The 52,500-nt window shown below is 46.8% G+C and overlaps 1 protein-coding gene across 1 annotated transcript; it reads right to left on the reverse strand.

The window, feature by feature from the left end:
* Positions 1–18,628: 18,628 nt before the first annotated feature.
* On the reverse strand, positions 18,629–24,418 carry LOC121857742 (vegetative cell wall protein gp1-like; the record flags this gene model as incomplete). The annotated part of the gene is made up of 4 exons (XM_042353869.1): positions 24,346–24,418; positions 19,700–20,148; positions 19,277–19,575; positions 18,629–19,181 (listed from the first exon to the last, which is right to left on the reverse strand). Coding segments are annotated over exons 1-4 (1,374 nt in total), but the record flags the coding sequence as incomplete, so codon positions are not given.
* Between the last annotated feature and the right edge of the window lie 28,082 nt (positions 24,419–52,500).

Consider the following 52,500-nt stretch of genomic DNA (forward strand, 5'->3'; position numbering starts at 1 on the left):
ATAACAGAATTGGACAGATGGCTTCAAGTTGTGTAGTCAGTAAGAACAACAGTTACCGCCCTATTAAACACAGGTCACCCTACACAGATGTTTGGGTGTGTTGTCAGAATGGGATAAACTACACACACACACACACACACACACACATACACACACGCACACAAGAGAGAGAGAGAGAGAGAGAGAGAGTGTACGGGGAAGAATTAAGGTAAACAGATAGGGTAAAAACACGGATATTAATTCCTACCACATCATCTCCTCTTTCTTTCTCCCTCCCTCTCTCTTTCTTCCCCTCGTTTCCCCTTCATTCCCCTCCACTCCTCTCTTCCCCTACCAGCGTGCAATAATAAGCCCCAGATCAAAGTTACAGACACAAAGAACAAAAATTAAGGAGAAAAATTGGTTGAAATTGTGGAGGCGAGGAAGTTTCCCTGAGCCCGGGGCCGCGAGCGTCTAAGCCAAGGAAATTTGGCACTTGGATACCTTAGACTCTTAGCATCCGAGGGATATTTTTGTGTAGTATCGCGATAATATTAATAACGATGATGTTAATAATAATAATAATAATAATAATAATTATTATTATAATTATTACTGTTGTATTAGTACTACTACTACTACTATTACTGCTACTACCATTACAACAACAACAACAACAACAACAACAACAACAACTACTAGTACTCTTTTTTTTTTGAACGTGGCCTCCATCCTCCCCCAATAGCCACACCTTCGCCACCATTTTATTACCTTAATATTAAATATCCTAATACATAAGTAGCTATCCTAGCTGTGTTGAGTTAGTTGAGCCGCAGATCTATGCGGCATTCAGTGACTGTAGCCTCATAGTCAATATCTGCAACTGTTGTCGGCTTTGGGGCCGATGCTCTCGTTCCCCTGAGGCAGAACAAAGCCGACCGAAGGAGAGAGAAGGACAGTCGACATCTCATCCAGGCTGTAACATAACTTCCAGGCTGCTGCTTCTGTTCGGATATCACCTCCGTGAGTCTGGCGTAGAAGCATCTTGCACTTGGTCCCATCCCGCCAGAGGTTGTTAACACCAGAGGAGTGAAGCTGCCTTGATCCACGTTCTGAATTCTCTCCCCGTATGCCCTGTTCTTGTCGTTCTCGTTCCTCCTGTGCGCAGCATCAAGAGCTAAGTTACGGTGACATGCGGCCATGAGATCAAAAATCCTGATGTCGAAGAAGGCTCGCTGTCCCCGCGTCCAGAATCCTCGAGCACTGACGTCAACACGGGCTTCGTTGGATGTGTTTGAAGTCCTATGTTGGAAAATCTCACCATCCAATGGTAGAAGGGTCGGTTCTATCTTGAAATCACGACAGATTTCCTTCAACATATTTGCTGTAAGGTCCCTTACTTCGTCATGCCTCATGCATACGAAGCCCCTTTCTTGTACACCATGGCGTCATACAGCTACTGCTACTACTACCCATAGAAATTTTGTTTACATTGGAGAAAATATTTTTTAGTCCAACTGTGGGCGGTGGAGGTGGTTGTGGTGGTAGTAGTAGTGGTAGTCGTGTGGTGGTGGTAGTAGTAGTAGCAGTAGTAGTAGTCTGAAAAATTAACTATAGCGCAGGAGGTGGGCGCCTTAAATTGGCTAACAATGTTCCCGATAAGGGCAAAAGGTTCGTCTTAATAAACAAGAATTTACAGATGCCATTGCTCTAAGGTACGATAGGCAAGGAGAAGGTTTGCCCTCCCAATGCGTGTGTGGCTCTTCCTACGACATTGACCACGCCATGGTGTGCGAGAAAGGGGACTTCGTATGCATGAGGCATGACGAAGTAAGGGATCTAACAGCAAACATATTGAAGGAAATCTGCCATGACGTCACAGTGGAACCGACCCTCCTCCCATTGGACGGTGAGAACCTCCGTCAAAGGATCTCATCCAACAAAGCCCATGTGGACGTCAGTGGTCGAGGATTCTGGACGCGGGGACAGCGAGCCTTCTGTCCAATCAGGATATTTGATCCCATGGCCGCATGTCACCGTAACTTAGCTCTCGATGCTGCACACAGGAGGAACGAAAACGACAAGAACAGGGCATAAGGGGAGAGAATTCAGAGTGTGGATCAAGGCAGCTTCACTACTCTGGTGTTAACACCCTCTGGCGGCGTGGGACCAAGTGCAATACTTCTACGCAAGACTCGCGGAGGTGTTATCCGAACAGTAGCAGCAGCCCAGAAGTTACGTTGCAGCCTGGTTGAGATGTCGACTGTCTTTCTCTCTACTCAGGTCTGCATTACTCTGCCTCAGGGGAACGAGAGCATCGGCCCCTAAGCCAACAACAGTCGCTGACATAGACTATAAGGCAACAGTCACTGAATGACTCATAGATCTGAGGCTTAACTAGCACAGCTAGGGTAGTTAAATTAATTATATTTTTTTAAGTGGTAGTAGTATAGTAGTAGTAGTAGTAGTAGTAGTAGTAGTAGTAGTAGTAGCTACTTTTGTAGTAGGATATTTAATTTTAAGGTAATAAAATGGCGATGAAGGTGTGGCTATTGGAGGAGGCTGGAGGCCACGTTAAAAAAAACGAAGTCGTAGTTGTAGTATGGTGTCTTAGATGGCTGTATCAAAGGTTCTTATTAGAGTTTCAACACTCACATGAATCTTCTTTGTCAAACTTACAAGTGTGTGTGTGTGTGTGTGTGTGTGTGTGTGTGTGTGTGTGTGTGTGTGTGTGTGTGTGTGTGTGTGTGTGTGTGTGCGATTGTGTGTACAGTACATGTATGTCAGTGTGTGTTTTGGAAATGAGTGTGTGTGTGTGTTTTGTGTGTATATGTTCCTGTGAGTATATATGTGTGTACGTGTGTGTATTGTGTGTGTGTACGTGTGTGTGTAGCATACTCCGTGGTTTAAAGCTCACACCTGAGGGAGTATAACAGGTAATAGGAACTAGCAAAGTGACTCATTAGCATATTAAGAAAATACCTTTCATCTTAATATCAAAATCAGTACATATATTCAGGTCTCTCTCTCTCTCTCTCTCTCTCTCTCTCTCTCTCTCTCTCTCTCTCTCTCTTTGTTTGCCGAATCTATATATCTATCCTTTTGTTGAATCTCTTTTTATCTTCAATGTACCTGACCCCAATGCCCCTTTCTTTCTTTCTTACTTTCTTTCTTCCAATCTATTATCACTCCTCTCTCTCTCTTTTTTTTCTCTCTCTCTCACTCTCTCTCTCTCTCTCTCTTATCTTATATAAACCAGCGCCTTAACGAGTGAATTGATGGCCTCTTGTTCACTCTGACGAGGGAGGTAGTTAAGGCGTTTTATCTCACCCGGGGGGAGATAAGAGATGATGCCGGAATGTGAGAGAGAGAGAGAGAGAGAGAGAGAGAGAGAGAGAGAGAGAGAGACTGAACATCTGACCTAGATTATGAACTGTCTCTCTTTCTCTATCTTTCTCTATGTCTTTAATCTTGCTTCCTTCTATACCTCCCTCTTTCCTTCTGTTTTCCCTCCTTCCTCTTTCCCCTCCCATTTCCAATCCTTCTCCCTCCTCTCATCTCCATTTCTTCCATCTCAATCTTCTCTGCTTTCCTCTCTTCCCATTTCCCCTCACTCCCTCTCTCTTCCTCACCACCCACCACTCTCCCCTCTCTTTTCCCCTCACCACCCACCCACCTTCCCCTCCTCCCTTTTACCCCCCTAATCCCCCTTTCCCCTTTCACCCCCCAGCACCATATACCCACGATCAGGGGGGTGGCAGTGGGGGAGTGGGGGAGTAGAAGTGGGAAATGAAGAATGAGGGGAAAAATTAATAATTCCTTCCAGGTTAAAATTTTTTAGTCAATTAGGTGGGACGTGGAATCCCCTGTGTCTTGAGCCGTCCTAAGCCTCCAGAGTCCCCACTCCAGACCCCAGGAACTCTCACGTTGCTAAATCCCCTCCCCTTCCCCCCCGCCTCCCTTTCTTATATTCTGAACCCCTTGGACTTTTTGGAATTTATTCCCCTATTCCATATTTCTGGATTTTTATTTATTTGTCTTTTTATTTTCCCGATTTTTTTCCCGAGGTTCCGGACTTTTTCTTCTTTTTTTCTTTTTTTTTCAGATTTTTTAGACTTTTTTTTTATAGATTTTTAGGACAATTGTTGGTCCTTTTTCGGACTTTAAATTATATGTTTCTGAACTTATTATTATTTTTCGAAGACTTTAAGTATCGGGACTTTTTGGACTTCAAGTTTCAGGATCTTTTTAGGGAGACTTTTAGTGGCTGGAATTTTATTTTGAATATGTCTGATACATTAATTTTCTGGGTATGTTTTTTTATGTTATTATTTTCGGATTTAACCATAAACTAAACTCTTCCTAACAGGACTTCTGTTATGACTATAAAACCCCAAAAACTTACAATAAAACCAAAATTCCCACAAAACCCCTCAAAACCGGAATTCAGATCATAAACCCAAAACATCGGACTTATATATATATATAAACCCAGACCACCAGACTTAAAAACACAAAAAACCTAAAACTGGACTTAAAAAACGGAATTAAAATGGAAAAAAATGCACAAAACCAGACTCAAAACCACAAAACCGGACTAAGAAATGCACAAAACCCCATAAGCTGGACTAAACATCATGAAATATCCCTAAACCGGACGTAAAACCACGAAATCCCCCTAAACCAGACTAAACACCACAAAAACCCCTAAACCAGACTAAAAACCGCACAAAACCCCTAAACCGGACTAAAAACGCACAAAAACCCCTAAACCAGACTAAAAAACCGCACAAAACCCTAAACCGGACTAAAAGCGCACAAAACCCTAAAGCCGGATTTCAAAACGCACAAACCCTAAACCGGACTAAAACGCACAAAACCCCTAAACCGGACTAAAAACCATAATCTCCACAAAGCCGGTCCTAAAAATCACAAAAAAATCAGAAATACGATTGAAACCCCCCCTCCCTCCCTCTCCCCACCAAAAAAAAAAAACCAGAAATACCGGAATAATGGAACAGAATCTCCCACAAACCGGATCTCTTAAGCCTCCACCAAACTCTACAGTCACTCAGTCGGACTCAGCAACAATGGAGTGCAGGAATGAATCATAGACAAATACACTCACTGCCGCTACTGCCGGGGACATTAAGGTGATGGACGTCGGGGGGGAGAAGTGGGGGGGTGGGGGTAGGGAGGGGAGGAGGATGGGGGAGGGGAGTCAGGAGGGGAGGAGGTGGGGGGAGGGGTGGGGGTCGGGAGGAGGAGGAGGAGATGGTCTGAATTAGTGAGGTGAGTTATCGATAATTATATCCTGTGGTCGCTAAGGTCAAAGTTCACACGGGTTGGGAAGGAGAGGAGAGGAGAGGAGAGGTCACAAATTAAACCCTTTCATACCTCGATTTTTGCATTTTCACCCTTTTTTTTCTTCGCGTTGTCTTGGGTCGTAAATCAGGATGGGAAGGAGAGAGAGAGGGAGAGAGAGAGAAAAAGAGAGAGAGAGAGAGAGAGAGAGAGGAAGAAGGGACGGAGGAGAAGTGGATCTGAGCAAGGAGTTGAGGCCTCTCTCTCTCTCTCTCTCTCTCTCTCTCTCTCTCTCTCTCTCTCTCTCTCGTAATAAAAACAGTTCACAATTTTCTCCCATAAACATATAACAACAAACAGTCTCAAAGCTTCTCTAAATTTCCGCTATTTTTTAACATAAACATATGGTCGATGTTTCTATTTACACCCATTCAAAAATGACCCTAATAGAACCAATGAGTTTAGCTTCCCTTTGCCCCGAACGAGTAAGAGATCTATATATAATTACTAAATTTCACCTAGTTTTTTGATAAGTGTGTATGGTCGAAATTCTTCTTCAAAACCTTTCGATAACCAACCTTATTGGACCATATTATATAACACCCTTTTGCCCCTGATGGCCATAAACCTTTATAAATTCCGGCTTTTTCACCACAGCAGTAAGGTGGATATTCCTATTACTTTCCATTCAAATACCAACCTTAGGAGACCTGGTGGTATAGATTCCTTTTGCCCCAGATGAACAGGGAACTGAGAAGGCTTTAACCAGGCAGGGGAAGAGGAGGAAGGGGTTAGGGGAGGGAGGGTGGGGATAGGAGCAGAAGGAAGGGGAGAGAGGAGGAAGGAGAATTGGCCGGTTTCCTTAGGCGATTAAAACTAATTCTGCTAATTTACTCTTCTACGTTGAGGTCATTTATTTGGCGACGCGACTTGGCTATATTCGCTAAATGGTTGTGTGTGTGTGTGTGTGTGTGTGTGTGTGTGTGTGTGTGTGTGTTTTATTATGTGTGTGTATTTACTGTGTGTTTGTGGATATATGTACAATGTGCTTATGTGTGTAAGTATATATACGTAATCACACACACACACACACACACACACACACACACACACATTTTTAGTTACCATGAACAAGTTAATATATGTATGTGCACATGTACGTATAACCACACCCACTGAACCTAATTCTCGGCATCTATGTACGTATTTGTTTATGTATGTACACATGAAGGTAATGACAGACGTACACAGGATCAATATATCAGTATACCTCACCTCTGGGGCCACACATTTACATATTAATCCGACGCTCATAATTAAGCCGGGAAATAAATCCGACTCTACAAATCCACTCGAATATCCACTTTAATCCCTCACTTCACCGCTGAAATAGTGGGGTGATGGGAGAAAAAAAATGAAGTGTAATGTGTGTGTGTGTGTGTGTGTGTGTGTGTGTGTGTGTGTGTTGATTATCTCTCTCTGTCTTTTTGTTCCTCTCTTCTCGTTTCTTGTCTGTCTCTTATTTAATTTTTTTGTTTCTCTCTCTCTCTCTCTCTCTCTCTCTCCCTCTCCTCTCTCTCCTCTCTCTCTCTCTCTCTCTCTCTCTCTCTCTCTCTCTCTCTCTACCCAAAAAGGCGTATTTAAGCTGAAGAAGTAGCACAGTATACCACACTAAACCAGTCCACACCACACCATGTCAGGCCTCACCACACCACACACATCACACACCAAACTATACCACATAACGCACCGCACCATACACCACACCACACACCAGACCAAACCATACCACAACACACCATACCACAGCACTCTACACCACACCACACCACCACAAGGACCCCAGCTATGCCACAGATACCAATAATAATAATAATAACACTCACTCTCAGCCACACATCTGGGCCTTTCTGAACACTTTGGGGGAAAATCTTGTTAATACCGGGGAAGGTGCCGCTGCCAGGCGTACGTTTCCCCCTAGTAATTTGGCCAATCAGCGTCCAGAGATCTGACACGTTCCTCCAGGCACACACCAGAAACCCAGGGACTAGATAGTGCTATGAATTAAGATCCAATAGAACCCACAATCCCACTGAAACCGAGATGAGAATAGATGTTGTAGACGAGTTGGACCCTAAGGCCATATTGCTGAAGCCCGGGAGAAATCTCGGACTCAGCTCAGGTCCGCGTTTTCGTACAATGATAAGAATAATCCGGGATTGGTTGTAGGTTAACAATAGCAGGTTTTCGTAACGACAGCCCCCGCCTCCATTCACCAACGTTAATTTATCGGAAATACCGTAAGTCATAAATGTATGTGGGAATTCATGTAGCAAACGTGACGTCATCCACCCACAGGCAAATCCTCAACAATAACAATAACAAACAACAGCTGATGATGAGGCCAACCAGACCATGTTGTTATTGTTAATGTGACTTGTTATTGTACACGTAATACTTTTGTTAATATAGCATTATTATTATTATTATTATTATTATTATTATTATTATTATTATTATTATTATTATTATTATTATTATTATTATTAGTAGTAGTAGTAGTAGTAGTAGTCGTATTGTTGTTGTTGTTGTTGTTGTTGTTGTGGATGAATAATACGTATTTTATTATAACTATCATTAAGTCTCCCTATACGAATCTGAGACTTTGATTTACGAGTATAGCTAACTACCCACATAACCACGGCAGCCTTTAGGTCTGTTAGATTAACGGAGTCGAACCTGGGTCTTCAAAATCTGTAAACAATGGATTACTCACTGCGCCACCATACTCGAACCAAGCTCCTCATATACTGTTATTTGAGTATATACCCAATTAACCACGGCAGCCTCTGAGAATCGAACCCTGGACTTAAAAGTGCAAGGGGGACTTACCTACAAGGACACCATCATAACGTACTTAATTACTTACACCTATAATACACAGGTAATTAAACACATACTTAGAATTATAACACAGACAGCACAAACTCTTACTTAAATTGGGTTACTTAAATACTTATATTCTATTATTGTCACAAACATTGGTGTCTTCGTTATCTCCGTTTGTCTGTTTGTTTGTTGCTCTCTTTCTGTCTGATTGTTTAATAGTCTGTTGTTTTTTTTTCTTTACTCCATCCCCCCTCTTTCCACCCCTCTCTCTCTCTCTCTCTCTCTCTTTTCTCCACCCTCTTCTCCCCATCTTTCTTTTATTTCTCTCTCTACCCTCCCTATCTCTTTTGTCTCTCCACCCCTCTTCTTCCCGTCTCTCTCTCTTTTCTTTTCTCTTTTTCCACCCTTATTCTCCCCCCTCTTTCTCTCTCTCTCTCTTTCTTTCTCTCCCTCTCTCCTCTCCTCTTTCTCTTTCTATACCCCTGACTCTGTCTTTTCTGTCTCCATTTCTTTTCGTCACCTCTTTTTTCTCCATCTCTCCTCCTTTCATTCTCTACCTTCTCGTCCTTCTCTCCATCTCTCTTTTCACTCCCCCCTTTATTCAGTGCTTATCTTTATTCTGCTTCTGTCTGTCTGCTGTTCTGTCTGTCTGTTTTGAGGGAAGAAGACTTAAGGACAACTACTTTCTGTCTACATGATTTTTAAGGTGAGAAGAGGAGGGGAGGGGGGAGGGGAGAGGGAGGGGAGGGGAGGGGTAGGGGAGGAAGTGGTGGGGAAGAAGGAGAGGGAGAAGGAGGAAGGACGGAGGAGGGAAGACGGATGGACAAGGAGGAGAGAGGAGGAGGAGGAAGAGCGGGGAAGGAGGGAGGAGGAGGAGGAGGAGGAGAAGGAGGGCCAAGATTGTGATTATCAGAAAGTTTTTGACAGATATTCGGGGATTAAGAGAGAGAGAGAGAGAGAGAGAGAGAGAGAGAGAGAGAGAGAGAGAGAGAGAGAGAGAATGTTGGGGAAAAATTGAGATGGAGTGAAGGAAGGGAAAAAAACAAGGAGGAGAAGGAGAGAAGGAGAGATTAAGGGGGATAAAGAGAGAGAGAAAGAGAAGTAAGGGGTGATGGAAGGGTGGGGGAGAGAGAGAAGTAAGGGATAAGGGTGGGAGAGACACATTAAGGAATTAATGGTAAAATAAACACTAAGTAAGGGGTAAGGGGATGATCTAAGGGGTAAAAGAAGGTTCAAAGGGTAATATAAGAAGTCCCACTAAGGGTATAAGGGGTAATGTATAGGGCAGTTAGGTCAATTAAGGGGTAAGGGGTGGTCCAGAGAGGCCCAGTAATAAACAGGAACGGTTTAAGGGGGTAAAGAGGGTGTATTAAGGGGTAATGGGGTGTTTTCAGGGGGTAAAGGTGGTTTGAGGGTAAAGGGGTGTTCTAGGGGGAAAAGGAGAATTAATTTTTCTTAGAGGTAAAGGGTGTTCTAAGGCAATGAGGTTTTCTAGGGGGTAAATGGGGTACTAAGGGGCAAAGGGGTCCACAAGTGGCTAAAGGGGATTCTAAGGGATAATGGGATGTTTTAAGGATAAGGATGGTGTTTTAGGGGTTAAGGGGGGTGTTCTAAGGATAAGGGGTGTTCTAAGGGTCAAAGAGGGATCTAAGGGGTAGACTGACTGCCGAGGTGATCGGGATTCAATAAAGAACTACAGAGGAATGAAGGCCCGCTGGACCGGTCCAGATTAATTCACGATCTGGTCCACCTGGCCGGAAGCTGCTGGCTGTTAGTGAGGGGTGGGTGAGGGGAGGGGTGGATGGTGGGGAGGAGGGGATGGGGTGAAGGTTGGGGAGGAGGGGTCATGATGGGGAGGAGGAGGATGCTGGGGAGGAGAGGATAGTGAGGTGGAGGTTGGGGGAGGAGGGGTGGGGTGAAGGTTGGGGAGGAGGGGGTGATGATGGGGAGGAGGAGAATACTGAGGTGGAGGTTGGGAGGAGGGGGGTGGGGTGAAGGTTGGGAAGGAGGGGTGATGATGGGGAGGAGAGGAATGGGAGGTGGAGGTTGGGAGGAGGGAGGGGGGTGAAGGTTGGGAAGGAGGGGATGATGGGGAGGAGAGGAATGGGGAGGTGGAGGTTGGGGAGGAGGGGGGTGGGGGTGAAGGTTGGGGAGGAGGGGTGGAAGGTTGGGGAGAGGGGGATGGGATGAAGGTTGGGGAGAGAGAAGGGAGGGTGAAGATGGGGAGGAGAAGGATGGTGAATGGTGGGGAGGGGATGGGGCGAAGGATGTGGAGAGAGAGGGAGAGAGAGAGAGAGAGAGAGAGAGAGGAGAGAGAGAGAGAGAGAGAGAGAGAGAGAGAGAGAGAGAGAGAGAGAGAGATAACACCGAAGTAGGAGTGTGAGAAAAAATCAAGTCAAAGAAAGTTAGTGAGTGGGAGGAGTGAGTGAGAGAAAGTGAGAGAAAAAAGTGAGAGCGAGTGAGACTGGAGGCGGGAGCTGGGAACAATGGCAGTCGGTCTGGTATAATTCTATGCTAATGGAGTTAGTGACCGGGAGGGCGTACCAGTGGACCGGAAGTCGTGATCAGCCGTGAAACAATAACAAACATCAGCTGTGAAACAATAACAAACATCAGCTGTGAAACAATAACAAACATCAGCGTGAAACAATAACAAACATCAGCTGTGAAACAATAACATCAGCTGTGAAACAATAACATCAGCTGTGAAACAATAACATCAGCTGTGAAACAATAACATCAGCTGTGAAACAATAACATCAGCTGTTTCTCTATATCTTTTGAACTATATACTTCACTCTCTTCCCTATTCTCCCTTTCTTTGTTTATCTATGTTCGTATTTATCCCTGCATCTTTCCTTGACCCTCTTCCTATGTTTCTTTCCTTACTCCCTTCCTCGTCTGATATCTTCCTCCTCCTTTGTTCCCTCCTACATCTGGTCTCAATTTTCATTACTTATCATATTTTTTTATCTTTCTTTTCTTCCAAGTCTTGTTTTATCCATATCTTATCGTTTATCTCTTTCTTCTTTTCTCTTGTATGTTTGGTCATGTATCGTCGACCTGTTTCTCGTGTTCTAAGATTCTCAAGTTGATTGTATTTCCTCGTAAGACAGACGAGTGAATGGACTTAGTTGAGTCTCAGTGCAATAAAGACGCCATTTTAACCCAAAGATGTGGGTTTTTTTTTTGTCAACTATTTTTCCTTCATTTTTTTCTTTTCTTTCTATCCTCATATCATCATCGTCATTATCATTATTACATATCATCGTCTCTTCTAGTTCCTCTCTCTCTCTCTCTCTCTCTCTTCTCTCGCTCTCTCTCTCTCTCTCTTCCGCCATCTCCCCTCCTTCCCAACTTTCTCTTCTATTCTCACTTCCCCACCTCCTCCCCTGTTCCTCCCATCTTCACTCCTTCTACCTCCCCATCTCCTTTCTACTCCTCCTCATTATCCTCCCCATCCATTCCTCTTCCTCCCCACCTCCTTCTTACTCCCTCTCATTATCCTCCCCATCCATTCCTTCCTCCCCAACCCTCTAGCTTTACTTAGAGACGTTGTAAGTAGCTTATAACTTAATGTACTTTACGATAGATGACATGGCCTTAGTGAAGAGGGGGGTGGGGTGGGGTGAAGGTGAGGGGAGGGTTAGGTGATGGTGAGGGGAGGGTTAGGTGATGGTGAGGGGAGGGTTAGGTGATGGTGAGGGGAGGGTTAGGTGATGGTGAGGGAGGGTTAGGTGATAATGAGGGAAGGGTTAGGTGATGGTGAGGGGGATTAGGGTGATGGTGAGGGGAGGGTTAGGTGATAATGAGGGAGGTTAGGTGATGGTGAACGGATGAGGTGATGGTGAGGGAGAGTTAGGTGATGGTAAGGGAAGGGTTAGGTGATAGTGAAGAGAGGGTTAGTGATGGTGAACGGATGAGGATGGTGAGAGGGAGAGTTAGGTGATGGTACGGGAAGGGTTAGGTGATAGTGAAGAGAGGGTTAGGGTGATGGTGAGGAGAGAAGGGTGATAGGAGGGGAGGGTTAGGTGATGGAGAGGAGGGGTTAGGGATGGTGAGGGGAGGTTAGGTGATAATGAGGGAAGGGTTAGGTGATAGTGAGGAGGGTTAGGTGATGGTGAGGGAAGGGTTAGGTGATAGAGGGGGTTAGGTGATGGTGAACGGATGAGGATGGTGGAGGAGAGTTAGGTGATGGTGAGGGAAGGGGTAGGTGATAGAAGAGAGGGTTAGGTGATAGTGAGGGAGGGTTAGGTGATGGTGAGGGAAGGGAAGTTGAAGATAGGGAGGGGGGTTAGGTGATGGTGAACGGATGAGGTGATGGTGAGGGGAGAGTTAGGTGATGGTGAGGAAGGGTTAGGTGATAGTGAAGAGAGGGTTAGGTGATAGTGAGGGAGGCTAGGTGATGGTGAGGAGAGGGTTAAGTGATAGTGAGGGGAGGGTTAGGTGATGGTGAACGGATGAGGTGATGGAGAGGGGAGTTAGGTGATGGTAAGGGAAGGGTTAGGTGATGGTGAGGGGAGGGTTAGGTGATAATGAGGAAGGGTTAGGTGATAGTGAGGGGAGGTTAGGTGATGGTGAACGGATGAGGTGGAGAGGGGAGAGTTAGGTGATGGTAAGGGAAGGGTTAGGTGATAGTGAAGAGGGTTAGGTGGATAGGGAGGAGAGAGTTAGGTGATAGTGAGGGAAGGGTTAGGTGATGGTGAGGAGAGAGTTAGGCAGTGAGGGAGGGTTAGGTGATGGTGAGGGAAGGGTTAGGTGATAGTGAACGGATGAGGTGATGGTGAGGAGGGTTAGGTGGATGGTGGAGGGGGAGGGTTAGTGATAATGAGGGAAGGGTTAGGTGATAGTGAGGGGAGGGTTAGGTGATGGTGAGGAAGGGTTAGGTGATAGTGAAGAGAGGGTTAGGTGATAGTGAGAGGGAGGGCTAGGTGATGGTGAGGAGAGGGTTAAGGATAGTGAGGGGAGGGTTAGGTGATGGTGAACGGATGAGGTGATGGAGAGGGAGAGTTAGGTGATGGTAAGGGAAGGGTTAGGTGATGGTGAGGGAGGGTTAGGGTGATAATGAGGGAAAGGGTTAGGTGATAGTGAGGAGGGTTAGGGTGATGGTGAACGGATGAGGTGTGAGGGGTGAGGGGAGAGTTAGGTGATGGTAAGGGAAGGGTAGATAGTGAAGAAGAGAGGGTTAGGATGGTGAGGAGAGAGTTAGGGTGATAGTGAGGGAAGGGTTAGGTGATGGTGAGGAGAGAGTTAGGTGATAGTGAGGGGAGGGTTAGGTGATGGTGAGGAAGGGTTAGGTGGATAGTGAACGGATGAGGTGATGGTGAGGGGAGGGTTAGGTGATGGTGAGGGGAGGTTAGGTGATAATGAGGAAGGGTTAGTGATAGTGAGGGGAGGGTTAGGTGATGGTGAACGGATGAGGTGATGGTGAGGGAGATTTAGGTGATGGTGAGGGATGAGGTGAGTGGAGGGAGGGGTGATAGTGAAGGGAGGGTTAGGTGACGGCGAAGTGATAGTGAGATGACGGTGAAGATTTTGAAGTCTTCCTTGCACAAATTGCACCGAACAGACACACACACACACACACACAAACACACACACACACACACACACACACACACACACACACGCGCACACACACACACACACACACACACACACACACACACACACACACACACACACACACTACTTTCACTAATCCTTCATTATCATAATTAAGCGGTAACGACCTAATTAACGACCCAATTAACGACCACCACAATTAACGACCCACAATAAACCATAAATAACCCAAAATGGCGGCTAATATGTCTTAATACTACAGAGTTGACATATTCTTATAATCTCAAAACTGGTAAATCTCTGTCTATCTATCTGTCTGTGTTTCCCTTTATTCTCATCTCTCCTCCCTTTCTCTCTCTACTCTTTAAATTACCCTCCATCTCCTTTTCCTTTACTTCCCTCCATCTTACATTATCTCCCTCCTTCCCTAATGCCCTTCTCACCCTCCCTCACCTCCCTCCTCCTTAGGGCCCCCTCCTCCCTTACCCAAGACCTCCTCCATCCCTCCCTCTCTCCTCAGCCCCCTCCCTCTCTCCTCAGCCCTCCCTCCCTCCCTCCTCAGCCCCTCCTCCCTCTCTCCCTCAGCCCCCTCCCTCTCTCCTCAGACCCCCTCCCTCCCTCTCCTGCCCCTCCCTCTCCCTCTCTCCTCAGCCCTCCTCCCTCTCTCTTCCTCAGCCCCCTCCTCTCTCCCTCAGCCTCCCTCTCTCCTCAGCCCCCTCCCTCCTCCTCCCCACGGTTCAGCTTCCACCTGTAATTCGGAACCGATATAAAAACTGCTAATAATGCACCTGTCTTGATGCTGGGGCTAATTAGTCCAGGTAACTGATTGGCTCTGTGTATGTGTGTGTGTGTGTGTGTGTGTGTGTGTGTGTGTGTGTGTGTGTGTGTGTGTGTGTGTGTGTGTGTGTGTATGTGTGTGTGTGTGTGTGTGTGTGTGTGTGTGTGTGTTGATATTGTTAGTTTGTTTTACATAGAAAGAAAAAATATATAAAAAAAACAGAGAAAAAGACAGATAAAAAACACTAAGATAGACAGAAAAGGCAGACAGACAGACAGACAGACAGGAGGAGACAGACGTACTGTAAGGTTACGACACAACACTAGAGAACCATTAACACGGGTCACAGTTGGTCCTCTGAGAGCCTTTTAGTAGTGTAAGGGGTTGTACACACACACACACACACACACACACACACACACACACACACACACACACACACACACACACACACACACACACACACACACACACACACTGGTATTCCCTTCCTCTTCTATTTCCATCCTCCTTTCTTCCACTTTCATTATTCTTCCATTCTTTTTCTCTCTCTCTTAATTTTTCTTTCTACACAACCTTCCAATAATCCTCCTCTCCTCTCCCTCCTCTCCTTCAAACCTTTTTCCTCTCTCCCTCTCCCTCTCTCACCTCTTACTCTCTCCCTCTCTCTTCTCTCTCACACTTTTATTTTTCATATACGTTCTCCTCTCCCATTCATTTACCTTTCCTTTCCTTCCTTCAACCATTACCCTTCCTTGACTCTCCCACATAACCCTCCTCCCTCTTGCTTCCTCTCCTTTCCTCCCTCCTCCTTTCTTCCCCTTCCCCTCTTCTTCCTCTCCCTTCTCCTCCTTTCTTCTCCCCTTTCCCCTCTTGTTTCCTCTCCTTCCTCCCTCCCCCTCTCCCTTTCCCCTCTTGCTTCCCTCTCCCTTACCTCCCTCCTCTTTCTCTCCCTTCCCCTCTTGCTTCCTCTCCCTTTCCTCCTCCCCCCTCTCCCTTCCCCTTCTTGCTTCCTCTCCTTTTCCTCCCTCCCCTCTCCCCCTTTCCCTCTTGTTTCCCTTTCCTCCTTCCCCTTCACACCCTCCTCCATCTATCCCTTCCCTCCTTCCGTCTCCCTCCTCATTTCCTTTCTCCTCCCTCACTCCTCTTTCAATCACGTCTCCCTCCTGCTCCCCTTCTCTCTTCCTCTTCCTCACTCCCCCACTCCCTCTTCCTTTATCCCTCTCCTCCACAATAATACACAAGAGGTGACGGCCGTAAAATTCTACCATAAAAAAAAATTCTATTGAACAGCGACAACTTGGGGCGTACCGGAAACGTCACCATCTCCAAAAGCTGTTGAGGAAGGGAAGGTGTTGTTGGACTTGATGTACAAATTGGACTTTTAAGGCGTGAAGAATAAGGATACCAGTGGGGATAGTATTGGACTTTGGACGTGGGGGATAGTATTGGACTTTGGACGTGGGGGATAGTATTGACTTTGGACGGGGGATAGTATTGGACTTTTGGACGTGGGGATAGTATTGACTTTGACGGGGATAGTATTGACTTTTGGACGGGGGGATAGTATTGACTTTGGACGGGGATAGTATTGACTTTGGACGTGGGGATAGTATGACTTTTGACGGGGGATAGTATTGGACTTTTGGACGTGGGGATAGTATTGACTTTTGGACGTGGGGATAGTATTGACTTTTGGACGTGGGGGATAGTATTGGACTTTTGGACGTGGGGATAGTATTGACTTTGGACGTGGGGGATAGTATTGGACTTTTTGGACGGGGATAGTATTGGACTTTTGGACGTGGGGGATAGTATTGACTGACGTGGGGTAGTATGACTTTGGACGTGAAGTATTGACTTGTGGGGGATAGTATTGGACTTTGAACGTGGAGGATAGTATTGGACTTTGGACGTATGGGATAGTATTGGACTTCTGGACGTGGAGGACCAACTTCAGAACTCTTACATGCTCAAATGGTTGGACTTGATGCTTGGATAAGACTTTTGGACGTCCTTCCACACATCCTTCCTCATCCTCTCATTCACCACACCCTCCACCTCTCTCACCCCACACACCCTCCACCCTCTCCCATTCACCGCCTCCCCCTCATTCACCCACGCCCTCCCCACCTCTCATTCCCCACACACCTCCCCTCTCATTCACCCACACCTCCACCCTCTCACCCACCTCCCACCCTCTCATTCACCCACCCTCCACCTCTCATTCCCCACACCCCTCCCACCCCTCTCATCATGCTTATGTTCCCAATACATCCACCACTTTCTACACCCACATACTCACTTTCTCCCCAAACCCCTAACCACCTACCCGTTCATCCATCTCCACCCACACCCCTACCAATCATTCATCTACCCCACTTCTACCCATCTCACCAACCATCCACCCTAGTACTTCCACACCCACATGGTCTCTCTTCCCCCCCATCATCCTATCACCACCCCACCCCACCCCCACACACCTCTAGCGTCTACAAAGAACATTATCTAACTCAGCAGACACATTAGAATTTCAAGACAGAATTCAAAAAAAAAGACGCAGAAAAACTTAAAATTGGATTTGCAACAAAGCTCTCTCTCTGTGTGGATGGAGTTGGGCGGTATGATAGTGCATGTGAGTCTCTTCCTTCTCTCTGGGAGTCTCTGGGGTGAGGGGAAGGGGAGGGAGAGGGGGTGGGGGGGTGGGGGAGTGAATTGATCTTCTTCTCTCTCGGGGATTTGGGGAGATGGAGGTGTGTTGTGACCTCCTTCCTTCTGTCTGGGAGTCTCTGGGGTGGGGGGTGATTTTGAGTCTTCTTTCTGGGGGTTTAAGGGGATGGAAGAGCATGTGAGCCTTCTTCTCTCTGGGGGTATAAGAGTGTGAAGGGTGGAAGGTGTGTCTACAAGTTTCCTCCTTCTCTCGGGAATCTCTGGGGTTTAGGGGATGGAGTGTGTGTTATGAGCCTCCGCCTCCTCTCGAGGAATCTCTGGGGTTTAGGGGTGTCAAGGAGATGAAGAAATGGAGGATGTCTGCAAGGTTCCTCCTTTTCTCTGGGGGTTTAAGGGGTGAGGGGATGTGTTCTCAGGGTTCGAGACAAAGGAGACCGGAATTAATATGTATAAGTCAGGGGCCGAGGAGGGAAGGAGGAGAGGAGGAGAGGAAGAGAGGTAGAGAAGGAAGGAAAGAAGGGAGGGAGGAGGAAGAGGTAAGGAGGAGGAGGAAAGAGTGGGGGAGGAGGAGGAAAGGAAGGGGGAAGAGGCGAGAAAGGGGAGGAAATAATAGGGGGAAGGAAGACAAGAGAACAGAGGACAGGAGAGGAAGAGGAGGGAAAAGGAAGAAAGGAGGAGGGAGGAAGAGGAAGGAGGAGAGTGTTGGGGAGGAGGGAGGAGGGGGGTTGAGAGGAGGAGGTGGGGAGAGGAGAGTAGTGGGGAGGAGGCGTGGGAGGGAGGAGGGGTGTGGGAGGGTGTTGGAGGTAGTGTTGGGAGGAGGTAGTGTTGGGAGGGAGGAGGTGTGGGGGGCGGTGTGGGGAGGAGGAGAGTGTTGGGAGGAGGGGCTGGGGTTGGGAGGAGGAGGAGGTGTGGGGAGGGTGTTGGGGAAGGAGGAGCAGGGTTGGGGAGGGAGGAGTAGTGTTGGGAGGAGGTAGTGTTGGGGAGGGCAGGGTTGGGGAGGGATGAGGGGTGTGGGGGGAGGGTGTTGGGGAGGAGGGTGGTGGTGGAGGAGGTGGTGTTGGGGAGGGGAGGGCGGGGTTGGGAGGAGGTAGTGTTGGTGGAGGGAGGTAGTGTTGGGGGAGGGAGGAGCGGGGTTGGGAGGAGGAGTGTTGGTGGAGGGAGGTAGTGTTGGTGGAGGGAGGAGTAGTGTTCAGGAGAGGCAGGGGTTGGGGATGGAGGGTGTGGGGGAGGGGGTGTGGGGACACATATGTTACAAGCATGTAATGTCTGGGGGCACTTTTCTCCTGCTGTGTGTGTGTGTGTGTGTGTGTCTGAGGAAGCCGGGGTGCAGTCACTGTGTTGATAATTTTTTTGCTGTGTTGGTGTGTGTGTGTGGTGCTGGGAGCTGTGGTGCTGGGGCTGTGGTGCTGGGGCTGTGGTGCTGGGGCTGCGGTGCTGGGCCACGTGCTGGGAGCTGTGGTGCTGGAAGGCTGGCTGCTGGGGCTGTGGTGCTGGAAGCTGCGGTGCTAGGGCTGCGGTGCTGGGAGCTGTGGTGCTGGGGCCGGTGCTGGGAGCTGTGGTGCTGGAAGCTGCGGCTGCTGGGAGCTGTGGTGCTGGGTGTCTGGGAGCTGTGGTGCTGGGGCTGCAGTGGGAGTGCGGGAGCTGCGGTGCTGGGGGCTGTGGTGCTGGGAGCTGTGGTGCTGGAAGCTGGTGCTGGGAGCTGTGGTGCTGGGGCTGCGGTGCTGGGGCTGCGGTGCTGGGGCTGTGGTGCTGGAAGCTGTGGTGCTGGGAGCTGTGGTGCTGGGGCTGCGGTGCTGGGGCTGTGGTGCTGGGCTGCGGTGCTGGGAGCTGTGGGCTGGTGCTGGGGCTGTGGTGCTGGAAGCGGCGGTGCTGGGAGCTGTGGTGGGAGCTGTGGTGCTGGGCTGCAGTGCTGGAGGTGCTGGGAGCTATGGTGCTGGGCTGCGGTGCTGGAGCTGTGGTGCTGGGAGCTGCGGTGCTGGAACTGTGGTGCTGGGAGCTGTGGTGCGGGAACTGTGGTGCTGGAAGCTGCAGTGCAGGAGCTGTGGTGCTGGGACTGGGTGCTGGGAGCTGTGGTGGCGGGAGCTGTGGTACTGGGAGCTGTGGTGCAAGTTGCAGTGGGGTGCTGGGTGCTGGGGCTGCGGTGCTGGGGCTGTGGTGCTGGGAGCTGTGGTGCTGGGAGCTGCAGTGCAGGGGCTGTGGTGCTGGAGCTGCGGTGCTGGGAGCTGCGGTGCTGGGCCTGGTGCTGGGCTGCGTGCTGGGGCTGTGGTGCTGGGAGCTGCGGTGCTGGGAGCTGTGGTGCTGGGAGCTGTGGTGCTGGGGCTGGTGCTGGGAGCTGTGGTGCTGGGAGCTGTGATGCTGGGAGCTGCGGTGCTGGGAGCTGTGGTGCTGGGCTGTGGTGCTGGGGCTGTGGTGCTGGGAGCTGTGGTGCTGGGAGCTGTGGTGCTGGGAGCTGCGGTGCTGGGAGCTGTGGTGCTGGGGCTGTGGTGCTGGGAGCTGTGGTGCTGGGAGCTGTGCTGGGAACTGCGGTGCTGGGAGCTGTGGTGCTGTGAGCTGCGGTGTGCTGGGAGCTGTGGTGCTGGGAGCTGCGGTGCTGGGAGCTCTGGTGCTGGGAGCTCTGGTTCTGGGAGCTGCGGTGCTGGGAGCTGTGGTGCTGGGAGCTGCGGTGCTGGGAGCTGCGGTGCTGGGAGCTGTGGTGCTGGGAGCTGTGGTGCTGGGGCCTGGTGCTGGGAGCTGTGGTGCTGGGAGCTGCGGTGCTGGGAGCTGCGGTGCTGGGGCTGTGGTGCTGGGGCTGTGGTGCTGGGAGCTGCGGTGCTGGGAGCTGGTGCTGGGGCTGTGGTGCGGGAGCTGCGGTGCTGGGAGCTGTGGTGCTGGGGCTGTGTGATACTGCGACGCTGAATGCTGTGAGAACCTGATGCTACCAATATTGTGCTGCTGTGAGAGGTCTATGAGTGCTGTGTAGGCGTCTGTGACAGGATGCAGTACACTTGTCCAGACTCGTACACCTCCACCACCGTATACTGTGAGTCTCTCTCTCTCTCTCTCTCTCTCTCTCTCTCTCTCTCTCTCTCTCTCTCTCTCTCTCTTTCTCTCTCTCTTTCTCTCTGTCTCTCTCTCTCTCTCTCTTTGTACACTTAGTAGAAAATATCAGTTTCTCTCTCTACTATCTGGAAGAGAGAGAGAGCAACCACTCTCTTCCTCAGGACAACATGACTATAGTTTCCAACGTTAGTATCCGGTTCACGACTTCCATAATCAAACCAACGGAACTATCCATCAAACTCCCCCCTCTCCCTCCTCCTCTAAACACACATACGGTCCATAAGATTATCCTTACCTCACAGAGAACCCAACCATATGGACTGATAGGGGTCGGGGGCAATACAGTGCTATGAGTAAGCAGGCAGGCAGGCAGGCAGGTCAGGGTTGGGTGGGGTGGGGAGGGCTGTGGGGTGGGGTTGGTGGGGTGGGTGGGGTGGGGTGGGGAGGTACTGTGGGGTGGGGTGGGGTGGGGTGGGTAGGTAGGGTAGGGGCTCTTCCATGCACTCTTTAATGACGTAATTCCTCCATTTATTATTGAGTTAATGAGTCTTACAGATGACCTAGAATGTCCCAGGTTAGTGACGTCATCTGTCGTTAGGAGGCTATAGTTTCCAGTTAATGTAAGCGTTAAGGACGAGTTAACGACCTCGGCGGATTAAGTACCAATTTTATCGCATATTTCATCTCCTGAGGCCTATTTGCTGGTGATGGTTGGGAAATAGGTAGGAGTGATGGTAGTGAAATAGGTTAGGTTAGGGTAGGTTAGGGTAGGTTAGGGTAGGTTAGGGTAGGTTAGGTGAAATAGTGATGATGGAGATTAAGATTACATGTTTGGTTATATTAGGATATCTTTTCTCTCTCTCTCTCTCTCTCTCTCTCTCTCTCTCTCTCTCTCCTCTCTCTCTCTCTCTCTCTCTCTCTCTCTCCCTACCGTCTTCTTACTCCCTATTCTTCTTTCCTTTCACTACACTTTCTCCTGCCCCATCCTTCACCCTCCCCCACCCCCACCCCAAACTCCCCTTTTAATTCTCCCCACCATCACCCTCCTCCTCCCACCTCCTACACACCCCCCCTACCCAAACCTCCTCTCCACTCCACCCACCTCCCACATTCCCCAGTCCTCATTTCCCATTCCCCCACACCCCCCTACCCACTCTCCTATCACCCCACCCCTCCCACATTCCCCCCTCCTCATTTCCACATTCCCACCCCCCCCTACCCACCTCCTCTCCTATCCTCCCACTCCCCCTCCTCCTTCCCACACTCCCCACCCCCCTCCCCAGCAATCAGCCCCCCACCAGGCAAGGCAGCTCCTTGATGCTCGCCAAATGGAAATAGCTTATGCAACTGTAGCAATTAGTCGCTGCAATTCCCAGCGTTGATTGCACTCCGCCTCCGCTAAAAGCACAGCTAACGCAGCGATGAACACAGCTGGAGGTGTGAAGCGAGACGCAGCATAACTAACACACCGTCGAACACAGCTAACACAGCAATCAAAACAGCAATACATGTAAAATGCAACACAGCAACGAATCTCACCCGAACTACAAACACTCATTTAACATAACCTGCAGTAATGCTCACAACACCATCTAAAATACAGCCAGGCACTGATCATCGCTCGTGCAGGCGTTTAGGTTTTACCTGAGGAGAGGAGAGGTGGAGGGGGAGGGGGTGATGGACTCGTATGCTGGTCTGGTAAACAAAGGCACAATTGGATTTGTTGTGTTGTCACTGTCTCTCTGTTACCTCACTAAAGCCTCTGTAAAATTTTATTGTGTTAAATAAGTCACTAAATGGATTTGGCAAGTCCATTATACTAGAGTTGTTTGAGTGCTACTACTACCTATTACTGGTACTACTTCTACTACTACTATTTTTTTTTTTTTTTTTTTTTGACAGCCTCAAGTCCCCAATAGCCACACCTTGCCGCCATTTATTTACCTTAATATTAAATATCCTATAATAAGAAGCTATCCTATCTGTGTTAAATTAGTTGAGCCGCAGATCTATGCGGCATTCACTGTAGCCTCATAGTCAATATCTGCAGGATTGTCGGGTAGGGGCAGAAGCTCGTTCCTGAGGCAGAGCAAAGCCGACCGAAGGAGAAGAACAGTCGACATCTCATCCAGGCTGTAACATAACTTCTGGGCTGCTGCTTCTGTTCGGAGATCAGCCCTCGAGTCTGGCGTAGAAACATCTTGCCGGCCATCCACCCGAGGTTGTGAACACTAGAGGTGAAGCTGCCTTGATCAACACTTTGAATTCTCTCCCCATATGCTCTCTTGTCGTTCTCGTTCCTCCTATGCGCAGCATCGAGATGGTTACGGTGACAAACGGCCATGGGATCAAAATCCTGATGTCGAAAGCTCGCTGTCCCCGCGTCCAGAATCCTCGAGCACTGACGTCCACACGGGTTTCGTTAAAGTGTTTGAAGTCCTATGTTGGAAGATCTCGCCATCCAGTGGAAGGAGGTCGGTTCTACCATGACGTCCCGGCAGATTTCCTTCAACATATTTGCTGTGAGATCCTTACCTCGTCATGCCTCATGCATATGAAGCCCCCCTTCTTGCAGACCATGGCGTGATCACAAATATAGGAAGAAACCCACAAGCATTGGGAGGCAAACCATCTACTACCAACCAATACCTTAGAGCAATGGCATCTGTAAATTCGTGTTTGTTAAGGCTGAAACCATTTGCCCTTATCGGTAACGTAGTTAACCAGTTCGACGCCCTCCTGCGCTATAGCTACTTCTACTTCTACTACTACTACTACTACACTACTACAAACGTGGCCTCCATCCTCAATAGCCACACCTTCGCCGCCATTTATTACTTTAAAATTAAATATCCTAATACATAAGTAGCTAAATACATAAGCAACTATCGCCACCATTATTTAAATTAGTTGAGCACGCGAATCGATCTCGCGGCATTCGATGACTGTAGCCTCATAGTCGATGTCTGCAGCAGTTGACGGGTAGGGCGAAGCTCTCGTTCCTGAGGCAGAGCAAAAGCCGACCGAAGGAGAGAGAAGGACGGTCGACATCTCATCCAGGGGCTGTGACATAACTTCTCGGGCTGCTTCTGTTCGGAATCAGCTCCGCGAGTCTGGGCGTACTGCAAAACATCTTTAACGCTTGGGCCATCCGCAGAGGGTTGTGAACACCAGCCCGAATTGAAGCACCTTGATCGACATTTTGAATTCTCTCCCCACCATGCCCTTCTCTTGTCGTTCTGGAACCTCTGCGCAGCATCGAAGGCCTTCGTTACGGTGAGCAAGCGGCCATGGGATCAAATCCTGATGTCGAAGAAGGCTCGCTGTCGCGTCCAGAATCCTCGAGCACTGACGTCTACGGGCCGTTAGATGTGTTTGAAGAGTCCTGTGTTGGAGGATCTCGCCATCCAGTGGAAGGTCGGTTCTACCATGACGTCCGGCGTTCCGCTAAACATATTTGCTGTGAGAGATCCCTTACCTCGTCATGCCTCATGCATAACAAGCCCCCCTTCTTGCAAACCATGGCGTGATCGCCATCGCTCGGAATAGCCACACATTGGGGAGGGCAAACCATCTACTGGCCAACCGTACATAGAGGCAATAGCGTCACCAGAATTCTTGTTTTGTTAAGGCTGAAACCATTGCCCCGCCCATATTGTATCAGTTAACCAGTTCGAGGCGCCACCTCCTGCGCTATAGCTACTTTTTGTCCATGAATTTTCTGGAACCTGCAGCAACTAGTTGCTGCAACATGTCGACTGGCAGTGCTGCCGATCTGTTGTAATGGATCTCTGATCTTATTAACTTCGCTAGTGTAACTTCTACTACTACTACTACTACACTACTACTTTTTTTTTTAAACGTGGCCTCCATCACTCCCCCAATAGCCGCCATTTATTACTTTAAGAACAATATTCCTAATACATAAAAGTAGCTATCCTAACATGTTGGAGTTAGTTGAGCCGCCGATCTATCGGCATTCAGTAACTATAGCCTCATAGTCAATATTATCTGCAGCTGCTGTAAGTTTGGAGCCCAATGCTCTCGTTTCCCTGAGCAGAGCCAGCAGACCCTAAGGAGAGAGAAGGACAGTGACATCTCATCCAGGCTGTAACACCAACTTCTGGGCTGCTGCTTCTGTTGGAGATCACCTCCATAAGTCTGGGCGTAGAAGCATCTTGCGCTTGGTCCCATCCACCGGTGCATGAACACCAGAGGTGAAGCGGCCTTGATCAACGTTCTGAATTCTCTCCCGTATGCCCTTATCTTGTCCGTTCTCGTTCCTCCTGTGCAGCATCGAGGCAAGTTACGGTGACATGCAGCCATGGGATAAAATCCTGATGTCGAAGAAGGCTGTCGGCGTCCAGAATGCTCGTGCACTGGCACGTCAACACGGGCTTCGTTGGATGTGTTTGAAGAAGTCCTATGGAAATTCTCACCGTCAATGGAAGGGAGGGTCGGTTCTATCCATGACATCACGACGGAATTTCCTTCAACATATTGCTATGAGATCCCTTACTTCGTTATGCCTCATGCATAGGCCCCTTTCTTGCACACCATGGGCGTGATCGACGTCATAGGAAAGCCACACACGCATTGGGAGGGCAAACTTTCTGCACAACCATACCTTAGAACAATGGCATCCTGTAAATTCTTGTTTAGCCAGGACTGAAACCATTGCCCTTATCGGTAACGTAGTTAACCAGTTCGAGCGCCCACCTCCTGCGTGATAGCTACTTTTTTGTTCCTGCTTCTCTGGTACTTGCAGCAGCAGTTGCTGCAACTTATCACTGGCTGTGCTGTCGTTCTATCGTAATGGACCATCGAATCTTGTTTTACTTCGCTGGTATCCACCTCCTCTCGCGTTCTGTGAGCGTATGTGGTCAGTGAGGGGCTGCTGGCTGAGCTTAACTGAGTTTGATGTTCGGTGGCAGCAATTTCCTCTGGATTGGTCATTCCCATTCCTCCCAGTCTCGGTGGTAGTGCAAGGAGTGATCTTTTCTGCTGGGATTAAGTAAGATGTTTCACCTAATTTGGGAATAGAAATTGACGCTGATAACTTTCAGAGAATTGGAGGGAGGGGTCCGACATCAGGGGATAGAGCGCATCAGGTAGTTCAGCGATGCTTGACTCTAGGGAATTGAATGCCGCAAAAAGCCGCATGTGGCTCTGTGTTAGTAATCTCAGACAGAGCTTGGATTTCCCTAACCACTCATTCACCTTTCCCGTTGATACTCGGTCTTGAAGTCCGTCGTGCCGATTACTGCGCCTAGGTGTCTTTGGCCATCCTTTGTTATTTTGATCTCCCTTCCACTAGAACACCTCCATTGCCCGTTCATAATGTTCTGGCTTCACAATGAGGAGACTTGCTGGCGTTTGGGTTATACCCGGCCCCATGGATTTTTGTGATGTTATCAAGTCCCACCACCTTTGATGTCCTCCTTTTCCTCTCCTGTAAGGTCATCAGCGTACGCCACTTGCTTGAGCCTCGGTTGCTAAATTTAATGTGTGTGGGGCACTGGTAGAATACTATTGCATATTGCCATTACAACAGGGTCCCCCTGCCCCATTCCTATTGACTGTATGATGGTATCACCTCTTAGGGCCTTGTTTACTATATAAGGTCTGATGGATTCCTATAAGTGTGCTTATACATTGCAACAGACACTTGATTTTGCGTATTGTGCAGTGCTGCCCCTTGCGGTTAAGTATGTTGAATGCGTTGGAAGTGTCAACCTTGGGGAGAACGGCCTCTAATCCCGCTGCTCAAATATATCGTTCTCATGGCATGAATGGCGGCCCCTCCAGCCTGGTGGCCAGCACAAACCTTAGGTTCCCTGCCTTTGCCCTGACATCATCCTTTACCACCTCCATTATGCATATTCCGATGATCCGCCTCAGCACTCCCTCACCCCCTATACAGGTGGGCCCTACATCTGGATTCTTATCCAGGGGAATGAGGCAGCAGGCAAATGAGCAGTGTTGGCAGCACGAGGTTCTAGCTTTCTTGCAAGGGCAGCAATGGAATTCTGAGATCCTGCTCAGGCGCCAAGCTGTTAGTGCTGAGAAGACTCTCCAGCCGTTTTATCCAGACCTGAGGCCTTTTCTCCTGGGTCTTCGTCCTTTTCACCATACTCCTGTTATTTTCTCGAACAGGACAGCATTTGATGAGATATAGTCACCACAGACTGGTGCTTCCTCTTCAATTGGGGATGTTGCCTTGATTGTTTTAATATCTCTCTGTTTATTGGCAGAACACCACCGGAGATTTCTCTGTGAGATCTTGCCAAGAGACACTTTTCCACACGTATTTTGTTTCCAAACTTTCTTGCAATATCATCAGTGTTTTTGCTTTCCTTCCTCCTATAGATTTTAGTCTCTAGTGTTCTTGCTTCACATAAGAGATCATCAAAGGCCCCATTCTGCATTGTCAATCTTCTCTTTATTGCTGCCGCATATTCTTTGGTCTTAGTCTTTGTGTGTGTCCTCAAGAGGCCGATGTTAGTGTGTGCGAGTGTTAAGGCTAAAGGGGTGAGAAGCAGTCCTGAAGGTAAATCAGTTATGGGGCGAATCATCTCCCGAATCATTTCTTTTGTGTACTTACGCGGGTGGTTCAAACAGGTTAGCTGGTACTGGCAATGATTTCTGGAAGTAAGTTTCTTTAACCCGCTATGTCACGTTTTCCATCGACATGCCATTCCACTGTGGTGACTGTCTCTCATTCACCTCGTGGACATCTGTTACCTATTAGACAGCGTTTATTGGTACTACATTTTCAGGTTGAGTAGACTCACTGCTATCATTTAGGTATTTAGGATATCGTAGACGGTTGAGTCGGCGATATCCATTAATGACATCCTGTGTCGGCTCCGCATGTGGGATCCGACAGTTATTTCCCTACTGCAAACCACACATGGTCGGTTGTTTCTTGTACAATCACAGCTAGTGCAATTTGGTTCTGGATAGCATAGACGCAACAATGTCTGTTACTCGGCGCCGTGTTCACACTTCGGGCGACAGTTAAAATCCGCCTCCGACATCTGCTTTGGTCCCTACAGAAGAAACTACTACTACTATTGCTACTACTACTAATAATTATAATAATAAAAACAATAACAATAAAACAAAAAAAAAATCACACTAGTAGATACACAGTAGTAAACCAGTAGACAAGTAGACAAAATGCTGTAGTGTAGTAGACGAGGAGGTTGAACAGAGCAGTCCATCAGGTGCGGGTGTTGACACTGGCCCTCAGCTGATATGAGTCCTGATTGGCCACTAATATTAAAATACTAAATCAATATTTTTTTTTTCCGGGATGGGCCAACCGTCCAGCGACCGTCAAAGGTTTAAAAATACATGTTTCTAGTGTGTTGATTTGGGAAAAGTTGTAGTGGTGGTGGTGATGGAGGGTGAGAGTAGGAGGGAGGGAGAGAGAGGGAATAGGGGTGTTAGAGAGGTAGGTAGGGAGGGAGGGAGGGAGAGAGAGAGGGAGTGGTGGTGTTAAAAGGGTAGGGAGAGAGTAGGAGGAAGGAGGAGAGGGAAGAAAGGGAGTAGAGGTGTTAGAGGGTAGGGAGGAGGTAGGGAGAGGGAGTGTGGGTGTTAGAGGGAGGGAGGAGGGAATGGAGATGTTAGAAGGAGGAGGAGGTAGGAAGATAGGAATGGTGGTGTTAGAGGGAAGGTGAATGGAAGAGGAAGGGTAGATGGATGGATGGCGGGTGGACATGAGAGAGAGAGAGAGAGAGAGGTGATCAAGCACTATAACTCTACCCTCGTTCCACTAACACTAACTACACAGCATTACTCACCCTTGACCTTTCACTGGGGTCAACAAATTCGTTCCCTACAGATAGTTGACCCAGTACACTAAATAGCGAGAACTGTTCACCTACGTATTTGTGTTCATAAGACTTGATCAAACTAACAAAAAAAAGGAAAAAGAACAGAATTTGACATTTATAAAAAATTTTGTTTGTGTTTACTGTTTACACACTATAATGGTATTTAGTAACATGATGGTGTGTGTGTGTGTGTTATGTGTGTGTGTGTGTGTGTGTGTGTGTGTGTGTGTGTGTGTGTGTGTGTGTGTGTGTGTGTGTGTGTGTGTGTGTGGATGTGTGTGTGTGTGTGTGGATGTGTGTGTGTGTGTGTGTATGGATGTGTGTGTGTGTGTGTGTGTGTGTGTGTGATGCAAGCCTCATGCCTCTGTGATCCCCAAATGGTGTCAAAGCCATGGGCAGATCTGTGGAATTTGGGAAAAATTTCACCATGGAACCAGCTGGTGTGTGTGTGTGTGTGTGTGTGTGTGTGTGTGTGTGTGTGTGTGTGTGTGTGTGTGTGTGTGTGTGTGTGTGTGTGTGTGTGTGTGTGTGTGTGTGTAATAATAATAATAATAATAATTAACGGTTTATTGAAAGAGCTTGGCGCCAGAAGGCTGAAAATATACAGTTACATATTTGGGGAATGGGTTACGAATTACAAATAATAAAAGTAACATAGTGACACAAATAAGACATGTAATAACTAGATGTGGAAAAGCTCAAACTACAGTTCATTTCAACATAGTGACAGTGTAAGGGCAGTGTTTACTGGGGTAAATACACTGATTTATTACAAGTTATTGATAATTTTACAATGGTTGGGACTGGGTTTTTTATAGCGATCAGTTCGTGCACGTATGGGCTGGATGCGGTTGTGGTGTCGAACAGCAATTCTCGGACAAGGATCTCAGGTGGTAGTAGGAGCCGGTGTCGGGATGGTGTAAAGCTTCTTACAAATTTGCAGATGAGGTCGTGGTGATGGTCAGTGAGAGTCGAAAGGGTCAGTGTGTTGAGCGCTTCTTGATATGTGGAGTAGGAAGGGAGAGAATAATCTTGCATGCCCTCTTTTGCACTTTTCTAGGTGTTTACGTTGTGTGTTAGGAGGAAGACCAGGTGGGGGAGGCATAGGTGAGCTTGGGGAAGTATAGATGTTGTGTAAACACTGAGGCTCGTGTGCAGGAACTCTGAGGGACTTGAGTCGGCGGAGGAGGTGGAGACGAAACTGGAGGATTTGATAACTTCACTGACGTGTGGTTTCCAATTTAGTTTGTTGTCTATGGTGACGCCGAGGAGCTTCGTGGAATCTACAACCTGGAGTGTGTTCGGACCTAGAGTAATGGAAGGAGGTGGGACAATGTCGGAGGAGAGGTTGATGTGCATAACCATGGTCTTGGTATGGTTGATGGTGACATGGTTGTTGGTGGCCCAGTTTGGAGACTGTTCAATAAATCCTGAAGGGCGGTATAGTTGGAGCAGAATTGTTGACGCTGATCCCAATGGTGGAGTCGTCGACATATTTCCAGCGAGCAGGGGTTTCTTAGGGCATCATTGATGAGCATAAGGAAGCAGATGGTGCTGGGGACGCCACAGGTGAGTGACTGAAAGGTGGAGACAGCCCCTCGGAAGCGTACAGCTTGGCGTCGGTCACTGAGGAAGTCTGTAAGCCATGGTATAAGACTTCTCCGAAGCCCGGGTCAATAGCTTGTTGATGATTATATTGTGGTCGACTAGGTCGAACGCTTTAGTGAAATCAATGAAGGCGACACAGACGTTTTCGTTTCTCGAGATGGCGGTATATGTAATCGAAAGCTGACAAGACAGTGAGTGGTGGAGGAAGTTTTCATGTTGCCAAATGCTGAGGGTCTACGACTCCTGCAATATCAGCATAAGCCCAGTCGAACACAAAACTTTCACAGATTAGGCTGGGTATTGGGGTGATTGCAATAGGTCGTAGCTGATTTAAGGATTGTGGGCTGGTTAACTTGGGCACTGGTGATACATAAGAGGTCTTCCAGTCAGCTGGGCATCTGGCTTGACTGAGAGAAGCATTGATGATGGAGCATAGGGGTTTAGCAGCTCCGGGGAGAACTCCTGAAGAGTTTCATTGGTAAGTCAATGGGGGTGGTAGAGCGTTTTTAATTTCAGTTTGTCCAGGCGTTTTGCTTCTTCATTTTCTACTAAGTCAGTGGGAAGGGGGCTGGTAGGTAAGCAGGGAGGTGGTTGTGTCAAGCCGTGGGAGTGTCTGGCATATAGTAGCGTGTGTGTGTGTGTGTGTGTGTGTGTGTGTGTGTGTGTGTGTGTGTGTGTGTGTGTGTGTGTGTGTGTGTGTGTGTAAGTGTGTGTGTATGTGTGTGTGTGTGTGTGTGTGTGTGTGTGTGTGTGTGTGTGTATGGATGTGTGTGTGTGTGTGTGTGTGTGTGTGTGTGTGTGTGTGTGTGTGATACAAGCCTCATGCCTCTGTGATCCCCACAAATGGTGTCAAAGCCGCGGGCAGATCTGTGGAATTTGAAATATTTCACTGCATGGAACCAGCTGGTGTGTGTGTGTGTGTGTGTGTGTGTGTGTGTGTGTGTGTGTGTGTGTGTGTGTGTTGTCATATTGTTGTGTTCTATAATAATAATAAAGTAATATTTGTGTCCTGAAATATTAGGACCAAAATACTACAAAATAAATACTAATGGTGTCCTGTGGTATTAAAAACAAAACACTACATCAATGCCCCCCAAAAAAAAAACATACACAAACACAGAGTACAGAACAAGGAACAAAAAACAAGTACAAACACATTAAACAAACAGAAACACACAAAACAATCACCTCAACTTGCAAAACACACACACACACACACCTCCTCTACCTGCCCCTGCCTCCTCCCCCCCTCCTCCCACCTCCCTCCCTCCCCTCCCTTCCTCCCTCCCCCTCACTCCTCAGCCCCACATATAAAAAAGAACAAGTATTACAAGGCAACAAAAAGACACACGCTAGGTAAGGTTCCCATGCGACAGTCTCCCCCTCCCTGCCCCCTCCAGAGCTCTTTGTCAACCCTCCTGTACCTCTCTAAAAGGTTTAACACATTTTTTAAACCTTGGATAAAACCTGGCGTGAGGTTTTTTCCTTTTCTTTTTAAACTTGTGGGATAATGGATAGAGACTAGGATGAAGAGGGTATTTTGTGATCCTAGGGTGTGTGTGGGAGGAAGGAGATGGGAGAGTGAGGGGAGATGGGAGGAGAGTGTGGGAGGACGGGAGGGGGAGGGGGTGTGGGAGGGGGAGGAGATGGAGTGAGGGGAGAGGAGGGATGTGGGGAGGAGGGAGATGAGAGTGAGGGGGGAGATGGGAGGTGGGGGGGGGTGGGAGGTGTGAGGGGAGGGAGGGTGGGGAGGAGATGGGAGGAGTGGAGGGAGGAGGATGTGGGAGGGAGGGAGATGGGAGAGTGAGGGAGATGGGAAGTGAGGGAGGAGGGATGTGGGAGGGGGGTGTGGGAGGAGGGTGTGGGAGGAGGGGTGTGGGAAGGAAGGGGTGTATGATGAAGGGGGAGTGTGGAATAGTATTTGGCAGGAGAGGGAGGTGGCAGTGGAAGAGAGAGAGGGGGGGGGAAGATGGGAGGTAGAAGGAGGGAGAAGAAAACAAGAAGATAATGATGGATTGTGATGATGACAATGGTAATAATAATAACGATGATGATGATGGATTGTGATGATGACAATGGTAATAATAATAACGATGATAATGATGGATTGTGATGATGACAATGGTAATAATAATAACGATGATGATAGTGCCAATAATATATTTCAAGTTTGATAAATGGCTCGTCGGTACTGTACTGTATATAACCTGACCTAACTTGACCCAGAGTGACGGCTGATGTGTCACGGATTCACGTCTACTTTAACTAACAACATATTATACAGTACAGGTATATAAATGCATTTTACATTAATAACTTTAATTATATATTAAACAAAACTCTAATATCATCAAAGTCACTATTCTTGGTGATGATAGTTTAACCCACAGTTAGGGGCGACACCTGTACACACATTTTAGGAACATTTTTCTGGATGGTAAAAACCGAAAAAAAAACGATATTTTTTAAAGCAAATATAACGATGTGGGTTAATATTTTTTTTAAGTGTATGGAGAGATAAAAAAATTATATGTACATTATCTTCATCTAAAAAAAAAGTTTGCATTTGTCGCACTGAAACAAGTACATGAATCTTTTCTTCATGTGAAATAAACTTTGGATTTAAGTTAAACAGAAAACAATAATTATCTGCTTAAAACAAACAAACAAACAAACAAACAAAAAAGATGTGTTGCATTGAGTCATCTTAACATTCATCTAAAATAAAAATTTCACATATGTGGTGAACAGAAATAATTACATATGTACTTCATCTGGACTTGAAAAAATGCAGTTGTATTATATTTGAGCGTCACCTCCAACAGAGACACACCCACTATACTACCTCCATAAACCAGCGTCACCTCCAACAGAGACACACCCACTATACTACCTCCATAAACCAGCGTCACCTCCAACAGAGACACACCCACTATACTACCTCCATAAACCAGCGTCACCTCCAACAGAGACACACCCACTACACTACCTCCATAAACCAGCGTCACCTACAACAGACACACACCCACTACACTACTATCGCAAACCAGCGTCACCTCCCAGCAGAGACACACACCTACTGCACCCTCCATAAGCTTCCAGCGTCACCTACAACAGGGAACACACCACTACACTACCTCCGCCAACCAGCGTCACCTCCAACAGGGCCACACCCACTACACTACCTCCGCCAAGCCAGCGTCACCTCCAACAGGGGAACACACTCACTACACTACCTCCATAAACCAGCGTCTTACCTACAACAGAGCACTCACTACACTACCTCCGCAGTAGAGTCACCTGTAGAGACACACACCTGCTACACTACCTCCATAAACCAGCATCACCTTACCACAACAGAACACACCCACTACACTACCTCCATAAACCAGCGTCACCTCCAACAGGGCACATCACTACACTACCTCCATAAACCAGCGTCACCTCAACAGAGACACACTCACTACACTACCTCGCCAAACCAGCGTCACCTCCAGCAGAACACACCCACTACCGCTACACTCCATAAACCAGCGTCACCTCCAACAGAGACACACCCACACTACCTCCATAAGCCAGCGTCTCACCTCCAGCAGAGACACACCCACTACACTACCTCCATAAACCAGCGTCACCTACAGAGACACACTCACTACACTACCTCCATAAACCAGCGTCACCTCCAGCAGAGACACACCCACTGCCTCCATAAACCAGCGTTACCTCCAGCAGAGACACTTTTACACTCACTACACTACCTCCGCAGCCAGCATCACCTCCAACAGAGACACACACTCACTACACTACCTCCATAAACCAGCGTCACACTCAACAAGAGACACACACTCACCACACTACACTCCATAAAATAGCATGCACCTCAACAGAGACACACCCACTACACTACCTCCACTTAGCCCCAACGTCACCTCCAACAGAGACACACTCACTACCTACCTCCGCAACCAGCACGTCACCTCCAACAGGAACACACACACCTACTACACTACCTCCGCAAGCCAGCGTCACCTCCAACAGGGAACACACACCCTACTACACTACCTCCATAAACCAGCGTCACCTACAACCGGGGCACGCCCACTACACTGCACTCCGCAAGCCAGCGTCACCTCCAGCAGAGACACACCTCACTACACTACACTCCACCAAACCAGCGTCACCTCCAACAGAACACGCTCTTCCCACTACCTCCGCAAATAGCGTCTATCAACAGAGACACACGCACTACACTACCCATGTAAACCAGCGTCTTATCAACAGAGACACACACTCACTTTCACTACCTCCGCCAAACCAGCATCACTCAACAGAGACACACCCACTACACTACCTCCATAAACCAGCGTCACCTCCAGCAGGGGAACACACACTCACCTGCACTACCTCCATAAACCAGCGTCACCTCCAGCAGACACACACCTACTACTACACTCCGCCGAAGCCAGCGTCTTACTCAACAGAGACACCACACTACTACACACTACACTCCGCCAAACCAGCGTCACCTACAACAGAGACACACCCACTACACTACCTCCCACTAAACTCAGCACGACTTCTCACCTCCAGCAAGACACACACTCACTTTCCCTACTCATAAACCAGCGTCACCTCAACAGAACACCTCACTCACGCTATCGCAACCAGCGTCTTTTATCCATGTGAGACACACACTCACGCCACACTACCTCCGCAAACCAGCGTCACCTCCAACAGAAGTTACTCACTACACTGCCTCCATAAACCCGGCGTCACCTCCTTGAGGGCACCTACTACTACCTCCATAAACCAGCGTCACCTCCAACAGAGACACGCACTCGCTGCACTCCGCCAAACCAATCCGCCTCTAACCAGAGACACACTCACTACACTACGCACTCCATAAACCAGCGTCTTTCCAACAGGCACGCCCACCATACACTACCTCCGCAAGCAGCGTCACGCCTCCAACAGAGACACACTCACTACACTACCTCCGCCAAACCAGCGTCACCTCCAGCAGAGACACACACCTGCTACACTACCTCCGCCAAACCAGCGTCACCTGCAACAGAGACACACACTCACTACACTACCTCCATAAACCAATGCCTCAGCAGGGGCCACACACACTCTTCACACTACCTCCATAAACCAGCGTCACCTCCAGCAGAGACACCTCACTACACTACCTCCATGACCAGCGTCACCTACAACAGAGACACACACCTGCTACACTGCCTCCATAAACCAGCGTCTGCCTCCAACAGGGCACACGCCTGCTACACTACCTCCGCCAAAGCCAGCGTCACCTCCAGCAAGAGACACACACCCACTACACTACCTCCGCCAAACCAGCGTCACCTCCAACGAAGAGACACCTCACTACACTACCTCCGCAAACCAGCGTCACCTCCAACAGGGAACCCCGCACACTCTCACTACACTACCCCTCCATAAACCAGCGTCTTATCCAGAGACACACACTCACTACCACTACCTCCATAAACCAGCGTCACCTACAACAGAGACACACTCACTACACTACCTCCGCCAAACCAGCGTCACCTCCAACAGGGAACCCCACCACTACACTACCTCCATAATCAGCGTCTCAACAGAGACACACTCACTACACTACCCCCATAAACCAAGCGTCACCTCCAACAGAGACACTTACTCACTACACTACCTCCATAAACCAGCGTCACCTCCAACAGAGACACACTCACTACACTACCTCCATAAATAGCGTCACACCAACAGAGACACACCCACTACACACTCCGCCAAACCAGCGTTACCTCAGCAAGGGCCACACAATCACTACACTACCTCCATAAACCAGCGTCACCTCCAACAGAACACCCCACTACACTACCTCCATAAACCAGCGTTACCTCCAACAAGAGACACACACTCACTACTACCTCCGCAAACCATCACCTCCAACAGACACACACCCACTACACTACCTCCACTCATGCGTCTTTTTGCTCAACAGAGACTGCTCTTCACCCTCCGCCAAACCAGCGTCTACTATCCCGGCAGAGACACACCTCGCTACACTACCTCCATAAACCAGCGTCACCTACAACAGAGACACACCCACTACACTACCTCCATAAACCAGCGTCACCTCCAACGAGAGACACACCCGCTACACTACCTCCATAAGCCAACGTCACCTCCAACAGAGACACACCCACTACTATCGCAAGCAGCGTCACCTCAGCAGAAACACTCACTACACGCTACCTCCATAAACAGCATCGCCTCCAACGGGCCTGCTACACCATCCGCAAACCGGCGTCACCTCCGAACACACTCACTGCACTACACCTCCGCCAAACCAGCGTCTCACCTCAACAGAGACACACCCAGTACCCACTACTATCATAAACCAGCGTCACCTCCAACCAGAAACACTCACTACACTACCTCCTTAAACCGGCGTCACCCCCAACAGAGAGACACACTCACTACACTACCTCCACCAAAACCAGCGTCACCTCCAACAGAGACACGCCACTACACTACCTCCATAAACCAGCGTCACCTCCAACGAACCCACACCCACTACTACCTCCATAAACCAGCACGTCCACCTCCAACAGAGACACACTCACTACACTACCTCCATAAACCAGCGTCACCTACAACAGAGACACACTCACTACACTGCACTCCGCAAACCAGCGTCACCCTACAACAGAGACACACCACTACTACCTCCATAAACCAGCATCACCAACAGAACACACCCACTACACTGCCTCCGCAACCAGCATGCCTCCAACAGAGACACACACTCACTACTACCTCCATAAACCAGGAGTCACCTCCAACAGAACACACCACTACACTACCTCCACTTAAACCAGGGTCACCTCCAACAGAGACACACCCACTACACTACCTCCATAAACCAGCGTCCTCCAGCAGAACACGCACTCACTACACTGCCTCCGCCAAGCCAGGGTCACCTCCAGCAGAGACACACCCACTACACTGCCTCCATAAACCAGAGTCACCTCCAGCAGGGGCACACACTCACTGCACTGCCTCCATAAACCAGAGTGCACACTCCAACAGAGACACCGCACCCACTACACTACCTCCATAAACCAGCATCTCCAACAGAACACACACTCTCACACACTACCTCCATAGTAGAGTCTCACCTCCAACAGAGACACACACTCTGCCCTTTACCTCCCACAAACCAGTCACCTCCAGCAAGACACACACTCTTTCACACTACCTCCATAAACCAGAGAGTCACCTCCAGCAGAGACACACCCACTACACTACCTCCATAGTAGGTCACCTCCAACAGAGACACACACTCACTACACTACCTCCATAAACCAAGTCATCAACACACCCACTACACTGCATCCATAAACCAGCACGTCACCTCCAACAGACACACACCCACCACTACCTCCATAAACAAAGTGCTGCCAACGAGGCACACACCCACTACACCTACCTCCATGACCAGCGTCACCTACAACAGGGCACGCACCACTACCTCCATAAACAGCGTCACCTCCAACAGAACACACTCCGCCACCACTACCTCCATAAACCAGCGTCACCTCAACAGGGCACACCCACTACGCACTACCTCCGCAAAGCCAGCATCTCACCTCCAACAGAGACACTCCACTACACTACCTCCGCCAAACCAGCGTCACCTGCAACAGACACACCCACCTACACTACCTCCATAAACCAGCGTCACCTACAACAAAGACACACCCACTACGCTATCCATAAACCAGCGTCCATCCAGCAGAGACACACCCACTACACTACCTCCATAAACCAGCGTCACCTCCAACAGAGACACACCCACTACACTACCTCCATAAACCAGCGTCACCTCCAACAGAGACACATTCACTACACTACCTCCATAAACCAGCGTCACCTCCAACAGAGACACACTCACTACACTACCTCCATAAACCAGCGTCACCTCCAACAGAGACACACTCACTACACTACCTCCATAAACCACATTATAAGTGTTAGTTATACTATTGATTAAACCTGGACATTATAACCTAAGCTAACAGTGTTATAGGTCTTGAATTATCTCAGTATACAGCGTTAACACTGCGAGGTTCTCCAACACTGAAGGGTCACCCAGCAGTGATAGTAAGATACACGCAATGCAAAATATTAAGTAAAATATGTCCCTGGACACAACAAGGCTCAGGGGTCAAAGTTATTTTTTTTACTATATAAACTTAGAATGATATCGGCATATTTATTAAAAATTTCTGTATTTTAATTTAAAGCAACACTGAATATTGTATTTGAGGATTTTCTCGGAACTATCGATAAATTTAGATGAACATATTATAAATCTGGACCTTATTGTATTGTTCTCTTACATGTTTAAAGATGAGACACTGTGGACTTACCTTGTACTGTACTGAAGTGTGAACCTGTAAAAACATAAACCAGTGTTAGATGCAAGCATTTATTAACACCATTAAATCAACTCTTGTAAAAGCCAAATCTGAGACAGCTGCCAGGATGAAAATAAATCACTCAGGGTTGAAACCTATTAGTCCCCCCAGCATACTTCGACTGCCAATGACTCACCCTTAATAAAAAAATATAAAAATTCTATAAAAAATTTCATACATGCGTTTAACACCGAGAAATATAAAATATCCACTAATGAGTAATGTGACTGATTACTTAACGTCCAATCCCTGGCTACCAAAAATTTCAGAAAAAATAATGGATTCGTTTTTGAGACATGACAGTAAACTGTCTCCAGTAAAAGGCATGTCCAGTATTTTATCTGATGGGCAAAGATAAAAATATTTCCGTAAAAATAAAATACAGTTCTTTATATAATAATAAAAAAAGTCCCATAGTTTATACCAGAGGATGTTTGGAAAAATATGCACCTTACTATTCCCACAACTTTCATAAAAAATAATCTCCATTTGTAAAGGGGGTGCAGTCTGCCCCTACTGTCCCCCCCCCCCCCCCATCCACTAGATCACGTTCTTTATCATTATTTGAAAGTGATACACGTCACCGCCTGCCTCAGAGGGCCTGATTTTACTTCCCTTTTAATTGTGTCATTTTTGTGATTCCGGCAGTGAAATTGTTGAAGTTGTAAAATTATCTGTGATTATTATTGTTGTTGTAATAATCGTATGGCGGGCAGAAAATCACGGTTGTTTCAACAATCAACCACCTTGTGCCTGGCAGTGGTGGGGGTAAAATATCCCTCTCAGTGTGTCAGTCAGTCAGTCAGTCAGTCAGGTTAGTCAGTCAGTCAGGTCAGTCAGTCAGTCAGTCAGCCAGTCAGCCAGGTAAGGGGTTTACAAAGTCTGGTAAACGCAACTGAATATAAGAAGAAATATGTATAAACCTTTGAATCATTTGAAGTAAAATAGCTTCTTGAAAGACAAGCAAATATAAGAAATAATACCATTATATATATATATATATATATATATATATATATATATATATATATATATATATATATATATATATATATATATATATATATATATATATATATGTGTGTGTGTGTGTGTGTGTGTGTGTATAATAACTTTACAATTAATTACATATATTTTGGAGTCCGCCAAGGGTCGGTGTTTCGATTCCCGGGCACTCCCAGTTCACCCAGCTGTAAATACGTTCCCAAGTTTACAACTTGAGGAAGTGAAGGCGGTCGAGTACAGTACCGGCCGTGCTGCCTCCTGGTGTACCAGAAGCTTAGTACACAGTGTGCTGTATCCACACTGCCCCTAACAGGCAGTCCTGCCTGTGGGATCCACGTTCACTCTCACAGATACATTAGTCCGTCATACATAAAGTAAAGGGTAACTGAAGCCACCACCCACAACACCTCCAGCACCGAGGTCCTGAGAGCAGGAGGATAATCTGATATTACGATGAAAATTGAAATTCCGTTCTCAGAAAATTCTAACTGGGAATAAGAATGGCCTTATTCTTCATCCTGAATTGAATTAACGTCAGACAGGAAATAAATATGATAATGAACCTTAAAATCTGAACGTTGAAGAAAACGGGATTATTCTTCACGCGAGAATTAGAGAGATTGTTTTCTTCCTCCGGGGTAACTCAATTAAACTCGGCTTATTTTTACAGTGCTTCCGACACAAGTGAAAAACGCTCGCTAAACACATTACCATCACCTGGCATTAATCAACAAGTATTTTAAAATTCTTCTTGGTTCAACAGCAGGCAGTGTGTGTGTGTGTGTGTGTGTGTGTGTGTGTGTGTGTGTGTGTGTGTGTGTAATAATAATAATAATAATAATAATAATAATAATAATTAACGGTTTATTGAAAGAGCATGGCAGCCAGAAGGCTGAAAATATACAATTAAATCATTGGGGAATGGGTCTCTTGATTTACAAATGATGTACAAGTAACATAAGTGATTCTTAATATGATATATAATAATTAGGTGTTAATAATTTTTACATTGGCTGGGACTGGGCTGTTCTTGTAGCAATCAGTTCGTGCTTGTATGGGCTGGATGCGGTTGGGCAGGTGTGTGGCCACGTGGCCAGGACAGTAGCTTGGGGCAATGCAGATGTGCTCCATCCTTCAGGTTAGGTCAGGTGAAACCGTGAGGTCAAGTCAGGTTAGGTCAGATCCAGCCACACTCAGTATTGCTGTGTTTTTGTGCTTTTACTTCGAGTTAAATTGCCACTTTTTTATATCACTTGTGGGTTGATCGTCAATCTTTGCACTGTACTGTTGGTGGGAGGATGTTGATAAATCCAGATGGGAAGGAGGAGATGGGGAAGGGGAGGGCCCGACAGACCGGGCTGGCAGCTGTCTCCATGGCCAAGAGACCATGGCCGCGTTAGCGGGCAGCGCAAACTACACACGTCCTTACCCTATGAAGGCTGAAGGAAGAGTGTGTGTGTGTGTGTGTGTGTGTGTGTGTGTGTGTGTGTGTGTGTGTGTGTGTGTGTGTGTGTGTGTGTGTGTATTGACGCTAAAAACTCGCAAACTGTAAGACTAATAAATACATCCTCCCGACGATCCAATACTTACACTAATATCATAAGAACATAAGAAAATAAGGAGTCTGCAATAGGCCGGTTGGCCTGTGCATGGCAGCTCCTGTCGAGAGTTACTACCACTCTCTATCATCCATGAATCTATCTAGCCTCCTTTTGAAACTTTCCAGAGTTCCAGCACTTACTACAAAGTTGCTAAGCTTGTTCCACTCGTCCACCACCCTATTTGTGAACCAGTTCCTTCCTATCTCCCTCCTAAACCTAAACTTATCCAACTTGAATCCGTTGCTCCGAGTCCTATCCTGCTCGGATATTATAAGAACTTTATCTATATCACCTTTATTGATTCCTTTCACCCACTTAAATACTTCTATCATATCTCCCCGCACTCTTCGTCTTTCTAGGGAATGCAAGTTAAGTTTCTTTAACCTATCCTGATATGGAAGGTTTCTAAGTCCCGGAATCATTTTCGTCATTCTTCGCTGCACCGACTCTAGTGAATTTATATCCATTCTATAATAGGGGCACCAGAACTGAACAGCATAATCGAGGTGCGGCCTGACTAGCGCAAGATATAGTTGCAATAAGACCTCTGCACTCTTGTTACTTACACTTCTAGATATAAAACCCAATACTCTGTTTGCCTTATTTCGAACATTAACGCACTGTTTTCTAGGCCGTAGGTCCGGGCTTACAAGTACCCCTAGGTCTCTTTCACAAGTCGACTTCTCTAGGTTGATGTTGTTAAGGCTGTATACATTATAAGTATTTGTTCTTCCAATATTAAGTACGCTGCACTTGCTGGTGTTGAATTTCATTTGCCATTTTTCAGACCACCCTTGCAGTTTATTTAGATCCTCCTGTAATGCATTTGCATCCTGCCCTGAATTAATTTGCCGCCCTATTTTGGTGTCATCCGCAAACTTGCTTATGTCACTGCTGATCCCAGTATCTAGATCGTTTATGTAGATTATGAACAAGAGTGGGCCTAGTACTAACCCCTGGGGAACCCCACTAGTTACACGGCCCCACTCATATTTAACACCATCTACGCTGACCCTCTGCGTTCTATCGGTGAGCCATGATTTTATCCAATTTAAAACTTTCCCCTCGATACCATGAGCCTTAATTTTTCTCAAAAGCCTCTGATGCAGTACTCTGTCAAATGCTTTGCTAAAGTCTAAAAAAGTAACATCGTAATTTTCGTCATTATCTACTACCTCGAAGACTTTCCTAAAAAACGTCAGCAGATTTGTTAGACAAGATTTTCCCTTTGTAAACCCGTGTTGAGAGTCGTAGATTAATTTGCTTTTCTCTAAATGCTATAACTGATTCAAGAAATTTCCCCACTACTGACGTCAAACTGATAGGCCGGTAATTTGACGCTGATGCTCTGTCTCCCTTTTTGAATATGGGTCCCACATTTGCCTGTTTCCACAAGTCTGGCACAACTCCGGTGTCTAATGATTTTGTAAATAAGTTTACGAGGGGTCCGCTAATCTGTTCCCGACACTCTTTCAAGACTCGAGGGAAAATTTCATCCTGCCCTGGGGATTTTGTCTTTAGTTTATTTATCTTCTTAAGAACATCCTCTTTTCTGATAGTGATATTCTTTAATTTATCTTCTTCCTTTCCCTTAAATATCAGTTCCACCTCTGGAATTTCATCGTGAATTTCTTCTGTGAAAACTGATAAAAAGTAGCTGTTCAATGCTTTGCATATTTCTTCACTGCCATTTATCACTTCTCCCCTCCCTGACTTTAAAGGCCCAACTTTGTCCTTGACCTTTGTTCTATATACCTGGAAAAATCCCTTGGGATTCGCCTTGGATTCTCTTGCTATTTTGATTTCATAGTGTCTCTTTGCTTTCCTTACATTTTTCTTAACATAAGAACATAAGAAAAAAAGGAGTCTGCAATAGGCCGGTTGGCCTGTGCATGGCAGCTCCTGTCGAGAGTTACTACTACTCTCTATCATCCATGAATCTATCTAGCCTCCTTTTGAAACTTTCCAGAGTTCCAGCACTTACTACAAAGTTGCTAAGCTTGTTCCACTCGTCCACCACCCTATTTGTGAACCAGTTTCTTCCTATCTCCCTCCTAAACCTAAACTTATCCAATTTAAATCTGTTGTTCCGAGTCCTATCCTGCTCGGATATTATAAGAACTTTATCTATATCCCCTTTATTGATTCCTTTTACCCACTTAAATACTTCTAACATATCTCCCTGCACTCTTCGTCTTTCTAGGGAATGCAAGTTAAGTTTCTTTCCTATCCTGATATGAAAGGTTTCTAAGTCCCGGAATCATTTTTTTCATTCTTCGCTGCACCGACTCTAGATAGTTCATTATACCTATTTCTGAGCTGCTCCTCCCCTCCCTTTAATTTCTTATATATTCCTTTCTTTATTCCTATGTCATGTTTAAGTTTTCTGGTCGTCCACCTTGGCTCATTCTTATTTGACCTAATTTTTCTGTATGGTATAGTATGTTCTTGTGCTTTATGTAGTATACTAGTGAATATATTATAGTGACAAGTAACGATGTTAATAAGCAAATAGACAAACTAAAGCCTAATAAGTCACCTGGTCCCGATGAGATATTTGCCAGAGTATTAAAGGAATGTAAGGAAGAGCTTAGTATGCCCTTAGCAAAGTTGTTTAACATGTCATTAAAAACAGGTGTAGTACCAGAATCCTGGAGGATAGCGCATGTAATACCGATTTTCAAGAAGGGGGATAGATCACTATCCTCTAACTACCGCCCAATCAGTCTAACATCAATAGTAGGCAAATTACTGGAAGCAATCATTTCAAACTCTATTCGAAATCACCTGGAGAAGCACCGATTGATCAATGATTCCCAGCATGGCTTCACAAGAGGACGTTCTTGCCTAACTAATCTATTAACATTCTTTTCATCAGTTTTCGAATCGGTGGACGAGGGGCACAATTATGATGTGGTATATCTCGACTTTAGCAAAGCCTTCGACAGAGTCCCCCACGAAAGACTAATTAGAAAGGTAGAAGCTCATAGCATCAAAGGTGACATCCTTAAATGGATTAGGGCGTGGTTACAGGACAGAAAACAGCGAGTGAGCATTAACGGCGCTAAGTCCCATTGGAGCAACGTCACAAGTGGAGTTCCCCAAGGCTCAGTACTTGGACCATTATTATTTATTATATACATAAACGACATAGATATCGGCATTGACAGCAACATAAGTAAATTTGCTGATGACACTAAAATAGGACGTGTTATCAAATCTGACGAGGATTCGGCAAAACTACAGGAATATCTGAACAAATTTTTCGAATGGTCTGAAAAATGGCAGATGAAATTCAACGTCGACAAATGTAAAGTACTCAGTATAGGAGATGTAAACAGGGAAACCAGATACCAGATGAACAACGATGCCATAGAAAAAATCCGACTGCGAGAGAGATTTAGGAGTAATGATAAGTAGGAACCTTAAGCCAAGTAAACAATGTGTTTTTGCTCGTAACAAGTCTAATAAAGTACTTGGGTTCATACAAAGGAGTGTTAGTTACAAGACTAGCGAGGTCATCCTAAAACTGTATCTTGCTCTTGTGAGACCACACCTGGATTACGCAGTTCAGTTCTGGTCACCGTATTACAGAATGGATATAGAATCCTTGGAAAGAATTTAGAGGAGAATGACAAGACTAATCCCGGGCATTAGGAACCTTGAGTATGGAGACAGGTTAAAGCATCTTAATTTGCACTCCCTTGAGAGACGTAGAGCGAGGGGCGACCTGATAGAGGTGTATAAATGGAAGGCAGGGCTAAACAAAGGGGGCATTACAAAGGTACTCAAACTATCCAACCAGGAGCGAACTCGTAACAATGGTTTTAAATTAGACAAATTTAGATTTAGGCGTGAAATAGGTAAACACTGGTTTGGAAACAGAGTAGTGGATGAATGGAACAAGTTACCAAATATCATCATTAACTCGAATACGCTGAATTGCTTCAAACATAGGTTGGATGCTCATATGAGCAATAGGGGTTGGGTGTAAACGGGACTGCCCAGTATGGGCCAATAGGCCCGCTGCAGTTTCCTCCATTCTTATGTTCTTAATTGTTGTGTCATCTATGACCTCACCCTTTCCTACTGGGGACTGACGTGACTGTTCCCAGGTGACCTCACCTAAGTACCTTCTTAACCCCTGATAATCCGCCAACTGAAAGCTTGGGTCTCTGACCATATTATCATTGTTCTTCGTTTCCCAATTTAGGGTGAACCTGATTTATCTGTGATAATTGTGACCTAGTTCTTTCCCTACTGTGATATCTCTGATAATATTTTCTTTATTTGTTAATACTAGGTCTAATATATTGTCACTTTAGTAGGTTCTGTAATTAGTTGTTTCAAAAAATTGTCCTGTACTGCGTCTAGGAAGTCTTCAGCTTCATAGTCACCTACAATGTTGTCCCAGTCAATATTTCTGAAGTTGAAATCCCCCATAATGCACAGGTTGTTATATTTTGCTGCCCTACTCATTTCCTGCCATATGGGCTGAACTGCTTCTTTGCCAAGACTTGGGGGCCTGTAAATCACTCCCATAATTAGTTTTCTCTTCCTTTCGTGATTTCTACCCATACAGACTCGGTTCCTATTTCACCCTTTATTGAATTATTAATACAACATTTTAATGTATCCTTGAGGAAGAGTGCGACCCCTACCCCCTTCCTACCTTCCCTGTCCTTGTGAAAAAGGTTGTACTCTTCTATGTGGTACTCTAATAAAAAAAATTTGTTCGCTAGATTCATCCAAGTTTTGGTGATTGCTATGACGTCTACATTCTCGGTACATACAACCGCTCTTAGCAAGTCTATTTTATTTCTAACGCTCCTACTGTTTGCATAGTATACATTTAAACCTACCCTTCCCTGGTCCTGTTTTACCCCTTGTCCTGAGTAACCAATTTTACTTCCCAGGACCTGCTTGTTTTTTGACTCCCACTTTCCCCGACCTCTCTCTACTGGCAAAACCCCCCCTTTGGAGTGACAATTTCACACTCCAGGGATGCAGACAACGTCTTTACCCCCTCACGAGACAAGTGTACTCCGTCACGACTGTACAGGTAGTCGTTGCCATTGAATCGTTGCCAGCTATCAATGAATGCCCAACCAATGTTTGCACAATGTTTTCCAGTCGGCAATTTATAGCAATTGCCCTGGACAGCCATTCACGACCAACCCCTCTTCTAGGCAAGACACCACATACTATCGGGATCCCTCCCCTATCTCTAATCTTCCCCAGCGTCTCCCTATACCTCTTGAAAAGTTCCTCACTCCTAACCTTTTCTATGTCGTTCCTCCCACACTAAGACACACTACTGGATTGGTACCCTCCCCTGACAAAACCCTATCTATCCTCTCAGCTACACACCCTATCCCAGCCCCAGGAAAACACACCCTAGTCCTACGTTTCCTATCTCTTTCACAAAAAGTCCTATCTAAAAACCTCACCTGGCTGTTCCCAACTACCACGACCTTACCACTGGGCAGGGTTTGTACAACTGTCCTTTCCTCTCCTTGCACCACACTTTCCTGCCTTTTCTCTTCCCCGCCAGCTTCCTCCAGCACCTGGTAGGGGTTACTACACTCCACACCCTGGTCAGCTTTCCTGAGTCTGACCCTAGTCCCCTTGGAGACAACCACTCTCCACGCCTGCTCCTCCTTCGCAGGTGTCCTGCTAGGCAGGACACCTACCTGAAGGAGTTCAGTCCTGAGGGCTTCATTTTCCCCCTTTAGAGTGTCAACCTCACTCCTCAACTGCCCCAGCTGCCTTAACAGAGTGGCCAGGAGGTCGTCTTTCCCCACACTCCTCTCCTCTTCCCCCAAGACACAACGATCCAAGGCGGCCATTTTCCTTGGTCACTAACGGGAGCACTTGAGGCACGTCCATCTCCAATCCTTACACTAACATCACACATAATATGTATTCTAACAACATCTCAACATCTAAAACATTCAACTATCATAACATTATCTGTACTAACATCGCAATAAAACATTAAAACATCTACCTAACATCATATGAAATACCGTAATCTCACATTAATATCTAAAACATCCATTCAACATCAAATAACCACCCAAAAAATATCCATACACATCCAACATCACAATAAGCACCCAAACATTATCCCTACACATCAAACATCCATCCACCATCACAGTAGCCCTTGTAAAATCCATCTAACGCATCAAACATCAATTAAATTTTACAGTAACCATTCTAAACATCACACTAACATTATTCTATCCATCCCAACATCACCCTAGCCGTACATAACATCATCCGAACCATCCTAACATCATTCTAACCATCCTAGAATCATCCTAACATCACTCTAACTGTCCTAACATCATTCTCACACCATTCTGAGCGTCCTAACATCACTCTGACTGTCCTAACCTCATTCTAACACTACTCTGGGCGTTCTAACATCACTTTAACTGTCCTAACATCATTCTAACACCATTCTGAACGTATTAACATCACTCTAACTGTCCTAACATCATTCTAGCACTACTCTTGGCGTTCTAACATCACTCTAACTGTCCTAACATCATTCTAACACTACTCTTGGCGTTCTAACATCACTCTAACTGTCCTAACATCATTCTAACACTACTCTTGGCGTTCTAACATCACTCTAACTGTCCTAACATCATTCTAGCACTACTCTTGGCGTTCTAACATCACTCTAACTGTCCTAACATCATTCTAACACTACTCTTGGCGTTCTAACATCACTCTAACTGTCCTAACATCATTCTAACACTACTCTGGGCGTTCTAACATCACTCTAACTGTCCTAACATCATTCTAACACTACTCTTGGCGTTCTAACATCACTCTAACTGTCCTAACATCATTCTAACACTACTCTTGGCGTTCTAACATCACTCTAACTGTCCTAACATCATTCTAGCACTACTCTTGGCGTTCTAACATCACTCTAACTGTCCTAACATCATTCTAACACTACTCTGGGCGTTCTAACATCACTTTAACTGTCCTAACATCATTCTAACACCATTCTGAACGTATTAACATCACTCTAACTGTCCTAACATCATTCTAACACTACTCTGAGCGTTCTAACATCACTTTAACTGTCCTAACATCATTCTAACACCATTCTGAACGTATGAACATCACTCTAACTGTTCTAACATCATTCTAACACTACTCTTGGCGTTCTAACATCACTTTAACTGTCCTAACATCATTCTAACACCATTCTGAACGTATTAACATCACTCTAACTGTCCTAACATCATTCTAACACTACTCTTGGCGTTCTAACATCACTCTAACTGTCCTAACATCATTCTCACACCATTCTGAGCGTCCTAACATCACTCTAACTGTCCTAACATCATTCTAACACTACTCTGGGCGTTCTAACATCACTTTAACTGTCCTAACATCATTCTAACACCATTCTGAACGTATGAACATCACTCTAACTGTTCTAACATCATTCTAACACTACTCTTGGCGTTCTAACATCACTCTAACTGTCCTAACATCATTCTCTCTTGGCGTTCTAACATCACTCTAACTGTCCTAACATCACTCTAACACTACTCTTGGCGTTCTAACATCACTCTAACTGTCCTAACATCATTCTAACACTACTCTTGGCGTTCTAACATCACTCTAACTGTCCTAACATCATTCTAACACCATTCTGAGCGTCCTAACATCACTCTGACTGTCCTAACATCATTCTTTACTCTGGGCGTTCTAACATCACTCTAACATCATTCTAACACCATTCTGTCACTAACTGTTCTAACATCATTCTAACACTACTCTTGGCGTTCTAGTCGCGTTCTAACATCACTCTAACTGTCCTAACATCATTCTAACACTACTCTTGGCGTTCTAACATCCTCTAACTGTCTAACATCATTCTAACACTACTCTTAGCGTTCTAACATCACTCTAACTGTTCTAACATCACTCTAACTGTCCTAACATCATTCTAGCACTACTCTTGGCGTTCTAACATCACTCTAACTGTCCTAACATCACTCTAACACTACTCTGGGTGTTCTAACATCATTCTAACACTACTCTGGGCGTTCTAACATCACTCTAACTGTCCTAACATCACTCTAACACTACTCTGGGCGTTCTAACATCATTCTAACACTACTCTGGGCGTTCTAACATCACTCTAACTGTCCTAACATCACTCTAACACTACTCTGGGCGTTCTAACATCACTCTAACACTACTCTGGGCGTTCTAACATCACTCTAACAATACTCTGGGCGTTCTAACATCATTCTAACGCTACTCTGGGCGTTCTAACATCACTGTAACATCCCCTGCAGCATCGCTAACAACATCACAACACCCGACCCCCTCATGCCAGTGTACCAAATAGTGTTGGGGAGAATTTAATCAAATTTGTTAAAAGAATTATTGGCATGCGTTGTATGGAGGACTGGCTGGCAGGGGGCTACATGGGGCTATTAGGGCTATAGGGGACTAATGCATAAGGCTGTGAGTGCTGACAAGAGCTAACACAAGGCTATGAATACTACTGGGGCTATGGGAACTAGTACAAGGGGCTAGGGAGGCCACTGGGGCTATAGCTATAGGACTAATGCATAAGGTTGTGAGGCTGACAAGAGCAACACAACATGAATACTACTGGTATGGGAGCAGTACAAGGGCTAGAGGCTGTGGGTACATGGCATTAGGGGCTATAGGGGACTAATGCATAAGGCTGTGAGTGCTGACAAGAGCTAACACAAGGCTATGAATACTACTGGGGCTATGGGAGCTAGTACAAGTAGGGAGGCTGTGGGCTACATGGCATTAGGCTAGGGGACTAATAATGTGAGTGCTGACAAGAGCTAACACAAGCATGAATACTACTGGGGCTATGAGCTAGTACAAGGCTAGGGAGGCTGTGGGGGCTACATGGGGCTATAGGGACTAATGTAAGGTTGTGAGTGCTGACAGAGCTAACACACAACACTGGGAGCTAGTACAAGGGCAGAGCTGTGGGGCTACATGGCTATTAGGCTATAGGGACTAATGCATAGGTTGTGAGTGCGACAAGAGCTAACACAACAGAATACTACTGGGGCTATGGGAGCTAGCAGGCCAGGAGGCTGGGGGCCTCATGGGGCTATGGAGGTTATTAGGGCTACTGGGGACTAATACAAGGGGCTAAGGGGCTATTATAAGGGGTTAGGCTAGGGCTATTGCAGACTAATACCATAGACTATTGAGGCTATGAGGATTTCTATTTCCTTCCCTAACCTCCCCATTCCTTCCTCCCACCCACCCTCAACTCCCCCCATCCTCCCTCACTCTCATTCCACCCTCCCCCCAACTCCCCACTCCACCCTCAACTCCCCCACTCCACCTCCCTCAACTCCCCTCCACCTCAACTCCCCTCCCCTCAAACCTCCCTCACCACCCCCTCCACCTCAACACCCCTCCCCCTCTCACCTCCACTCTCAAACTCACCTCTCCTCCTCACCATTCACTCTCCTCCTCACCAACCCATCAACCAATCCACATCACCTCCCCATTTCCCCATCTTCCTCTCCTTCCTTCTCCACTCCACCTCCCTCCCTCTCCACCTCCCCTTGTTAAGAAAGGTAAGGAATGTTCGACCATCCATTTAGTAAGACTTAAATCCAAGCCGTTCGTGGATTGGAATTGATGACGTCATGATCACGAGGACTATCAAGGTGGTGGTGGAGGAAGAGGAGGGGAGGAGAGAGGGAGAGAGGGAGGCAGAGAGAAGAGACGAGGGGAGTAAGAAGGGGAAGATGAGGGTGAAGAGATACGGGAGGAGTTGAGAAAGGGAGAGGAGTGAGGGGGTAGAGAGGGAAGGGGTGAGAGGGATGGGGAAGGTGGAGAGGAGTAGGAAGGTAGAGGAAAAGGGAGAGGGATGGGAAGGGTGGAGATGGATGGGGAAGAAGAGGGGGGAAGTGGGAGAGGGAAGGGTGGAGAGGATGGGGAAGTGGTGAGGGAAGGGGATAAAGAAGGATTCGGGTTGGGGAAGGGTGAAGAAGGGGAGATGAAATGGGTAAACAAGAGGGAGAGAGAGAGGGAAGAGAGGGGGAGAGAAAGCGATGAAAGTCACTCTATATAATATACTAAGACATCAACAAGGTCACACTGTACTACACCCACCAGGGAACTACACAGCCTACTACACCTAACACAGTCAGCTCAACAAGGTCACACTGTACTACACCCACCAGGGAACTACACAGCCTACTACACCTAACACAGTCAGCTCAACAAGGTCAAGTACTACACTCACCAGAACCACAGCCTTACACCCAACACAGTCAGCTCAACATCCATGGTAAGGGGAGGGGCTCGAACCAGGGGCCCAGAGGCAGGCGTCCAGTGTAATTGAGACTGACACCACCACGGCAGCCCCAAGGCGACCAGCCTACATTGGTGGAGGTTCTGGCGGTATGCCCTCCTCAACATGATCTTATTTTGCCGGATTTTCATCTTATTTCCACTTATTCACCTTCTTCCCAGCGGTAGAGAGAGAGAGAGAGAGAGAGAGAGAGAGAGAGAGAAGATAACCTAATAGTAATACACCGACAATAATCCTGGGAAACAACAGATTTACCTCCCCTAAGAACAAAACAATCCTGGAAAAAACCCCACAAAACACCTGTAATTTTTCCCTTAAAGCACATATATAATTATTACAGTTCCTATATCATACAACCAATAGTCTATATATAACACAATAAGTTCTTATATAACACCGTAAGTCCTTATATAACACCGTGTTAGACTCCAACAGGTGAGAACTTCTTGCTTTTACGTCATTAAACTCTGACAAGGGGACGCCTCGCTGTGTAGATCTGTGTGTGTGTGTGTGTGTACTTTAGAGAGAGAGAGAGAGAGAGAGAGAGAGAGAGAGAGAGAGAGAGAGAGAGAGGAGGGAAACTACGATGGAAAGAATAAAACAGACAATACAATGGGAATAAAGAAGAAAATTAATTAACAAAGAGCCATTAAATCTCTTTTACCCCTAGATATAGTAGTCTAAAATGGCACATGCCAAGTCCTTTATCTTCCCCTGGTGCGGTTTAATTTATCCCCTTTACCCCCTTGGTCGTAGGAGGGAGTTAAAGGGAAAGGAAAATGGTGGAGGGGTGATGTGTGTTTGTAATCCCCTTAATTCTCTCTTAGTTATAAAGAGGCCACAAAGGGAGAGGCTTAGGGGGCGTAAACACTCCCAGTCCTCCCTTTAAATCACCCTTCCTTCCCCGCTTCTCCCTTACATACAAGGGGGGTGAAGGAGAGAATGATGGTTGGGTCAGTGATCCCCTTTCCTTTGTGCACTGATATGATGGTCGAGTAAGAGGGGAAGGGGGGAGGGAGAAAGAGAGAGAGGGGAGAAGGCGAGGAAGGGGGGAGGGAGGGAGGGGTTAGTCAGTCTCAAATTTCAGCTCCTTGAGGATACCACCCGGCAGAGAGAGAGGATGTAAATAATTAACTGAGACAGAGTAAGTGAGGTAACGAACACAATTCTCTCTCTTTCTCTCTCCCTCTTTCTCTCCCTTTCTCTCTTGTCTCTCGGTTGGGTCCATTTCACCTGCAGCCAATCAATTACCGTGTACAGTACAGGTGGTCAGGTATGGTACGGGCTTACAGTTAAGCTCCAGAGTAATGACTTAATTAAAATACGTCTAAACAATGCATACATACATACATACATACATACATACATA

The sequence above is a fragment of the Homarus americanus genome, unplaced genomic scaffold (genome assembly GCF_018991925.1).
Source record: "Homarus americanus isolate GMGI-L3 unplaced genomic scaffold, GMGI_Hamer_2.0 scaffold22307, whole genome shotgun sequence".
In the NCBI taxonomy this organism is placed as follows: Eukaryota; Metazoa; Arthropoda; class Malacostraca; order Decapoda; family Nephropidae; genus Homarus; species Homarus americanus.